At 42.9% G+C, this 72,089-nt stretch overlaps 1 protein-coding gene across 1 annotated transcript; it reads left to right on the top strand.

The window, feature by feature from the left end:
- Positions 1-13,091: 13,091 nt before the first annotated feature.
- On the top strand, positions 13,092-49,301 carry LOC311222718 (protein NLRC3-like). Its single transcript, XM_084307328.1, has 5 exons — positions 13,092-13,177; positions 41,320-41,463; positions 43,103-43,246; positions 46,714-46,793; positions 47,644-49,301. The coding sequence occupies exons 2-5, from the start codon at positions 41,342-41,344 to the stop codon at positions 48,588-48,590; spliced, it is 1,293 nt and encodes a 430-aa protein (XP_084163454.1). The 5' UTR covers positions 13,092-13,177; positions 41,320-41,341; the 3' UTR covers positions 48,591-49,301.
- The last annotated feature ends 22,788 nt before the right edge of the window (positions 49,302-72,089 follow it).

The raw sequence follows: 72,089 nt of genomic DNA, 5'->3' as shown, positions 1-72,089 counted from the left end.
CACTAATCACATTTAACCCAGATTCGGTTCAAACAAGGGACTAAACTCGTTTCGCAACTACGCCACAATAATGTGATCCTCCCTACCCTCCTTCAAAACCGCTCTCAAAGAGCACAGGTACGGGTGGCTGCAATTTGAAACTGGCCCCGGTAAATGGCAACCCACCCCCACGCAACCCCAGCCCCCTCTAATGTAAACATTTCTCCTTTTGTTTTCTATTTTTACGATGTTCTCTCTTTCTTACATGGGTACTGTATATTTGTATGTCTATAAATATTTTGATGAATTGAAAATGGAGGACCCTTGTGTAAACAAGACCAAAGTATTTTTCTGCTCTTCATCCTCTTAGCAGTTGTTGTATTGAGCTGTACCGTATTGTACCCATTCTGCAATCTGTCAATAACGTTTTCAATAAATCAGGCATATAAGAACTATAACTTAGGACTTCCGGTTAAGCTACAACATGTAGCACACGCATTTTGCAATTGCTCCGCTCCCACCAACGCTAATTTCGTTTAAAAACATTATTTGGACAGTAAAGAAAGAGAATAGACCACATCGTATGTATTGTTAAGACCCTCTACTAACCATATCAAAAGACAATATGGTTAAAGGTAGAAAGGTGGCAGAGAAAATAACTACGGCAACTTCAACGGCGCAGGACGTAAAAAAACGAGAAAGACGCGTCCTAACCGTCGCTGGTTCTGAGCCGACGGCGACAAGCTCCGAGGAGGAGAAGGAAGAGGACAATTTACCGGGATCATCGATTACGGTCCCCGAAAGAGAGTCAATAGAGACCAACATAAAAGAAGGTACAGATTCAAGCTCCGTGAAAGGGAGAGCAGCCAGATTTATGGATTCCAACGTCACTGCATCTATCTACCATATGCCGCCAACTGAAGAAAGCAGAAATCCACCCGATTTCAACACACTGTCTAACCTGATGGTAGAACAGTCTAACCTGATGAAAGAACAGATGGTAGAACAGTCTAACCTGCAGATTACACACATCAAGGCGCTCGAGGCAAACGTCGATGCTAAATTCGATCGCATCGAGGCTAAATTCGATCGCATCGATGAGAAATTAGAAGAAGTCAAGAAAGCGATCGATGCACAGTCAAAGCGAATCACGACAGTGGAGATTTCGGTGACAGAAAACACAAAAGCAGTCAAGGCGAACGAAGGTAGCATGACAGAGATGGGAGAAGAGATGGAAAAAGTGAAAGATGAATACCGGAGGGAAATAAAATTGCTTAAAAACGAAGTGATGGAGAGGCAACTAGAAACCCATCGTTACCACAGGCGGAATAACATCCGCATTGTGGGGCTTGATGAAGCAGTGAACTGCGATGACATCAACTTTCCAAAAGAGTTATCAACGATTTTGGAAAACTCCGATCCAAACAAAGTGCCAGAAGTGGAACAAGTTTACAGAATTGGTTCCCAGGGGCAAAATATCAACGGGCCGAGAGTCATCATTGTCACTCTGCGGAAAACTACAACAAGGGATGACATCATCAAATATGCTCGCAACCAACGTGGGAAGCTGAAGTATGGTGATAAACCAATATTTATCTACGAAGATTTGAGCAGAGAGGCCATCATCCGACGTCAACCATACAAAGATGTGATGCAAAAGCTGTACATAGCCGGCTACAAGCCAAGGCTAGCATATCCGGCGCTGTTATCATTCTTGGGCAATAACGGCCGCAGGTCAGGTCCATTTACACCCTTTGAAGCTGAGGATTTCCTGAATCAAAATGCAGCAAATAACCCAAAGCATGACGAAAATGCCGGAATCAGTTAAGCCTCTCTCTAAATATATACCAGTGTTGGAATGACTTTATTGTGTTCATCAATGAGGTCATTCCACCAGTGTTGGAATGACATTGTTGTGTTCATCAAAGTAGCAAACGATATGCAAGTTGTCTATAACAAAGTGTACTGTGTATAATACGATTCATAATACATTATAATTTCAGTCTCTGGTCTCTGAGGGGACAAATAAATATTAATGCAAAAAGATCTATCTGGAATATTCTGGGTTTATCGCTCAAATGCCCTGGGTCTCTTAGATCATTCTGGAATGTAAAATAGTCTAGGCACTAGTATATTCTACAACCTTCTAGAATATAAGGCACCATGACAACGAAGCATACAACTCTAACAATAACATTCGGTGTGCATACACATAGCAGATAATAAATTAAATTAAGTGCAATCAGCCCTTAATAATACTTTAAAATTATCCACACATAAACGTATGAGCACAGCAAGGTTATTCTAACAATTTAAGTAATCACTCCATTAAAGGCACATTGAAGCGCTAAAAGGCGCTGCTTTTCTATCTTATCTAATCAGTTAAATCGGTTCTAGTGGCTTCTCCACGTTGATAATTATTTATCTCTTATTCCTTATCTATATCTTTCCATTGATTTTTATTTTATTTAATTTTTTCTTCTCATTACTCTATATTTTTTAAATATAATTTAACTTACATTGTTCTTTTCCAATGTTCTTCACATTAAGGTGTCAATATTACTATATATTTTTTAAATATATTTTAACTTACATTATTCTTTTCCAATGTTCTTCACATTAAGGTGTCAATATTGATCTACAATCTTTTCCTTTTTTTTTTCCCCACACGTTGGTGGAGGGTTCAAAGGAATATGTCGATAAAGGTTTATTCTCTTTTTATTTTATTTTTTATTTTTATCTTTAGGTTATTTATCACAATACTTCATTACAGTAAGGGAAGGTGCAAGACCAAAAGCGACATTCTATTGCAATAGAATGGAAATGTTAGATCCTATGGCAATGAGCATAGGAAAATTAGGATTACAATGCTCAGGTTGGGCAATCCGGTGGACCATGGGAGAAAGTCAATCGCGGAGGATGTGTTCTTGGAACACAGGCATGTTCGACTTTCTGGGAGAGGGGAAAATAGGGGATTTTTATTTGTATATATATATGTTTTTAAGCTCAGCTCTCAACGGGACCTCATTAATTGGATGTGCATCTATTGTAGCTTCATACTCCAGAAACATTACCAAAAACTACACGAAAACATGCATAGACTATGGCTAGTTTGAATATAATGGTATGGAACACCGGTGGGATAAACAAACAACACAAGCGCAAAAGCGTGCTTACACTGATGAAAAAAGAACATGTGGACGTGGCTCTATTAAGCGAAACGCACATTTTAGAGGGAGACATAAATACGTTAGCGGATAACATATACCATAATATTAGTCACTCTTCTTTTGCTACGAGAACTAGAGGGGTAGCCATAGTCGTCAGACGCAAATTAAATATCGAATTGAAAGGGGTATGGTCGGATGCTGAGGGGCGCATAACTATAGCTAGGATTATACACAATAACAGGAAAATTGCATTGGCAGCGGTATATGCCCCGAATTTGTACGAAGTGGGTTTCTTCACTTCACTAACAGGAGAAATGTTAAACCATCCCGAGTACTCATATATAATAGGTGCGGATTTTAATGCCATTTGGAACCCAAGGATGGACAAAACTTACCTTTCCTTCTCCAGCGAACAAAAGAATTCATCTAAAGCATTAAAAGATTGGTCGAAATCAACAGGAGTAACTGATTTATGGCGTTCACTTAACCCCATGACCCGCAAGTACTCCTGTCGTTCGGCGAGACACAACACACTATCCAGAATTGATTACGTCTTTGCATCCCCGAGAATATTTGATAAATACGAAGTGGAAATGACACCCAATGCGCTATCAGATCACTGCTACTTAATCCTGAAAGCAACATTTGGTACACTATCTACCCGGGCCCCAAGATGGCGTTTTAATTCGATGCTGCTTAACAACAAGGAATTCATTACACAAATTAAAGAAGCTCTCACAGTATTCCTACAAGATAATGCTAACTCGGTGCAAGATCCCAGAATATTATGGATGTCGGTAAAGAATATGATCAAGGATTTCTCGGATAGATTTACCTCCATATTGCGCAAAAATCAAAACACAAAACTGTCTGAAATGGAAACGCTTTACTCAACGCTTTTTAATTCTTTAAAATACAACAACTCTACTAGACTAGATAACCAAGTTAACATTCTAAAGACAGAGATCAAAGCAATGTACAGACAAAAATCGGAATTGCAAATACGCAGCACTAGACAACAGCAGTACTTCCAAGGTTCTAAACCTAGTCACCTATTAGCCATGCGACTAAGAATTAATGCAAAATTTGCAGATATAACTGCCATTAGGAAACAACAAGCTCTAGTAACAGAACCCAAAATAATAAACGATACATTCAAAGAATTCTACTCCGATTTATATAACTCAGAAACGACCTTTGATCAAGACAAATTAGACACATATCTTAATCAAATTACTCTCCCTAAACTTACGGATGAAGACGCTAAACAGTTAGAAGTACCGATCACATTAGAAGAACTCAAGAAGGCCATATCCGGAATGAAAAACGGCAAAGCTCCGGGAATTGACGGTATCCCATCAGAAATGTACATTTCTTGCTGGGACATATTTGGACCCTTATTACTAAATATGATCTTATACTCAGTCAAAGAGGGAAGCTTCATTGAACACCAAAATACCGCACTCATTTCAGTTCTTCACAAAAAAGACAAAGACCCCACTGAATGCGGTAGTTACCGTCCTTTAAGCCTCCTCGGAACCGATGTCAAACTGTACTCTAAGATATTAGCCATCAGATTGCAAAAGCATATGACGTCTTTAGTTCATACGGACCAAACAGGCTTCATAAAAGGTCGCCTGATCAATGATAACATAAGGCGAATACTGCACGTACTAGATACAGACAAAGAGGACATCACACCTAAGGCGATACTATCCCTGGATGCTATGAAAGCATTTGACAGGTTGGAATGGTCGTTTCTATGGGCAGTATTGGAAAGGATGGGGTTAGGAAAAGGTTTCATTGATATGATTAAAGTACTATACAAGGACCCATCGGCCAGGATTACAACAGGCACATTCATCTCCGATATCTTTCCGGTATCGCGCTCAGCCAGACAAGGTTGCCCTCTTAGTCCCGGACTATTCGATCTATCATTAGAACCTTTAGCACAATTTATAAGACAATCCCAACACATAGAACCAATAGTAATCAAGGGCACACATCATAAAATTAGTTTATATGCGGACGACGTAATATTGTTCATGCAAAACCCCAACAACACATTGCCGCTTATACTCAAGTTGATAGAGAACTTTGGTGATTTATCGGGATTTAAAATAAATTGGCCTAAATCGGCTTTTCTTCCTCTTAACACCAGTGCAAAAAAAGAGACAACCCTCCCAGGTGCGATACCCATGGTCAAACATTTCAGATGCTTGGGTGTGGAAATATTTCCCACCATAAGACAAACGGTGAAGCACAATTACACAAAAATACAGAACAAAATCAAGGACGACCTGGACAGGTGGGCAAAACTTAAAAACTCAGTACAGGCAAGGGTATCAATAGTTAAGATGGATGTATTACCAAGAATCAATTTCTTCAGCTCAATGCTTCCGTTACCTCCTCCAGAGGGCTACTGGAAAAGATTACAAACCTCCACATACAAATTTATTTGGAATAACAAACCACCTCGCATAAAAAGATCCACCGCACAGAGAAGTAAAGCAGACGGTGGCATGGCAGTCCCAGATTTTTTACAATATTTTAATGCCTTCACATTAAGACCATTGAAGAAGATATGGTTTGACCCCGAGGCTTTGGTATCTTGGAGAAAATTAGAAGAAAACATAGTAGCCCCACAGAGATTGAAAGACATAGCATACACTAAACTTTCAATCAAGCATTGTGAGCGAGAATTTGGCCCAATAATAACCCATGCAATCAGGACATGGCGGGAAACACAAAGGAAATTTCCTAACCCTCAAGTATGGCATAATCACACTCCCATATTCAATAACAATGCTCTCTTAATGGGAAAACGACCTATAAGATTCCCTGTATGGGAAGAAAGAGGCATACACTCATTAGGGGATATTTTTAATAACAAGGGCCTCTGTAGTTATGTCGAAATATGCATAAAGTTTAACCTCACCGAGTCCACATGTTTTTTTTACATACAGTTACGACTTTGTATGAGATCTCACGGTGTTCCATTACACATACCAATTGAACACCACAGATACCACAAATTTTTCTATGAAAGAGATACATTGGGAGGTTTTGTATCAGGTTTTTATTATCAATTACTAACGTCCTCGTACGAAACCCTTCAACTAGACAATGTCTGGAGGAGGGATATACCAGACCTGGAAAATGACTTTGATTGGCAAGGAGCCTGGGCAAATGTCCGACTTACATCAAGGAACCCGGATCATCAACAAATCAATCTGAACTATATTCACAGGACATACTTGACTCCTATAAGGTTGTGCAAAATGGGGCTTATACAAGACTCCAAATGCTCCCAATGTACAAATGGGGACGAAGGAACATTTATGCACATGTATTGGGACTGCCCACCAGTTAAGGCATTCTGGAAAGATGTGTCCCAACAATTATCAATACTCGTATTTTGGAATATACCTGTACACCCCGCGGTATTGCTATTGAATGATGTTTTTGAGTTTGCAGTGAACCCACAACTAAAAAGATTGGTTTTATCGGGTATCACAGTAGCTAAAAAACTGATTGCATCACGTTGGTTTCAACCGGAAAAAATGTGCCGGAAAGTGTGGTTTCTTACATATCTCGATGTGATATATCAAGAAATAGCTACAGCAAGAATTCTGGGGCTCAATGAATCCAAAATGTTAATGTGGTTAGAAGTGGTGGAGAGAATAAAAGCTAGCCTATAATGGTGATGTCTGGTTAGGAGTGAGGGATAATGGAGGTACTATCCAAGAGGGGGTCCGGGAGGGGGGGGTTTGAGCTGGAGCATATGTGTGTAGGGTTTTAGAAAATAGGTATTAGGGGTATATTATATACTAACATTTATATAATTGTAACTTCGCTGGATATACACGGTATACGGTTAAAATGTTATTATTGACTATTTTTGTTTTATCCTGTTTCTGTACTTGCATATATTTTAACCACCTTTACTGAAAGTTTCATTATACATTGTGTGTTGAGTACTGACTTTTAATAAGTTTTGTTTTGCAATAATAAAAAAAAAAAAAAAAAAAAAAAAAAAACTATAAATAAAAACCAAATAGGAGCCAAGACTCAATAAATGGAAAATAATTCAAAACAACAGAAAACTAGATACAGGTGCAGCTCGATGAATTAGAATATCGTGAAAAAGTTCTTTTATTTCAGTAATTCAATTCAAAAAGCGAAACTCTCATATAGATTATAGATTCATTACACACAAAGTGAAACATTTCAAGCCTTTATTTGTTTTAATTTTGATGATTATGTCTTACAGCTCATGAAAGCCCAAAAGTCTGTATCACCAATACAAAAGTTCAAATAGATGTATTTTTCTTTTGTATATAGAAATGTCGGCCTTCTGAAAAGTATGTTCATGTATGTTCACTCAGTACTTGGTTGGGGCTCCTTTTGCACAAATGACTGCATCAATACAGCAAAATATATACCTTTCCACAATATTCTAATTTATTGAGCTGCACCTGTATATCCCCATTCCCCACAAATATTTCTTGCAAACATTTTCTTGTGAGAAGATGAATGAATGAATGAATGAATGAATGAATGAATGAATGAATGAAAACTTTATTAACAGATTGCAGAATGGGTACAGTACAGTACGGCTCAATACATACAATTGTTAAGGGGATGCAGACCAGAGAAAGACTTTCGTCTTGTTTACATCAGGGTCCCCCATTTTCAATTCATCGTAACATATATGACATACAGATAGACAGTACTGCTACATCTATACATTTATGACATACCAGATTTGCAATTACAGTACTGTTTGTGATACAAAAAGAGTCCAGAAAGAAAAGAGTATATACATTAGGCGTAGAAACTGTACATTGGATTGGGTAGGTAGGGGGGGACTGTACATTGGAGGTGGTTGGGTGGGTGGGTGGGGGGGGGGGGGGGTTGGGTAGGAGTGGGGGGGGGGGGGGGGGGGGGGGGGGTTGGGTAGGAGTGGGGTGGGGGGGGGGGGTGGGTAGGAGGGGTGGGTGGGGGACACTGTACAACTGTACAAACAACACTGTACATTGGATTATTGACAAGACCATACTTGGTAATTTACTGTACATTGGAGGGGGTTGTGTTCGGACATTTACAGGGGCCAGTTTCGAGTTGCAGTCTCCCTTAGGTGTTTTTTGAGAGTGTTTTTGAAAGTGGGTAGTGATTCACATTCCTTTACAGCTTTGGGTAGGGCGTTCCACATTGATGTGGCATAATTGCGAAACGTGTTTAGTCCCTTGTTTGAGCCGAATCTGGGTTTAACATGATTTGTGGAGCTCCCTCTGGTGTTGTGATCGTGGTATTCACTGACCTTTGGGAAGTATTTTGTCATGTACATGGGTACCTTGGTCGTGTAGTGTATCTTGTAGACCAGGCCCATTGCAAGTTGCTGTACTCTGTCGTCTACTCTAAGCCATCCTAGGTTGTCAAAGTGGGCAGGGGTGAGGTGGGTTCTAGGAGTAAGGTCAAGCAGTAGTCTGACCAGTTTGTTTTGAGATGTTTGTAATTTTGTTTTTAGCGCCTTTGAGGTGCTTTGGTACCATGAGGTGCAAGCATAGTCGTAGTACCCTTGAATGAGTGCTCCTGCTAGAGTCTTCAGGGTATTCTTGTTTACCAGTGAGGAGATCCGGTACAAGAATCGTGTTCGTTGGTTGACTTTTTTTATTACATTGGATGCCATTTTGTCACAGGAAAGATTTGCCTCTAGGATGGAACCCAGGTAGGTAATATCTTCTTTCCTTGTGACAATATTGTCACCCACTGTAACTGAGAAGCCGTCGGTCTTGCTGAGTTTGTTATTTGAACCGAAGAGAATGGACTCTGTTTTGCCCATGTGTAATGATAGTTTGTTATCAGCGAGCCATATGCAGATTTTGCCTAGTTCTGAGCTGAGGGTTTTTTCAACCTGTAACTTGTTCTTGTCAGAGACCAGCAGGGCTGAGTCGTCCGCAAACAGGAACAAGTTGCAGTCACAAGCTGACGACATGTCATTTGCATAAATTAGGAACAGTAGCGGACCTAGTATGCTTCCTTGTGGAACACCACAGTTTACTGTGAGGGGGGGGGATAGGGTACCGTTTACCTCCACCATCTGCTCTCTCCCCTCCAGGTAGGATTGCATCCAGCTCACTGATAGACTATCAAAACCAATTGCTTTTAGCTTGTCAATCAGAATGGTGTGATTGACAGTGTCGAAGGCCTTTTGTAGGTCCAGCATGACCATGCCGCAGTATTTGCCCGCGTCCACCTCTTGTTTGATGTGGTCGTTTAAATAGAGAAGGCATGTGTCAGTGGAGTGGGATGTTCTGAAGCCAGATTGGAATTCGTAGATTAGATTTTTTTCCGCAAGGTATTTTTCGACCTTTTTCGACCCCAGAAAGTCATTTTTTCCATGACTTTCGAGATGGAGGTAAGGATAGAAACAGGGCGGTAGTTGCCTGGGTCTAATTTACTGCCTTTTTTGTGCAGAGGGGTCACTCTCGCAATTTTGAAGTCCTTGGGGACGTGTCCCTGTTTTATGGAGAGGTTTATTATGTGTGTGATGACTGGGGTGATGGCGGCTGCTGAGTCTCTGAGGAATTTGGAGGGGATGTTGTCATGGCCAGTGGCCTTGTTGGGTTGGAGGGGGCGCTCAGTTTTTTGAGTACCTCATCTGTTGTTACCATTTCCAGTTTGAAGTCGTCTTTGTGGACCCCTAGGTTCTTGTAGTATGCTACTATGTGTTCTACCCCATAATGCCCTGAGTGGGAGGGTAGTTTGTTTACCAGTGTTGTGGCTATGTTTGTGAAGAAACTATTTAAGTAATTGGCTACATCCAGCTTTTCTGTGATGAGCGTGTTGTCCGTCTTTATGTTTATGTTTGAGAATCTGGTTTTAAGTTTTTTACTGCAGCCTAGTTGGTTATTGAGTAATTTCCAAAGTTCACGCGGTTTGTTTTTGTTTTCCTCGGTTTTGTCATTGATGAATTTTTTCTTTGCTGTTTTGATCATGGAGTTTACATCATTTCTTAGTCTGTTTCTTTCCAGTTTGAGTTCAGTCACGTGGGCTTGGAGTTCACTGCTCGTGCTTATGTTAAGCTTTGACTGACTTTTACGAAACTCAGAGCATTTTTTGTCTCTGGTTTTCATAGCGGTCAGTATTTCAGCGTGCATCCACGGCTCAGCGCGATTTTTTACCCTGGTGGTTCTTAGGGGGGCCATGCAGTGGCGTAACTCTCTCTCCAGGTGTGCCGGGGACAGATTTGTGGGCGTGGCAAGTGACGTGGCTGGGGGGGGTTAGGGGGGGCCCCCCCCCTCTCTACCTCGATTATTTTTTTAATACCAGGGGTGCAATACCGCATTTTCCCAGGCGGTGGCGCCATTTCTCCATGTAAACGACACACTGAGCTCATACATACAGAATTACATTGCATTCAGAGATCTCCAGGGTTCAAACGACCAAAAAACAATTATCCTCCTCTAAACCACCAGTAGGAACGCCTTTCATCTCTGATGGCTCCCATTGTGAAATGTATTTACAATACAAGGATGTTACAATACTTCCATTGAATATGACAACAACAACAACAACAAAAGCTATGGTATGTCATAAATGTATAGATGTAGCAGTACTGTCTATCTGTATGTCATGTGTGTCATATGAAGCCAGACCAGCACTCTCGGGTTCAAAATTTAATGGCAGCCCCCCCTCTCTACCTAGATTTTTTTTTAAATACCAGGGGTGCAATACCGCATTTTTTGTATCTTTTTTGTATCACAAACAGTACTGTATTTGCAAATCTGGTATGTCATAAATGTATAGATGTAGCAGTACTGTCTATCTGTATGTCATGTATGTCCTGATTAATTGAAAATGGGGGACCCTGATACAGTACAGCTCAATACATACAATTGTTAAGGGGATGCAGACCAGAGAAAGACTTTCGTCTTGTTTACATCAGGGTCCCCCATTTTCAATTCATGACTGAGCTGTACTATACTGTACCCATTCTGCAATATGTTAATAAAGTGTTCAATCAATCAATCACTTGGCCCCAGAACCTGGATAAACACTTAGATTCCCAAAAGTAGTGATAGACTGTAGCCTGTAGGTACCCAGGTCTGTTTGACATTTCGAACATATTTAAAGGAGATATTGAACGGCCCATTTTGTTAGTTCTTTTTTCAATACGTTGCTGCAAACTATTATTTTTTTTAAATATTGAACCACACAGACAGCAATCAGAATACTGGCATTTCCATAACGCTTTCATCTCTACAGTATATTTTCAAAAACATGAGGAACAACTTTGCTTGAATTGTCTTTATTATGAAAACTAAAACAGGACGTTTGCATATTCTCAATGTTGCTGTCGACGTCGTCGCGGTCGCGTCGATGTGGGGACTTGCTTCTTCAAACCGGGTGGACAAAGTTTACAGACAAACGTTAGATTGTTTCCGTCTGAGTCAGTACTGACTTTAACGTTAAACTATTTTAAATCCCCAAGCACCGACGTCAAGAGGTAGAGTCTGACTCTGAGCGAGTGCTGCTCTCGACCTGCTGCTGCGCAGCGCTCAGCTTCTGCTCGCAGACGCAGATTCAGCTGTTGTTGTGATGAGTCTGATGACGTAGCAGGGGGTGACAGGCGCGTTGCCAGATCGGTTGGTTTTCCACATAATTTTAAAGCCTGTTTACGGTGTATTTTAACTGGGTTTTCGGCTGAAATACATATGAAATCTGGCACATCTTTGAACGCCGTTATAACAGAGTGCTGAGAATGAACGCACTTTTGAACTCCTAAGTGCTCCTAACTACTAAGTGCAAGCCCAGATAAGTACTCGCTATTTGCATATCAATAGCGCCGGTCGTATTTAACACACCTGACGACCGGCGCTATTGATATGCAAATAGCGAGTGCACTCTCAGTTGATTTCAGGAACGCACCACACACACACACTGCTGGTGTCGTCACTGCTGCTGGTTTAGCTCTAGATAAGGGCAAGAATGCGACCCCCATCTACTCCTCTTTGCATAATAGTAGGACAGGTAGTCAGAAGGGGGGGGGGACATAACTGCATTCTGAAAAAATGGGGGGGACCCATTCCAATGTCCCCCGTGCCAAATACGCCCCTGGGGCCATGTTGTTTAGTATCGTTGAAAATTTGGTTTTGAAGCCAAGCCATGTTTCTTCAACCAGTGTACCATTGAGCTCGTCTGACCAGTCCAGACTTTCCAGTTCAAGGTTAAAGGCCTCGCTAGAGTAGGTTTTTAGGTCTCTAGATGTGACTGTTTTGTGACAGCCAGCCTTTTGTTTTAGCTTTTTGCGCGTACAGAATATCATATAATGATCACTTAACCCGCATGCTATAACCCCTTTATTGGCGATCTTGGACTTGTCAGAGGTCAGGATGAGGTCAATGGTAGTCTGAGTTGACTCACACACACGTGTGGGTTGTGTGATTAGTTGGCTGAGGCCGTGCAGATCACAAAACCTATTGTAGGATTTGAAGACGGGTGCATCTTTTTGTTGCATATCCGTGTTCCAATCCCCAATAAGAATCATTTCTGTATCCTCAACTCCAGCTAAGCATGCATCCAACACGTCATAAAAGCCATTTTGGTCTGGCGGTCTGTAAATTGTGCCGACTAGATGAGATGAGAAATAAGAAATTATTCATAAATCAAACAAAGGAGGGGAGTGCTACTTTTCCACTTGCTACTTACCCATAATATAATATTGACCATATTAATCACGAGTATAAACAAAAACGTTAACATGATGTGCGTAAAGGGCGCAGCATCAACCTACAACACGTGCTTATTATTTCACATGTGCGTAAAAGATGCAGCGGCAACATTACGCATTTGATCAGGAAAGGAAACAGATAAGAGGAGGAGTTTGGAGTTCACTTGCTAGTTGCAGGAAGTCAGATGTTTTAACTAGAGCTGTATCTCTGAGGCAGCGTCTTTGAAGAGTTGACCGCGAGGAGTGTATTTCTTCAGCCTTGAGGACAGACACACAGCAGGGGAGAAACACGGTAAGCGGTCCTCCTCTCCCTCCAAGCGATCATCAACTCACAGAGAAGTTCGGCTACAATGTTCATTGTAGTTCTGGTGGTTTTATTGGGAGCTATTGCGGTGAACAAACACGAGTGTAGTGAACCCTACTACTGCGAGGCAGCTTCTACTCCAGACCAGGAAACCAACACTTCTGTTTTTCCTTTTTAATTGCAACGTCCTGTAACGACTAAAAAGAAGTCCCTCTGGGTTTCTATTTAATACGCTTCAAGTGTGTTGTCATGTTGTTGTGAACTTGTGACTGTGATGATAGTGACACGACGGCCTTTAGACAACCCTGCTGCTGCTGCTGCTGCTACTCCGTCGTTCCTTCTTTCCCACTGCGTTGTGTCTCGTCTGTAACCTCGTTGTGAAAGACACACCTGTGAGGAGGTCAAACATGCTCTCTGCCGTCGCCTAAAATGCGAGCAATCAATTTGAATGAAATGACAAACGCCAAGACAAAAGTATTTCTGTGTGTATATTGAGCCGTACTGTATTGTACCCATTCTGCAATCTGTTAAATAAAGTATTCATTCATTCATGCGCACAGGGGTTGATTGATTGAACATTTTATTAACAGATTGCAGAATGGGTACAATACAGTACGACCAGGGACGTTGTAACTTTAAATCGGCAGGGGGTGCGGCCTTTAAAAAAAAAGATGGGGCATTCTACCGAATTAGTTCAAAGTGCGGTCCGACCAGTGGCGGCGAGTAGAGTAGGGTCGAGCTGCAGACTCGGAGCCTCGGTCCAGATTGGTACTTCCGCCCTGCCACAGGACTATTAGTCCTGTGACAGGGCTATGCGCTGATTGGCGGAAAGTACGGAAGTATCTCGAATTACGTCTGACGTTTCTCTACGTTTAGCGAACATTAAACGTTGTATTCATAAAATAATATAAATCAGCAGCATGGGGAGGGCCGGGGGGAGGGGAGGTACAGGTAGTAGAAGACATAGAGGTACAGGTCACATAATTATAGTACAGTGGAGAAGTAAAAATAGAATAAAAAGGCAGTGTAAACAATATACAATATTATTAACTCTAATAAGCCGTGGGGTCTGCATTGTATAGAGCGGATCCCCCGGCCGTATTCAAGCGCTGGAGCGCTTTGCGATGGATCAAACTGTATTAATATAGTAGTTGGCTAGTTGCGCGCTTCTGGCCACCTCCCGCAGTGCGCGCATACACACTGTCTGTAGCTATACAGTACATTCCAATGTACAGTGTAAAATGTGTGTATGTCCCCTACCCAACCCCCCCCCCCCCCCCCACCTCCAATGTACAGCCCTCACCCAACCCACCCAACCCCACCCCACCAACCTCCTCCAATGTACAGTTTCTACGCCAAATGTATATACACTCCTTTTCTGGACACTTTTGTATCACAAACAGTACTGTATTTGCAAATCTGATATGTCATAAATGTATAGATGTAGCAGTACTGTCTATCTGTATGTCATGTATGTCATATATGTTATGATGAATTGAAAATGGGGGACCCTGGTGGAAACAAGACGAAAGTCTTTCTCTGGTCTGCATCCCCTTAACAATTGTATGTATTGAGATGTACTGTACTGTACCCATTCTGCAATCTGTTAATAAACTTTTCAATCAATCAATCAATGCAAAATTAATTGTCAAGAGCCAATCGCACAGGCATACATACACGACATACAGATAGACAGTACTGCTACATCTATACATTTATGACATACCAGATTTGCAAATACAGTATTGTTTGTGATACAAAAAGAGTCCAGAAAAGAGAGTATATACATTTGACGTAGAAACTGTACATTGGAGGAGGTTGGGTAGGTGGGGGGGGGGGGGGGGGGGGGGACTGTACATTGGAGGTGGTTGGGGGGGCACTGTACAACTGTACAAGCAAAACTGTACATTGGAATATTGACAACCATACTTGGTCATTTACTGTACATTGGAGGGGGTTGGGTTACAACACAGGAGCAGAGTATAAACAACAGTACAGTACTGTTTCTCATTCCTGTACTGTTGTTTATACTCTGCTCCTGTGTTGTAACCCAACCCCCTCCAATGTACAGTAAATGACCAAGTATGGTTGTCAATATTCCAATGTACAGTTTTGCTTGTACAGTTGTACAGTGTCCCCCACCCCTCCTACCCGACCCCCCCCCCCCCCCCCCCCAAGGCGAAAGTCTTTCTCTGGTCTGCATCCCCTTAACAATTGTGTGTATTGAGCTGTACTGTACTGTACCCATTCTGCAATCTGTTAATAAAATGTTCAATCAAGAATGGAGTGATTGACAGTGTCAAAGGCCTTTTGTAGGTCCAGCATGATCTGTTAATACAATTTTCAATCAATCAATCAATCAAGACCCTTGTCGCGGGCACTGCATTCCGTTCTCAGAATGGATTTGACTCGAGAGAGATCATCAGCAGGCTACAGTATATATGATATTCAGACTCTAGATCTATTTGCAGAGCCAGATGAGATGAGGCAACCTGTGCGATTGGCTCTTGACAATTAATTTTGCACGTACTGTATAGCTACAGACAGTATGTGTGTATGCGCGCACTGCGGGAGGTGGCCAGAAGCGCGCAACTAGCCTTCTACTATATTAATACAGTTTGATCCATCGCAAAGCGCTCCAGCGCTTTAATACGGCCGGGGGATCCGCTCTATACAATGCAGACCCACGGCTTATTAGTAGGGATGCCCCGATCACGTTTTCTGCCACCGATACCGATCACCGATCGTCGTGAGCCATATCGGCCGATACCGATCCGATACCGATCGTTTTTGATTAAAAGAAATTAAATTTGATTTATATATATAATTTTTTTTTTTTTTTTTATAAAATATATATTATATAATTAGACTTGTACTTGTATTATCTGCGAGATATCGCCACCACGCAACAAGCTCCACTGTCTGTGTGTACTCTAGTAGCCTCCAGCTACGGCCAGGATTCTCCGGAGCTGCAGCTGGAGCCTCGAGCTACGGCAAGGATTCTCCGGCGCTGCAGCTCGACCCAGGCTGGACCCTAGTATTGGTTTAACGTTAAATCACATTCACAAGCCCTCAGCTCCAATACACATCGAATCAGTGTTATAAGACATTGATATCAGGAGCTATCTGTGGCTACTGCTAGCCGGATATATAACGTTAATACAACGCCTCAGTGAATTATTTAGTTCAATGGGACATTTCGTTTTGAACAGTGACCTAGCTTGCGCTAACGTAACGTGAGCTAACAGCTAACAGCTAACAGGTATCATACACTCTACTAGACTTTGTGGAGCGTTTGTTTATGTCAGGAGCTATTGGTAGCTGGTCGGCTAGATACCGTTCGGTTAGACAATGCCTCATCATGTATTAAACTAAAAGTGAATAGTTGACTGGGTCATTTTGTAACTGTAGCTAAGCTAACATTAGCTCAGGGAGACGCCGACACCCCGTCCTCCCGTGTTTACATGCGTGCGGGAGGGGCTGGACTCGAGAGCAGACACCGCACCACCGGTGTCTGAGACAGAACTCAGTGACAGCGAATGAGATCGGGTTTGACGATCGGTGAAAATAAAACATTATCAGCGATCACCGATCGCATATTTATACTGATTATCGGCCGATATCGATCGGGGGCCGATCGATCGGGGCATCCCTACTTATTAGAGTTAATAATATTGTATATTGTTTACACTGCCTTTTTATTCTATTTTTACTTCTCCACTGTACTATAATTATGTGACCTGTACCTCTATGTCTTCTACTACCTGTACCTCCCCTCCCCCCGGCCCTCCCCATGCTGCTGATTTTATATTATTTTATGAATACAACGTTTAATGTTCGCTAAACGTAGAGAAACGTCAGACGTAATTCGAGATACGTCAGACGTACTTCGAGATACTTCCGTACTTTCCGCCAATCAGCGCATAGCCCTGTCACAGGACTAATAGTCCTGTGGCAGGGCGGAAGTACCAATCTGGACCGAGGCTCCGAGTCTGCAGCTGGACCCTATTGGTGGCGGCCGGTGGGTGCTTCGCCACTAGGGGCGCTATACCAAACGTTTTGCAAACATGTACAGTACCACGCAACAGACTCATGGCAAGACGTGAGTGATTCGACTCACGCTCACGGCAATGAATCGGCTCTTATGAACGAGTCGCTCAGCTGTTACTACAACAACACACAACCAGTCAAATAAAGTATAGTCTAGACTCTCTCCCTCTCTCCTTCTCTCTCTCACACACAGTGCGACGTGGAATCGATTCGTTACACAATCAGACCTATTATATACCAAGAATAACTTCAGTATGAGTACAGGGCTGTACACATATTTTGCATATTGTTAAACGAGCCAAGGCTAGCTATTAAACTATCGATATGAATCGAAAATCTGGGACCCTGATGTAAACAAGACAAACGTCTTTCTCTGGTCTGCATCCCCTTAACAATTGTGTGTATTGAGCCGTACTGTATTGTACCCATTCTGCAATCTGTTAATAAAGTTTTCATTCATTCATTCAAACATAGACGATATTGAACAAGCCATAATCCACGTATTTTCAATCCGAGAGAGCTGCAGTAGTTAAATCAATGAGCCATCGACACAGTCAGTGTGGTAACGTTATTATTGCATCCAAGATTGATACACGGCTGGCTAGGCAGTTGGTAGTCATAGTCTTGTGTTATACAATAAATAAACAATCAGCAATGTCTCGCTTCATGAATGGCCAGCAGTAGCCTAACAGTACTGCTCCAAAAAAAAAAACTATTTACAAACGTTAACGTTAACCACAGAGAGAGAGAGAGAGACTCACTGTTTAGTTGACACGTCCAGGGCTTGCCTTGATAAAGTGTATAATCCACTGTTGATGTATTCCAGACCACTGTCCACTGTGTCCAGACTGCATCCGCCATATAGCTTGTTAGCAGAAGCCCCACACAACACAAGTACTTCATTCCTTTGTCCATTTCTGCTCGAACAGACTGCAAACTACCTGGCGTTCTATCGCCATGCTCTAAGACAAACTCTAACCTTAACCAATTTTGAAAGAGTGCCTAAGCTTAAGTCTAAAGAACTTGCAGTCACGGCACGAGACAAACAACCTAGGACCAACCCAGGAACCAACCTAGCCGGAATAAGCTAGAATTGGAATAAGCTAGAATTGGAACATTAGAAATTGGATTCGGCCAATCAGAGATCGTCTCTGTGAAATTCTGCTACGGAAAAAAATACTGGCGTCGGCCAATCAGAGAGCGTCTCCGCGAAATGCGGCTACAGAAATTCTTGACGCTACTGGCTAGACCGCTTCAAATCGCGCCCGGATTCCAACATAATAGTCATATTTCAACGCACAACGCGTTATGCACTGATTGGCTGTGACGGATACAGCGATCAAACTGTGACGCGCACTCAGAGCGCTATCGCGTCTAGCCCGGGCCGAGAAATACGAAAAAATAAAAAAAGCGTGATGTCACTTCCTGCTCAGGAAAACGAGTTTCCTGCTCAGGAAAACGAGTTTTTTTTATTTGAGATAATAACATTATATTGTGCATTGGAAATACAAACATACTTAAAATGAGTAAATATTATTCATTTTAAACATGTTTATATTATTTATAGGGCTATAAAACAAAAAACTAAAACGTTTTATTTTCTTCTTCTGTGATTTAACAGCAGGTGGGTCGGCGCCCTTGCGCCCCTAGTGGCAGAGCCGCCACTGGGTCCGACAACAAGAAAAACCATTTAACAAAAAAAGTATTCAGACATAAGATTCTCTTCGGTTCAAATAACAAAAACCCCCCTACAGTGGGTGACGGATATTGTCACAACAAGGAAAGAAGATCTGGGCGATATGGCCTAAATATGATATCACGATATTTTCTGACCTTTCGGTGATACACGATACACATCACAATGTTTTTCTTTTTTCCCCCAAACGATTCATTATGAGGCTTACCAAGACGGTATTTGAGTTTGCAAGCTAACATTAAAGACAAAATAAAATACCCATGCATTTAGCATTTTTATATTATATATTAGATTTAGATTATTGGATTATTAGATTATATATTGCATATATTTAGCAATGAGATATTATATGATTAATTGAAAATGGGGGACCCTGATGTAAACAAGATGAAAGTCTTTCTCTGGTCTGCATCCCCTTAACAATTGTATGTATTGAGCTGTACTGTACCCATTCTGCAATATGTTAATAAAGTTTTAAATCAATCAATCGATAGCATTTTTATAAAACTACTGTATATTTGTATGTCTAAATGTTTTGATGAATTGAAAATAGAGGACCCTTATGTAAAAAAGCCGAAAGTCTTTTTCTGGTTTGATTGATTGATTGATTGAAAAGTTTATTAACAGATTGCAGAATGGGTACAGTACAGCTCAATACATACAATTGTTAAGGGGATGCAGACCAGAGAAAGACTTTCGTCTTGTTTACATCAGGGTCCCCCATTTTCAATTCATCATAACATATATGACATACATGACATACAGATAGACAGTACTGCTACATCTATACATTTATGACATATCAGATTTGCAAATACAGTACTGTTTGTGATACAAAAGTGTCCAGAAAAAGAGTGTACATTTGACGTAGAAACTGTACATTGGAGGAGGTTGGGTGGGGTTGGGTGGGTGGGGGCTGTACATTGGAGGTGGGGGGGGGGGGGGGGGGGGGTTGGGTAGGGCAGGGGTTCCCAAACTTTTCAGGCCAGGGCCCAGAAAATAAGGCGTCAGAGAGCCGCGGCCCAATGGACATCGTCAGACTTTTTATTTATTTTTTTTTTGCCATGTGACCGATTTTTTAAGCCAAATATCACTTCAATCCTTTTAAGTTAGTTCAAGTTAGTTATTCATTTATATGTGCTATTTATGAGAGGGCTAACTTGTTGCAAAATAATAATGATAATAATAATAGCCTCATTAAAATACTATTGTTGCTTCGGTTGTTTTCAGCGTTTTATGTGCATAATCTGTTATTTAGTTTGAAATGTTCGTTGAAATAAGTAGATTTTTCGTTTTTGTTTATTTATTAAAGGGGAACTATCTTATAAATGGCCTTTTTGAGTGTTTAGCATTGTTTCCTAGCTATGTGAACTTATATTAATATGATCTATGTCTCAAAATTCTCATATTGGCGCATTCTTCCAATTCTCCTCTCACAATATTCACCCTCACTGAACTGAGTCGTTTGAAAATGTGCCTATATGTGATGTCATAAAGACACCGCTGCATGTTAATGTTGAGATAGACGACGACGCTCCGCAGTGGTTTAGGTGGCACCTGCAGCCCAGGCTCAAAACAGATCGAAATCTTGAGGTAGAAAAATGCTGTTTTTGAGGACTTGATTAGAAATACAAAACAATGAATAAAAAAAATATATATATTACAGAGGTGTTCCATAGACTCACAGGAATTGTGTAAAAGTGCCCAAATAGTGAAAGAAATAGTAAAATAGTTCCCCTTTAAGTTAATATAAAACCATATAGTCACATTTTAGAATACAATAGAATAGAATTTTAGAATACAACTAGAAACACTGTCCTGGCCTGCTTCTAAGTTCAGTGGCCTGACAAAAAATAAAATAAAAAATAAAATATATATATATTTTTTTTTTTTATAAATCATCTCGCGGCCCACCTTTGGGTCGCGACCCCGACTTTGGGAACCACTGGGGTAGGGGACACACACACATTTTACACTGTACATTGGAATACTGACAAAGCCTTACTTGGTCATTTACTGTACAACTAGGTTAGGACATTTGTAGGGGCCAGTTTCGAATTGCAGTCTCACGTAGGTGTTTTTTTAGAGTGTTTTTGAAAGTGGGTAGTGATTCACATTCCTTTACAGCTTTAGGTAGGGCGTTCCACATTGATGTGGCATAATTGCGAAACGTGTTTAGTCCCTTGTTTGAGCCGAATCTGGGTTTTACATGATTTGTGGAGCTCCCTCTGGTGTTGTGATCGTGGTATTCACTGACCTTTGGGAAGTATTTTGACATGTACATGGGTACCTTGGTCGCGTAGTGTATCTTGTAGACCAGGCCCATTGCAAGTTGCTGTACTCTGTCGTCTACTCTAAGCCATCCTAGGTTGTCAAAGTGGGCAGGGGTGAGGTGGGTTCTAGGAGTCAGGTCAAGCAGTAGTCTGACTAGCTTGTTTTGAGATGTTTGTAAATTGTTTTTTAGTGCCTTTGAGGTGCTTTGGTACCATGAGGTGCAAGTAGGGCTGGGCGATATGGCCTAAATATGATATCACGATATTTTCGGACCTTTCGGCGATACACGATACGCATCACGATGTTTTTCTTTTTTTCCCCAAACAATTCATTATGAGGCTTACCAAGCAGGGTTTCCGTTAGAATTTTTTTTTGCAGGTCTGAGTGTCCGGTAGATTTCAATCTACCGGACAATCTACCGGACAAATGGGATAAATTCCGGTCAGAGTTTATTGAGCTTAAAAACAATTGATAGGCCTATATAAAGAATGACATCATCAAGGCATTTATAATATTTTAACTTAAAACTAGACTACTTTTGCGTATATACAGTCATTAATATATTCCAAATAAAATAAGTCCCTCGAGACTGCGTGCTGCTGCCGACTTGAGGTGTCGGTGGGCAGTCTGCCCGACCTTAATAAACAGCAGCCTGTTATAATCACATTTTTATGAGCTAACGAATTCCGTTATATTGGACATTTGTAGGCCTGCCGCGATAAGCAATAAATCGATTAATTGCCGCGATAATTTAAATGAATGCAATGATTTTGACGGACGCGATTAATTGCTATTTGCTATTTGTTTTAATGAGGCGGAACCAGTGCCCCTTGTCAGTCACTGTCCGTGTTGGGAGGCGGGCCGCTGCCGCTGGCTTTACTACAGAGCACAGCACAGGAGCTCCGTGGGGCAACACCACATAGCTTAACTACATTTCTCAATAGTGTTGCTCCTTTTAACCAAGTAGCGTTATTTGTAGTGTAACGTTAGAATAACACAGAATAACGTTAATACTATTACATGCATCATTGTTTACAATGAACGGGTGGGGCTAGTCAAAGGACTGGAGACGGGGACAAGTTAAACATGAATTAATTTATTATAACGGGTCGTTTTCGAGTCGTGCTGCAGTGCCTACGCACCACAGCTATTCTATTATAATACTGCTTTGACGCTTCCTCCTCATCGTTGATTGCCTGTAGTAGCTGCATCTGTAGCTAACGTTAAAACTAAAAAACACAACCGGACGAGTCAAGTTGTCGGCTAGGATAATCGCAACAATACTTCCGGTCCGGTCGGTGGGCTTCAAAATAAAAGTTTAAACACCGGAAAAGACGGAGCGGTGGGCTTCAAAATAAAAGTTTTGGGAAATAAATGTCTCAAAAAAATTCTCTAACCGGTCGCAATAATATCGCTTATCGCGATATTTTCGGGGGCAATTAATCGCCCAGCAAAATGTGTTATCGTGGCAGGCCTAGACATTTGTATTAATTATATCAAGCGAAGAACTGAGAAATTTGGCAGAGAGACGGCAACATTATCGTGGGTTTGCGCCGTGATGTATATCTCCACCTCCCAACGACTTGGTGCTGCTGCTCATAATGTCCGGTGAAAATAATTCCCTCTAAGCACAATTTGATTATTTGAATTGTATTAAAATAGGCTAAAATTAAATAGCCTATGCGATGAACGAAACAATCATTACATTTGTCGTTGCTTCACCAAGCAGCCGGTCAATGACATCCTGTGTCAGCGAGCTGGCAGCTGATATATTTACGTGAAGCATGGAGCAGGAGCAGACAGAGCAGAGCAGCGGTGTCAGCAGCGCCCCCACCCAACAGCTGAATTGCCAATGGCTGAATTGGAGTACTGCACCCTGCCAAGCCATGCTTCACGTAAATATATCAGCTGCCAGCTCGCTGACACAGGATGTCATTGACCGGCTGCTTGGTGAAGCAACGACAAATGTAATGATTGTTTCGTTCATCGCATAGGCTATTTAATTTTAGCCTATTTTAATACAATTCAAATAATCTAATTGTGTTTAGAGGGAATTATTTTCACCGGACATTATGACCGGAGAGATCAGATATGTCAGACTTCACCAGATTTTGCCGGTCAAATACCGGTAATTACCGGCTAACGGAAACGCTGTTACCAAGACAGTATTTGAGTTTGCAAGCTAACATTAAAGACAAAATAAAATACCCATGCATTTAGCATTTTTATATTATATATTAGATTTAGATTATTGGATTATTAGATTATATATTGCATATATTTAGCAATGAGATATTATATGATTTAGATATGAAATATGATGATGGGGGACCCTGATGTAAACTAGACTAAAGTCTTTCTCTGGTCTGAATCCTCCAGTCCACTGTTGTTGTATTGAGCTGTACTGTATTGTACCCATGCTGCAATCTGTTAATAACGTTTTCATTCATTCAGACGGCAAACAGAATCATTTTGATTGACAGTCGAGTCTGCCAATTACGTCACACCGCTCGCACCCGCCCTGCTGTTCTTAGCACCAATCGGCAAGCGCGTATTAATTTTTTACTTCCGCCATTGGAGAGCTCAATGACAACAACAATGGTAGGTCCCCGCGGCCGACGTTTAGCTTTTAGCTCCGCGGGACGACTAAACGACTGGAGGCATAATGATTTTACTGCAACGGATGTTATAATAAAAGCCTTTCCATACATCTGTCTGATTGAAAACTTTATTAACAGACCGCAGAATGGGCACAACTGAGTCAGCACGGGCTGAGATATGAACGACTAATGCTTGCTATATCTAGGTCGACCTCGGACGTTGCTATGTAAATACGCTGATGTTATTATTGAACGTGTAACTATATAACGTTAATGCCACAAAACGAATGCCTTTGTTATCATAAGTAGTAACTTTGATGCAGTAGTGTGTGTGGGGCGGGGCTGTTCAAAAGTTTCAACGTGTGGACCAGATTGTCGCGACACAATCCTCTTGGGCAAAACATCACGATATCCACGATACGTTTAAAAAGTGTATCGTTAATGAACTGTACCCGATATTTATATAATATCGTCATATCGCCCAGCCCTAGGTGCAAGCATAGTCGTAGTACCCTTGAATGAGTGCTCCTGCTAGAGTCTTCAGGGTATTCTTGTTTACCAGAGAGGAGATCCGGTACAAGAATCGCGTTCGTTGGTTGACTTTTTTTATTACATTGGATGCCATTTTGTCACAGGAAAGATTAGCCTCTAGGATGGAACCCAGGTAGGTAATTTCATCTTTCCTTGTGACAATATTGTCACCCACTGTAACCGAGAAGCCGTCTGTCTTGCTGAGTTTGTTATTTGAACCGAAGAGAATGGACTCTGTTTTACCCATGTGTAATGATAGTTTGTTGTCGACGAGCCATATGCAGATTTTGCCTAGTTCCGAGCTGAGGGCTTTTTCAACCTGTAACTTGTTCTTCTTGTCAGAGACCAGCAGGGCTGAGTCGTCCGCAAACAGGAACAAGTTGCAGTCACAAGCTGACGACATGTCATTTGCATAAATTAGGAATAGTAGTGGTCCTAGTATGCTTCCTTGTGGAACACCACAGCTCACTGTGAGGGGGGGGGGATAGGATACCGTTTACCTCCACCATCTGTTCCCTCCCCTCCAGGTAGGATTGTATCCAGCTCACTGATAAACTATCAAAACCAATTGCTTTTAGCTTGTCAATCAGAATGGTGTGATTGACAGTGTCGAAGGCCTTTTGTAGGTCCAGCATGACCATGCCGCAGTATTTGCCCGCGTCCACCTCTTGTTTGATGTGGTCGTTTAAATAGAGAAGGCATGCGTCAGTGGAGTGGGATGTTCTGAAGCCAGATTGGAATTCGTAGATTAGATTTTTTTCCGCAAGGTACTTTTCGATCTGTTCGTATACTATTTTTTCCATGACTTTCGAGATGGATGTAAGGATAGAAACAGGGCGGTAGTTGCCCGGGTCTAATTTGCTGCCCTTTTTGTGCAGGGGTGTTACTCTCGCAATTTTGAAGTCCTTGGGGACGTGTCCCTGTTTTATGGAGAGGTTTATTATATGTGTGATGACTGGGGTCAGGGCTGTACACTGCGATCATGTCGTCGCAAATTGCCCCCTAATCTGGCCGGTGCGAGTGGAAAATATCATCTGGGGGCAAGCTTGCGATTAGTGATTGCAACCCTTCATTCGCATTTCACTCCTAAATTAATCCATACAAATTGGATAAAACATTAGCCTACAACCAGGGCATAATGTTGCGGTTGTAATTTCATTAGACAGACCAGCGCGGACCTTTAATAACATGCAATTTGATTGACACAAGCAATGGGCTAACGTTAGCTGCTATCCACGGTATCCATTAGGATTATGCTAAGCTAACTAGCGTTAGCTGCTGCTAACCCTGGACACCAGTCAAAGCGGACTCCACAACACTAGTTCCATTCGGGAGGAAAGGGGGTGGGTTATATTGACAACGCTTGACAACAGAAGTTTAAACATAACTTCATATTTATTGGTTATTCGTTTCTGTTACTGTATATCATCCACTTTCCATCTCCGTCTGTTAAACTCTTCCTGTTTACATTCGAGTGTGACGTCATCACCTACGGCAGCTTAGACGATCAAAACGCGAACCTAGAACAAAACCCGGGGGGGGGGGGGGCTGGCTCTCTCATTCGTTCTCGCCCCCTCTCTCTCTCTCTCTCTCTCTCGCTCTGATTGATTGAAAACTTTATTAACAGATTGCAGAATGGGTACAGTACAGCTCTCTCTACATTCAATGATTTAAAGTAGCCAAAACGTTACAGACAGTATAAATACTAACTGGATAGTTGATGATATAAACATTTAATTTCATTATCTGAAATATTCTAAAATCATTAAGTCTGCTATAAGCCATTATCCCTTTGTGTGTGTGATTATTATTTTCTCACAGTAGTGTGTGTGTGTATATATATATATATATATACGCGTGTTTGGCTAAAGTGGATAGAAAACACAGTACTGTGCAAAAAAAAGGCACCCAAAAGTTTTTATATAAATGGTCTTAGATGTAAATACATTTTTTATTAGTGTGTCAGTAGACTACTCTTAGTACATTTTCATTAAATTATTTTTTAAAGCATCTTCATGGTTTAATAATGCAAACATATGTTGCAGGGACTTATTATAATCATCATATTGGCGTGACTGTATGCATCAAAGGGTTAAATCAAGCATTTTTAAGTGCTTTAGAGGAAATGTCAAAATATTGCGATATATCGTGTATCGTGATATGGCCAAAAAATATCGCGATATCATTTAGAGGCCATATCGCCCAGCCCTACTATAATGGTAAAATAGTTATTTAAAAATTTGCCCCTAAAAATATTCTTTGCCCCTAAATTTCTCATTTAGGGGCAAGTGTGCCCCTAGTGAAAAAGCTTAGCGTACAGCCCTGTGGGGTGATGGCTGCTGCTGAGTCTCTGAGGAATTTGGAGGGGATGTTGTCGTGGCCAGTGGCCTTGTTTGGTTGGAGGGTGCTCAGTTTTTTGAGTACCTCATCTGTAGTTACCATTTCCAGTTTGAAGTTGTCTTTGTGGACGCCTAGGTTCTTGTAGTATGCTACTATGTGTTCTACCCCATACTGCCCTGAGTGGGAGGGTAGTTTGTTTACCAGTGTTGTGGCTATGTTTGTGAAGAAAGTGTTTAAGTAATTGGCTACATCCAGCTTGTCTGTGATGAGCGTGTTGTCCGTCTTTATGTTTATGTTTGAGAACCTGGTTTTAAGTTTTTTACTGCAGCCTAGTTGATTGTTGAGTAATTTCCAAAGTTCACGTGGTTTATTTTTGTTTTCCTCGGTTTTGTCATTGATGAAATCTTTTTTAGCAGTTTTGATCATGGAGTTTACGTCATTTCTTAGTCTGTTTCTTTCTAGTTTGAGTTCAGTCACATGGTCTTGGAGTTCACTGCTCGTGCTTTTGGTAAGCTTTGACTGACTTTTACGAAACTCTGAGCATATTTTGTCTCTGGCTTTCATAGCGGTCAGTATTTCAGTGTGCATCCATGGCTCAGCGCGATTTTTTTACCCTGGTGGTTCTTAGGGGGGCCATGTTGTTTAGTATTGATGAAAATTTGGTTTTGAAGCCAAGCCAAGTTTCTTCAACCAGTGTACCATTGAGTTCATCTGACCAGTCCAGACTCTCCAGTTCAAGGTTAAAGGCCTCGCTAGAGTAGGTTTTGAGGTCTCTAGATGTGACTGTTTTGTGACAGCCAGCCTTTAGTTTTAGCTTTTTGCGGGTACAGAATATCATATAATGATCACTTAACCCACATGCTATAACCCCTTTATTGGAGATCTTGGACTTGTCAGAGGTCAGGATGAGGTCAATGGTAGTCTGAGTTGATTCACATACCCTTGTGGGTTGGGTGATTAGCTGGCTGAGGCCGTGCAGATCACAAAACCTATTGAAGGATTTGAAGTAGAGTTGTTCCGATACCGATACCAGTATCGGAAATGCCGCCGATACTGCCTAAAATGCTGGTATCGGTATCGGCGAGTACACGTAAATTCTAGCCTCCGATCCCATGATGTAATTTATCTCCTGCCGAGTCCTGCGGAGAGTGAGGATTATAAAATGAACATGTTTTAAAGTGTGATGCTGTGTCATTTTAACAGCAGATACACTTTCTTAAATTCCATTGTCCCCGACAGTGCGGTGTGACGGGGAGCTCGGACGGGAATCGGGATGTGTTTGGCTGGTGTTATGATAGCATTAGCTGGAAAGATAGCTAGTTGGAACAACATCCGCTTTAACGTTACATCAAATCAGATGATCGCCTGTCCTTTCTCCAGGACCTAACACTGTCCGTGACCGTCTATCAACAATAATGCACCCACGGTGAATTGTATTTAAGTTAAGTAGCTACGGACTAGCGTTAGCTGATTATTACTAACGTTATCAAATGTCAATGCGGGAAGACGAGCTAGGTCAGTTAGCTTAGCTTGATAACGTTACCGTGTTTAAAGTTGGTGCATAATCCAGCAATAATGGCTGCAGACCTGCAAGCAAAGTACAGCAAGTGCCAAAGGATAAGAGTCTGAGGCGGAGTTTCAAAAGAGAATGTTGAATATTTATTTTGCATCAAAAATCACAACATGAACGTTCTATCTGCCACTAGCTTACAGACTGAATAGGGTATATCTGCAGAGCCACTGAGTAGCGAGTGCAACACCGTTTAATGTCCGTGTGGATCATTGGAGTAGGGTATATCTGCAGTGCTGTAGCCCATACTCATTGATTAATGATACTAATACAAATCTATACAATCACCTGTTGTTGAATAAATACCATTACTTTCTAGTTATTACAGTATAACAGTATCCGGAAAAAAAAATATATATATATAATTTATAATATTTTTTATTTCTTTTTTTTTTATGCGCTGGTATCGGATAAATATCGGTATCGGCCGATACCCAAAGCTTAGGTATCGGAATCGGATCGGAAAGGGAAAAATGGTATCGGAACATCTCTAATTTGAAGACGGGTGCATCTTTTTGTTGCATATCCGTAGGCCTGCCACGATAACACATTTTGCTGCGCGATTAATTGCCCCCGAAAATATCACGATAAGCGATATTATTGCGACCGGTTAGAGAATTTTTTTTTTTTTTGGAGAAATTTATTTCCCAAAACTTTTATTTTGAAGCCCACCGCTCCGTCTTTTCCTGTGTTTTAGACTTTTATTTTGAAGCCCACCGACCGGACCGGAAGTATTGTCGTGATTATCAGGTACTTTGGGTACCAGAAAAGTCACGTGAAACACTGCAGACCACTGATTGGTCAGAATAGAGACGCGTCTCTAGGATTTCATAATCATTATGTTTGCAGCAGGCACAAGTGCAATAAACAAAGGATACAGTCACTGTGTATTCTGCCTCATTTATTGATTAAACAAAACCGACATCAACACAATTTGCCACCGAGCGGAGAGTTTAGTCTCGCAAAAAGATCGCTGACTTGTTAAGGCTTGTTGTTAGGTTAGGTGCTAATGTTGTGCTAGCGTTTTAGCATGGCTATCGTACATAGCGTGATCAATATAACTCGCTATTGATTGTTTGTATGAGTAACGTTAATGCCAGTAGAATAGACACAACGTGAGGTAATCACCATCCATTTTAAACCGGTTATTACCTAATGCTAACGTTAGCAAATAGACGCGACTGGTAACGTTACAGCTTGTTAGCCTAATGTTAACGTTAGCATAGACAGCCTAGCTAACGTTAACGCTTGTAGAATAGACACAATGAGAGGTAACGTTAGCGTTAGCAGAATAGACACAACGAGGGTCTTGTTAATGTTGTTATTGATTGAAAACTGTGTTTACTCTGTTTGTATGAGTAACGTTAATGCTAGTAGAATAGACACAATGAGGGGTAACGTTAGCCCCACGGAGCTCCTGTGCTGTGCTCTGTAGTAAAGCCAGCGGCCCGCCTCCCAACACGGACAGTGACTGACAAGGGGCACTGGGTCCGCCTCATTAAAACAAACGCGCAAATAGCAATTAATCGCGGCCGTCAAAATCATTGCATTCATTTTAATTATCGCGGCAATTAATCGATTTATTGCTTATCGCGGCAGGCCTACATATCCGTGTTCCAATCCCCAATAAGAATCTTTTCAGCATCCTCAGCTCCAGCTAAGCACACATCCAGAGTATCATAAAAGCCAGTTTGATCTGGCGGTCTGTATATTGTGCCGACTAGAACAGATTTTGCCCTTTCAAATTGAATTTCCACCCATACGGTTTCAATTGTCTCATGATGAAGGTCAGTACGGGTAATGAATTTGGTGTCCTTATTAGAGCTGCCGCGATTACCGCATTACCGCGGTATCGCTGTTACATCACGGCCACCGCAGAGTAGGCTGAATACCGCGTCACCGCTGTTTTTTATAATAATAATAATAAATTATCCTCCTCCTCGTTGGGCTTGCGGCTCTGCAGATATACCCTACTCCTCTCTCGAGGTTCCAAGCGACCCTATTGGGTACCAGAAAAGTCACGTGAAACATTGCAGACCACTGATTGGTCAGAAGAGAGTCGCGTCACACGTTGTAGCGTCATGCAGTGTGTTACCACCAATCGGCAAGCGAGTATTAGGTTTTTACTTCCTGAATGTCAGATCATCACAACACGGCTAATAACTAGAGTTGTTCCGATACCGATACTAGTATCGGAAATGCCGCCGATACTGCCTAAAATGCTAGTATCGGTATCGGCGAGTACACGTAAATTCTAGCCTCCGATCCCATGATGTAATTTATCTCCTGCCGAGTCCTGCGGAGAGTGAGGATTATAAAATGAACATGTTTTAAAGTGTGATGCTGTGTCATTTTAACAGCAGATACACTTTCTTAAATTCCATTGTCCCCGACAGTGCGGTGTGACGGGGAGCTCGGACGGGAATCGGGATGTTTGGCTGGTGTTATGATAGCATTAGCTGGAAAGATAGCTAGTTGGAACAACATCCGCTTTTAACGTTACATCAAATCAGATGATCGCCTGTCCTTTCTCCAGGACCTAACACTGTCCGTGACCGTCTATCAACAATAATGCACCCACGGTGAATTGTATTTAAGTTAAGTAGCTACGGACTAGCGTTAGCTGACTATTACTAACGTTATCTTAATGTCGATGCGGGAAGGCGAGCTAGGTCAGTTAGCTTAGCTTGATAACGTTACCGTGTCTAAAGTTGGTGCTATTAACATAATCCAGCAATAATGGCTGCAGACCTGCAAGCAAAGTACAGCAAGTGCCAAACGATAAGAGTCTGAGGCGGAGTTTCAAAAGAGAATGTTGAATATTTATTTTGCATCAAAAACCACAACATGAACGTTCTATCTGCCACTAGTTTACAGACTGAATAGGGTATATCTGCAGAGCCACTGAGTAGCGAGTGCAACACCGTTTAATGTCCGTGTGGATCATTGGAGTAGGGTATATCTGCAGTGCTGCAGCCCATACTCATTGATTAATGATACTAATACAAATCTATACAATCACCTGTTGTTGAATAAATACCATACGTTCTAGTTATTACTAAAAAACAGTATAACAGTATCTGAAAAAAAAAGAAAAAAAGAAAAAAGTATAATTTATATAATTTTTTTTTAATTTTTTTTTTATGCACTGGTATCGGATAAATATCGGTATCGGCCGATACCCAAAGCTTAGGTATCGGAATCGGATCGGAAAGGGAAAAATGGTATCGGAACATCTCTACTAATAACGTTAGCTTTAACTCTCCGCCGGAGTGGACTACGATCGCTCCTAAGGAGTACTAAACGAGACATAATGATTTTACTGTCTGCAACGAATGTTATAATAAAAGCCCTTCGTTCTATACACTTGTCTGATTGAAAACTTTATTAACAGACCGCAGAATGGGACAACTCGGCACGCTCTGAGCAAAGAAAGGAACTGAGATATGAATAGAGTATTGCTTGCCTTGCTATTGTCCGGTAAATACGCTGATGTTATTGAACGTATAACTATATAATGTTAATGCCACAAAACGTAGTAACTTTATAGTAATAATAATAAGAAAGGGTCGGGGGGGTTAGGGGTAACCACCCCTGCCCGCGACACCGAGTGAACGGCGCACGACCAGAGGGTAAACTTCGAATCCGTGTTTCACTTTCAATAACTAATGCGTGCTTGCCGAATCCCAAACAATATTCATGCTGCAAAGTCATCCTCTAAAAATAGACATTTAGACTAGAGGCAGGCTATATGCTATAAAGAGTAGACTACTACTAAAAAAAAAAATGCATTCAAACTTTTTTTTAAATTCTTTTGTGTGCATGCGGTAATAACCGCGGCGGTAGGAAATATTTTGCAAATTTGTGCGGTAAGGAAATAATCAATACCGCGGCAGCTCTAGTCCTTATGCATGTACATACAAACACCACCTCCATACTGGTTTCTGTCATTACGGACTATAGTATAGTTCTCTAACTCTATTTCAGGGTCTGTTACAGTTGAGTCAAGTTTAGTTTCAGTAAAGCATATTATGTCTACCTTACCGCTCATAAACAGGTTTCTTATTTCATGGTCTTCATCCTCCAGTCCACTGTTGTTGTATTGAGTTGTACTGTATTGTACCCATTCTGCAATCGTTAACGTTTTCATTCATTCAATCATTCAGCCGGCAACAGAATAATTTTGATTGACAGTCGAGTCTGCCAATTACGTCACACCGCTTGCACCCGCCCTGCTGTTCTTGGCACCAATCGGCAAGCGCTATGCGTTTTTTACTTTCCTGAAGTCCTCCATTGATTTTGACGAGAGCTCAGCTCAACGACAACAACAGCTCCCCGCGGCCGACGAGTGATTACCAGCGCACCGCAGCATGACTAAACAAGGCATAATGATTTTACTGCAACGAATGTTATAATAAAAGCCTTTCCATATATCTGTCTGATTGAAAACTTTATTAACAGACCGCAGAATGGGCACGCACAACTCAGCACGGGCTGAGATATGACAGGGCTGTACGCTAAGCTTTTTCACTAGGGGCACACTTGCCCCTAAAAAAAATATTTTTTAGGGGCAAATTTTTAAATAACAATTTACCACTATTTATATCTATTGTTTTTGATTTAAAAATAAAATAAAAAAAATAATTTTATAATTTTTTTTTAATAAAATATATATTATATAATCATACTTGTAGTTGTATTATCTGCGAGACATCGCCACCACGCAACAAGTCAAAATGCTCGCTATATGCAACCAGCTCCACTGTCTGTGTGTACTCGAGTAGCCTCCAGCTACGGCCAGGATTCTCCGGAGCTGCAGCTGGACCCTATACTGTAGCCTCCAGCTACGGCCAGGATTCTCCGGCGCTGCAGCTGGACCCTATTGACTATATTCAGCGTGCCCTCAGCTCGAATACGCATCGACTCAGTGTTATAAGACATTGATATCAGGAGCTATCTGAACTATTTAGTTTAATGGGACGTTTCGTTTTGAACAGTTAGGGTTGGGTACCGTTCACATTTGAACCAGTACCTGGGGATCGATAATGGTATACGACGACAGGGCTTGAGACTAACACCGTCCCGTCGTCCCGGGGGAAATAAACTATGTATTTGGGATGAAGAAAAATCCTCCACGGGCCGGGACACAGTCGGGACGAAGAGGATTTATTTTCCCCCACTTGGAAAATGTCAACTGCGCCGACTGTCAGTGCGCATATCACTGTCAAACGGTGCGTGTTCCGAGTGCTCGCTTTAGTTGACAGTGGCACGAGACCACTGCACGAGACCCGCGGAAATATCAGAATGTTTAATAGAATGTTTAATAAAAAAAGTTCTCGTGGTTCCGGCCATCCTCTAGCCATCCTCTCAGTCAAGGGAGCACTCTCAAACATGCTGCACTATTTGAAGTGTATAACGTTAAACGGAGCAGAAGAAGATGGAATAACAGACACAGACTGACCAACAGGGAACTGCATCCAACCCTAGTACAAAGGCAGGTCTGCGGTGGTGGCTACTGCCACTGCTGGCTCAATGTTCTCGACGGTCACATTTTCATTCGACGGCTCACTAGGAGGTGGAACGCGTCGAAAATATGAAGCAATACTAACTTTACTTTTCTTCATAGGCATAGCTAAATCAGACAGTCAGCCAGTCTATCAGAGTGCTCAATCGATTTCCCCCACTCTCATACCTGAGTGCTCAGCTCGCGTGAGTGGCGTCATCACACGGCTTGGATAATTTAGGAGTGAAATGCGAATGCAAGGCTTGAAATCCCTACTCGCAAGCCCGCCCCCAAATATTATTTACCAATTGCAATGGCCAATTAAAGGGGCAATTTGCGACGAGCTCGTCGCACTGTACAGTAATGCTTGCTATCTATGTCGTCATCGGACGTTGCTATGTTTGGGTAAATACGCTGATGTTATTGAACGTGTAACTATATAACGTTAATGCCACAAAACGAATGCCTTTGTTAATAATAAGTAGTAACTTTGATGCAGTAGTGTGTGTGTGGGGGCGGCGTTGTTTGAACGGGTGTGGACCAGATTGACGCGACACAATCCTCTTGGGCAAAACATCACGATATCCACGATACGTTAAAAAAGTGTATCGTTAACACTATGACGACCGGCGGGGCCCGGCGATTTAGGCCTCAGAGGACAGCAGATAGTAAACAAACCGATGTAATTTCTAAGAGCATTATATATCATTTATAGTATTGCTATCTGTCCATTCTCATTGTCACTTGAGTGCATAAACCGTGCCTTCATAATGGCTTAAAGAAAAAAAAATCCATCGATTGGTTGTCATTTTATAGCGTCGTGAATATAAGGTTTATCGCACTTTTCGTCTCGTCTTTTTTCCCGGGAGCTAGATAATAGGCTAAACGTTGGCGCCGTTATATCAAACGCCATTTCTGCTGTATATATATATACGAATGAAATAAAACACTGCGTTTCATCCGGACTATAATAGAGCATCTATGGATGAAATGGGGGCGGCGGGGAACGCCGATTACTATTATTGATTACCAATACAGTGTGCGTTCAATATAGCATTTTCATTGACCGATCACGTTACGTTATAAAACAATGTCCAATCCAGCTGTAATTTGGGGTAATATTATCCTACCGTCAGGCCATGTGATCGCCGGCAGCATTTCCTCACCAGTCATCGGATTCTGGTAGATCGATATGCACATTGGCTAATCATAAATCCCATTATTCCACGCTGAAAAAAACGCTCGCCAAACTGATCCAAGATGGAGGATGTTCGGCTGGGATCAAGGAACTATGATCCGCCCACATAACTAGTTTGCATTTTTTTTTAAATCACATAATGATACTGCAGTGGAGCGATGGCGCCCCTAAGCGGGTGTGGCCGGTACTGCATGTTTCGAAAATCAAATATGTGAAAAGATGCTGGTAGTGGATCGGGTACCTAAGAAGCATTATAAATATGGAATAAAACAATAACTCGTCACGTATATACTCGTGGCTCGTGGTCCACAACGCTCTTTTTCGAAACGCGTATATACTCGTTCTCGGACGGCATAGTGTTAATGAACTGTACCCGGTATTTATATAATATCGTCATATCGCCCAGCCCTTTCCATCCTAGAGGCAAATCTTTCCTGTGACAAAATGGCATCCAATGTAATAAGAAGTCAACCAACAAACTCTATTCTTGTACCGGATCTCTTCACTGGTAAACAAGAATACCCTGAAGACTCTGGCAGGAGCACTCATTCAAGGGTACTACGACTTAGTCTGTTTCTTTCCAGTTTGAGTTCAGTCACGTGGGCTTGGAGTTCACTGCTCGTGTTTTTGGTAAGCTTTGACTGACTTTTATGAAACTCGAGCATTTTTTGTCTCTGGTTTTCATAGCGGACAATATTTCGGAGTGCATCCACGGCTCAGCACGATTTCTTACCCTGGTGGTTCTTAGGGGGGCCATGTCGTTTAGTGTTGTTGAAAATTTGGTTTTGAAACCAAGCCATGTGTTTCTTCAACCAGTGTACCATTGAGCTCATTTGACCAGTCCATGCTCTCCAGTTCTAGGTTAAATGCCTTGCTAGAGTAGGTTTTGAGTAGGGATGCCCCGATCGATCGGCCACGATCGTTATCGGCCGATACTCAGTATAAATATGCAATCTGTGAATTCCGATAATGAGTCATATTCGCCGATCGCGGAAACCGATCAAGCGAAGGTCTCACTCGCTGTCTGTCTCAGACACACACGACCTGCAAACTGCCGCTGCTCCTCCTCCCTAGCCCCGCCCGCCCCCGTGTAGAGTTTGTAAACACTGAGGACTGAGAGGAGGCTCCCCTGCTCGAGTCTGAAAGCTCCGTGGGCATGTCCGAGGGCTTGCAGCAAGCCAGAGTTTAACACAGTTTCAATCAATCAATAACAACATTAACCAGACTCTCGTTGTGTCTATTGTGCTAAAGCTAACGTTACCTCCTTGTGTCTATTCTACCAAGCAACCCGGGTTTAACGTTACCTCTCGTGTATATCTGCTGACGTTAGTATTAGGCTAATGACAACAAACTTAACACATCAGCGATCTTGTTGTGACACTAAACTTTCCGCTCTGTGGTAAATTGGGTTGATGTCGGTTTTGTTTCATCAATAAATGAGGCCGAATACACAGTGAATCCATCCTTTTCTGTTTATTACACTTTGCTGTCGCAAACAAATCCTGAATGAAATACATCCTAGCGAGGCAGTAAAGATGGCGGCTTTCTGTTTTTGTTCAGAGACTCCGATGTGTGACGCGTCTCTCTTCTGACCAATCAGTGGTCTGCAATGTTTCACATGACTTTTCTGGTACCACTTCTACCCAATAGGGTCGCTTGGAACCGAGTAGGGTATATCTGCAGAGCTGCAAGTCCAACGTCTGGGCGCTACTTTATTATTATTAAAAAAAATCAGCTGTGATGCGGTATTCAGCCCAACTCTGCGGTGGGCGTGATGCAACAGCGATACCGCGGTAATGCGGTTATCGCGGCAGCTCTACGGCTAGCTACTGATAGCTCCTGATATCAACAAATGATCCAGAAAGTCTAGTAGTCCATGTTCATACCTCCGTTAGCTTGCGTTAGCTTGCGTTAGCTGACGTTAGTTCTCTGTTCAAAACGAAATGTCCCATTGAACTAAAGTTCTGTCTTAACGTCATCTAGCCGGCTAGCAGTAGCTACAGATAGCTCTTGATATCAATGTCTTATAACATTGATTCAATGCGTATTGGAGCTGAGGGCTTGCTGAATGTGAAATGACCAAAGAACCGTAACGTTACCAATAGGGTCCAGCTGCAGCGCCGGAGAATCCTTTTTGGAGCTGGAGGCTACTAGAGTACACAGACAGTGGAGCTGTTTGCAGATAGCGAGCATTTTGACTTGTTGCGTGGTGGCGATGTCTCGCAGATAATACAAGTACAAGTCTAATTATATAATATATTTTATAAAAAAAAAATTTTATATAAAATAATTTTTAATTTCTTTTTAATCAAAAACAATCTTATCGGATCGGTATCGGCCGATATGGCTCACGACGATCGGTGATCGGTGGCAAAAAACGTGATCGGGGCATCCCTAGTTTTGAGGTCTCTAGATGTGACTGTTTTGTGACAGCCGGCCTTATGTTTTAGCTTTTTGCGCGTACAGAATATCATATAATGATCACTTAACCCGCATGCTATAACTCCTTTATTTGAGATCTTGGACTTGTCAGAGGTCAGGATGAGGTCAATGGTAGTCTGAGTTGATTCACATATACGTGTGGGTTGGGTGATGCTGGCTGAGGCCGTGTAGATCACAAAACCTATTGAAGGATTTGAAGATGGGTGCATCTTTTTGTTGCATATCCGTGTTCCAATCCCCAATAAGAATCTTTTCTACATCCTCAGCTCCAGCTAAACACACATCCAGAGTATCATAAAAGCCATTTTTTTCTGGCGGTCTGTAAATTGTGCCAACTAGAACAGATTTAGCCCTTTCAAATAGAATTTCCACCCATACAGGTTGTTTGTTCAACCAATTGAAAGTATTGTCTGGGACTTTGGCTTTAGTCAGCTGTGCAGAACGTTTGACCTTCCTAGGTTAGACAGCTGTGCAGAACGTTTGACCTTCCTAGTAGGGGTGGGAATCGCCAGAGACCTCACGATACGATAGTATCGTGATACTAAATATATCGCGATACGCTGAGTATTGCGAATATATATATTTTTTAATCAAATTAAATGTATTACCTTTTTTCAACTGCAAAGTAAAACTGTCAACATGTTTTATCTAATAAAATAAAGTTCAGTCTGTTCATCTCACTTCAATCATTTTTATTGCAGAACATGGTATTTTCTCGAGCAGACAGATGTAAACACTGTAATCTGTGCTGCATGTACCTGACAAACTGATATGTTTGTATTGTCATATTCCAACTTAACTGAATGCACGTGTGTGGACTACTGTACTATTACAGGTATTGAAATGAACAATGCAACTTCCATAGGCCTAAAAGAAAAAATTGTTTGTTTCCGGTTGCCGACCGACCCTGCCGATTTTAGGTGCGACCCATTTTAAATTTTTTATTTTTTTTAAACAATAACGTTTCATATAAATCTTAGTCAAACCTTTAGTATTATGGATATTAACACTTTCTCTGCCAGAGACTCCTAAACTCGTCATTCCCCGCCATGCTAATTCTGCCAATGACGCCGTAACACATCATTGATATCAATATTTCAAAAATCTGTGATCGCAATCATATTTCTCCCCCAGAGACTTGAGATCTACTGTTGATCCCCTCTCAACTCTCTAACTGTTCAAGAGCGCCATCTGGTGGCCGATCGGCGGATCGCCCAAACCGGAAACGGAAGCTGGTGCTCATTCCAATTCGGTCCGATCACTCGCTAATAGTCCCGGGACTCGAGCTAGACACAATGGATAGCAATCCGTTACCAATAACTCTATAAACAACATGATTTGGATAGAGCCATATGAAATCCGCGTTCACGGAATCGCGGACGGAATCGCGGAATTGACCAATAAAAATGGAATCAACTGCAAAACGTGGAATATTGCAGAATTTGGCCTAATCTGGACTGAAATTCCGTTTTTGGGTGGAATGCTTGGTGCACACGCGACCGGGGAGGCGGACGCTAGAGCGGGTTACACACAACACAGGCAGTCTCCCAAGCGTCTCGCTGCTTCGGTGTTTACATCGTCAAGAAGCTAATAAATTCCCCAATAAGCCCTCAATTCAGAGCAGAGCAGTATCCTAATGACTTTTATGCCTCCGGCGATAAGGTGTTTTGCTAATTCTGTCAACGTTCCGTGGACTGGAGCCACAAAAACACTTGCGACACTATTGTGATTAAATAGCTATAACGTTAGGACATGATCGCTTCTTGCTAAATCTAGTGCACCCATCCATTTGTTTAATGCAAACGAGTCATTATACACTGCCCTTTATAATCGAAATAAACTTAAATAGCTATGAAACGTTTTACAGTACATAGGACTATAGATGGAAATGATAGCTTCTTGCTAAATCTGGTGCAATCCATTTGTTTAATGCAAACAAGTCATTATACACTGCCCTTTATAATCGAAATAAACTTAAATAGCTATGAAACGTTTTACAGTACATAGGACTATAGATGGAAATGATAGCTTCTTGCTAAATCTGGTGCAATCCATTTGTTTAATGCAAACGATGTCATTATACACTGTCCTTTATAAACGAAATAAACTAAACTAAAGGTGCCTAAATTATGCATTACTATATTTCATCACAATAAAATAGATATAGCTAGGCTACTGACATTGTGATAATGTCAGTAGTAGCTAGCTGTATCTATTGTTTACACTTGAAATGTGTATTTTTATTTTGTCACAATATTATTTGAAAAGTATTGTGTAAAATGTAACTGTATTTCTGAGTTGCAGCACTTAAAAACATTAAATGGACTGTTATATCATATTCAATTGTAGACATTTATTCATTCCCACTTATTAGACACTATTTCTGATGGTAAAATGAGCATAAAAAGCAAAATACAGAATTCTGAAATATTAAAACGGAAAAAACGGAATTTGGGAAAAAATAAAATGGAATTTGGAAAATAATAAAACGGATTTCATATGGCTCTAGATTTGGACGTATAATACTATTATACAACCTGGAGATGGATCGCATATTTCAACATCCCATAATAGGAATCTGTTTTCTCATCGCCCAATGCTACGAGGAAGCTACGGTGAGTTTCAGCGTTTTTTTTTTACAGTGTTCGATATAAACTGCTCTAATGATCATATCACCCACACTAGATTAATCATCTAACGTTGGCCACGGAATTATAAACGACCCCCCCCCCCATCCGGTCAACATCAGATGATAAGTAGTAACTTCTAGAAGCACGTCCATTTGAATTTTTTTTTCTCGCGCAGATCCCTATCAAACTGTATTTGATCATCAATATAATGCATTTAGGGCTATAAATCACGTTCTGGAGAAAGCTGCAGAAAACGATAAAAACATATTTATACTTTAGACCGTATTTTAGTATGAATATGTGAATGAAAAAGTATAACGTTCCTACGTCCTGAACGATGGATAATTGACGTTGAATGGGCCATAGTAATGTCAATTTAGCAATACAATTTAAAAAGTTATAGCCCTGCAAAGAAGGGGAACTTCTCCATAGACAAATAGAGCTGGCAGAGAGGGGTATAATGATGTACATAAGCCTGGCGAAGAAAGTGTTAAACATGCTGGCAGAGTACATGCATCCATGTTGTTGTGAACATTTTAATTAAATAAAGAAATTCCCTATCCATAGTCGCCGTGGGAAATAATAAAATAAAATAAATTCCCTACCTACCCATGGCCTTAACTGACAACCAATAGGAAACAAACAATATTTTATTTTATGCCCTATACAAAAAATGAATAATAATAATGAATACTTTTATGAATAATTAATTATCGATACTTGGCGTCCCTGTATCGATAGAGTATCGCCACGCAAAGTATCGCGATACTACTACGTATCGATTTTTCCCCCCTACTTCCTAGGTTAGACAGCTGTGCAGAACGTTTGACCTCCATAGGTTAGACAGCTGTGCAGAACGTTTGACCTCCATAGCGTTAGTAACTATGGTCGTCACGTCAGCTGTGCAGCCTGCTGTACTAAATGACAGAAGAGACCAGACAGGGAGGCTGGCATCAACACATTAACAAACGTTAACAATGAGAATTATTAATATTGGTTACCGTGACAGCTCTATGTGATCGTCTTTGGTTGACGTTTTAAGTTTGTTTGTAAGCAAACACTGCCTAAACCCTGTTTACTCCCCAAGTTGTTTTCCCCAAAAAGAGACTATCACAAATGATGCCAGTCTGATGTATATGTGAAATACCCCTTTAATATGATATGTCGTTTTCATTTTCAAGTTTCTCATTTCTATTGTAACCTATATCGTTTTCATTACCTGCTGAGACTCAGGGTGTCTCACACACACTTACAGAAGTGTCAAAAGTCACTTTCAGTATTTCTCTTTGCCGACAGATTGGTTCAAGTCTCATCTGAAATGAGTCTCTGTGTGGAGGGAGGGGAGAGAGCAGCGTCTCCGATGCGTGGCTGTTCGTCTCCGGACGACTCCACGAGCACACCTCCAGACATCCACGATGAACCAACAGTGTCGCAGAAAAAGTAAGATCACTAGATGGAGGTACAACTCAGTGGTGAAAACCAAAACAACAGTGACGGGCAGAAAGGCTAAGATGTAAATGGTCTAAAATTGTCTTCCCCCCCCCCCCCCTTACTTGACATGAATCTGAAATGTCATGAGAGTATTGTGCATTGCACCATGGGATTGCAAGGTGTGTCAACCATAGCCAGCCTTACAGAGTTCAGAAAGCAAGGAGTTCTATTGGTTTTCAAGTGGCTTCTGACACCATTACAATGTGATTGGCGGAGCTTAAATCAAATGACCAACCTCCAACTGTTACCAAACGTGTCTATGGTTTACAGAGGGGCCACATAATATAAGCCTGATATAATAATACAATAACATAAAATAATAGATAATGCAATAACATAAAATAATAGACTATCTTCGTTAGGACAGCCGGAACCCGGAACCCGACCAATCTTTCGCCATCAACTACAAACGCACTTCTTCAATCAATATCTGAAATGAGAAAAAAAAAGAAAATACACTAACCTTACTGTCTTATACTATCATGCACTCTTCCTACTATACTAAATTATGTCTTTACTCAGTGGCGGCTGGTGAATTCTTCTCCAGGGGGGGGCGCTATACCAAACATTTTGCAAACATGTACCGAGGTATCACAATGTCACACACCACACACTGAGTAGCCTACTGTGCACGTCAGAGCTTCGGCGAAACCACAAGGTATGAATATTTAAGTAGGTACAGTACAACTATCACCATTGCAATCAATATATGATCAGTCAATGCAGCCACGTTTCCAATAGCGCCTACACAAACATGCACGCCCAAATATCTCTCTCTCTCGCTCGGGAGCAGGCAGCATATTATCACTGTACTATATTTGTGCATGCTCCCACGCCCGTATTCAGATCCGTACAATAATAATCCCAGAGGTATATCTTGTCATTTGAAACAAGTTACCATTATATTGTCCCGGGTGATTATGCCCCCCCGCGGTGAAATTAATTGGTATCTCTCTCTATCTCTCTCTTTCTCTCTCTCTCTCTCTCTCTCTCTCTCTCTCTCTCACTCACACACACACAGCGCGACGTGGAATCTATCGTTACACAAATAGAAGGAACTGCATAAGATCAGACCTTGGTGTAGTATATACCAAGAATAACTTCAGTACGAGTACAGGGCTGTACAGCATATTTTGCATATTGTTGCAGAAGGTTTGACCTCCATAGCGTTAGTAACTATGGTCGTCACGTCAGCTGTGCAGCCTGCTGTACTAAATGACAGAAGAGACCAGACAGGGAGGCTGGCATCAACACATTAACAAACGTTAACAATGAGAATTATTAATATTGGTTACCGTGACAGCTCTATGTGATCGTCTTTGGTTGACGTTTTAAGTTTGTTTGTAAGCAAACACTGCCTAAACCCTGTTTACTCCCCAAGTTGTTTTCCCCAAAAAGAGACTATCACAAATGATGCCAGTCTGATGTATATGTGAAATACCCCTTTAATATGATATGTCGTTTTCATTTTCAAGTTTCTCATTTCTGTTGTAACCTATATCGTTTTCATTACCTGCTGAGACTCAGGGTGTCTCACACACACTTACAGAAGTGTCAAGTCACTTTCAGTATTTCTCTTTGCCGACAGATTGGTTCAAGTCTCATCTGAAATGAGTCTCTGTGTGGAGGGAGAGGAGAGAGCAGCGTCTCCGATGCGTGGCTGTTCGTCTCCGGACGACTCCACGAGCACACCTCCAGACATCCACGATGAACCAACAGTGTCGCAGAAAAAGTAAGATCACTAGATGGAGGTACAACTCAGTGGTGAAAACCAAAACAACAGTGACGGGCAGAAAGGCTAAGATGTAAATGGTCTAAAATTGTCTCCCCCCCCCCCCCCCCCCCCCCCCCTTACTTGACATGCATCTGAAATGTCATGAGAGTATTGTGCATTGCACCACGGGATTGCAAGGTGTGTCAACCATAGCCAGCCTTACAGAGTTCAGAAAGCAAGGAGTTCTATTGGTTTTCAAGTGGCTTCTGACACCATTACAATGTGATTGGCGGAGCTTAAATCAAATGACCAACCTCCAACTGTTACCAAACGTGTCCATGGTTTACAGAGGGGCCACATAATATAAGCCTGATATAATAATACAATAACATAAAATAATAGATAATGCAATAACATAAAATAATAGACTATCTTCGTTAGGACAGCCGGAACCCGGAACCCGACCAATCTTTCGCCATCAACTACAAACGCACTTCTTCAATCAATATCTGAAATGAGAAAAAAAAAGAAAATACACTAACCTTACTGTCTTATACTATCATGCACTCTTCCTACTATACTAAATTATGTCTTTACTCAGTGGCGGCTGGTGAATTCTTCTCCAGGGGGGGGCGCTATACCAAACATTTTGCAAACATGTACCGAGGTATCACAATGTCGCACACCACACACTGAGTAGCCTACTGTGCACGTCAGAGCTTCGGCGAAACCACAAGGTATGAATATTTAAGTAGGTACAGTACAACTATCACCATTGCAATCAATATATGATCAGTCAATGCAGCCACGTTTCCAATAGCGCCTACACAAACATGCACGCCCAAATATCTCTCTCTCTCGCTCGGGAGCAGGCAGCATATTATCACTGTACTATATTTGTGTATGCTCCCACGCCCGTATTCAGATCCGTACAATAATAATCCCAGAGGTATATCTTGTCATTTGAAACAAGTTATCATTATATTGTCCCGGGTGATTATGCCCCCCCGCGGTGAAATTAATTGGTATCTCTCTCTATCTCTCTCTTTCTCTCTCTCTCTCTCTCTCTCACTCACACACAGCGCGACGTGGAATCTATCGTTACACAAATAGAAGGAACTGCATAAGATCAGACCTTGGTGTAGTATATACCAAGAATAACTTCAGTACGAGTACAGGGCTGTACATCATATTTTGCATATTGTTAAACGAGCCAAGGCTAGCTATTAACACTTTGATCGCTGGGGTTAAATTCATAATTTACCATCCCTCGCCAGCCCTATTTAACATGGAGAAGTTCCCCTTCTTTGCAGGGCTATAACTTTTTAAATTGTATTGCTAAATTGACATTACCATGGCCCATTCAAAGTCCTACATCTATTGTTCAGGGTGTAGCAACGTTATACTTTTTCATTCACATATTCATACTAAAATACGGTCTAAAGTATAAGTGTTTTTATCGTTTTCTGCAGCTTTCTCCAGAACGTGATTTATAGCCCTGAATGCATTATATTGATGATTGTATACAGTTTGATAGCAATCGGCGCGAGATAAAAAATGTCAACTGCACGTACTTCTAGAAGTTACTACGTATGATCTGATGTTGACCGGATGGGCGGGGGGTCGTTTATAATTTCGTGGGCAACGTTATATCATTCATCTAGTGTGGGTGATATGATCATTAGAGCAGTTAGTATAGAAGACATTAAAAAATAACGCTGAAACTCACCGTAGCTTCCTCTCGCCGTTGGGAGATGAGCGTGGAACAGAATTTTTTCTATTATGGGATGTAGAAATACCCGATCCATTTCCAGGTTGTATAATAGTATATACGTCCAAATCATGTTGTTTATCGAGTTATTGGCAACGGATCGCTATCCATTGTGTCGAGATCGAGTCCCGGGACCTATAGCGAGTGATCGGACCAAATTGAAATGAGCACCAGCTTCCACTTCCTGTTTCTTCCCTGAGCGATCAGGCCGATCGGCCACCAGATGGCGCTCTTGAACCGTTAGATGGTTGATGGGGGCTCACCAGTACATCTCATGTCTCCGGGGGAGAAATATGATTTCGATCACAGATTTTTGAAATATTGATATCAAAGACGCTGTCCAGCGTCAACGGCAGAATGAGCATGGCGGGGAATGACGTGTTTCAGCGTCAACAGCGATTAAAGGGTTAAACATAGACTTACCATCACAAGAGTTGAATTGATTGATTGATTGAAAACTTTATTAACAGATTGCAGAATGGGTACAATACAGTACAGCTCAATACAGAGAGGGGCGAGATATTCAGCTGTCCACAAGCCAAGCCATAATCAACTTTTTTTTAATCCACTCAAAAAGAAACTCCAGTAACGGTCCATACCATGGGCATGTTGCATCTGTCCCCCATTTTAAAAAGCAGGAATTGAAAGCAACGGCATTCATGACTGCATCCAGCTAGCCATATAGCTTCTTGTTAGCCAAGTAGCCTTACCACCAGCTAGAAAACTACAGAGTATTGTCTTCCTCTGTCTGTTGATTGTTTCTGAATTGAGGAGATATCAGGCTGATGAGGTCGAAACTCTTTCACTCCAGTGTTCATCTCTCAAAAGGTATTGTTTTGAGGGATTTACCTGCATTCGAGGTTGTAATGTTCTGACTCCATGCCTCCAATGATCCATGGTAGCTACTAGTAAACTAGCAAACTCTCCGTTGTGTGGACTGGGGGAGTGACAATACAGCAGGACCCTGCTTGCTTGGAGCACTAGAAAAACGCGCCCCGATTACATCATATTTGAACGCACTGATAGGCGAAATGTATTTGCTTGACCTATTTAATTGGCTGCGATGATACAGTGACGCGCACAGTGTGCGCGCTACGTCTATGCGCCCAGCTTTAGAGGTACTCATCTCTATATCATATCAGACAGTGACTTCATGTGAATCACAAAACAATGCTTTATATTTGATATATTAACGTTATTGTGCATTTGAAACACAAACATACTTAAAATGAGTAGATATTATTCATTTTAAACATGTTTATTTTATTTTTAAGAGTCTAAAATAAAAATAAATTTTTTTCTTCTTCTCCTGCTCTCTTTACCAGGGGGGGTGGTGCCCCAGCGCCCCCTATGGGCGGGCCACCACTGTCTTTACTACTATGCACTCAACACTGCAGCACCCACGTTCCAGCACTGTTTGATGAACATTGTTACTTAGCTGAAAGAGTCGTACCCTTCCTGCTGACTTGTCGTACAGAACTTGTAAAGTCGCTTTGGATAAAAGCGTTCAGCTAAATGACTAAATGTAAATGTTGTGTATTGTGGCTGTTTGTTTGCTCTGAGAGAGACGGCAGCCTGCAGACATTTCTTTGTTCATTGGCCTCATGAGCTTCAGGCATCAGCCGCTTATTGCAACATGTCAAATATCACCCTGATTAATCTGAATGTGGAGCTCATCACCCAACTCTATAAAGTATAAACGGTCTCTCCACAGTAAGAGGAGTCGCGCTCCGACCAACAAGCCTGCAAAGTCTGAGGAGGAGGAGAAGCCCTTCCAAATTGTCGCTACACAAGGTAAGGACTCTATCTAACGTTTTTTTTTGCATGTCTCAAGTCCTGATATAGTTTGTTTCTGTTGACTTATACAGTCATTTGTATACAGTCATTTGTTTAACCACCCATTCATATCCTCTTAACTTTTAACATATCCTCTTAACTCCCAGCGTATCCTCTTAACTCCCAACATCCTCTTAACTCCCAGCATATCCACCACTTTCTAGCCTCTAACCAGTCTGTCCAGTTGACCATTTATCTGTCCGTCCTTCCTTCTTTTTGTCTTGTCTGTCTCTCTGTCTACCTAGGTGTCTAAATGTGTGACCATATGGAGGGAACATAGGGAGGATTTGCTATAATAATAATAACTATTTATATAGCACCTTTCATACATGGATTGTAGCTCAAAGTGCTTCACAGAAAATAGCATAAAATTAGCATACAGTTGACAGAATAAAAACAATGCATAAAATGCAGACATAAGAATAGGTATAAAAGTAATGCAATGTAGAATGTGCAGACATAAGAATAGGCATAACAAGTACAGTGTTGCTCGAAGGCATGTGAACCCCCGGAACAGCCAGTCCCCCAACACCCCACACATATATTACACTAATGTATTTACTAGTAGCGGAGAAGTCACTGCTTCCTCACCTCACTACAAAAACGAACTAACAAAAGAAAGGAAAATATTTATGAGTGAGCAGTGACTTCTCCGCTAAAAGAAGAAACTCTATTTTAAAGGATCTGAAAAGCGTGCCCCCCCCCCCTTCCTCCCTCAAAACATTTGCCAGGATTGACACTTCAGAAAATGTATTGTGATCATATCGTCTTTAACACGTCTCCTTTCCCCCCCTCCCCCTCCTTATAGTTAACGGCTGTCTGAAGATGACGTTTCAATGTGTGCTGGAAAGCTGCGATGAGGCGGGGATGTTGCCTCAACCCCGCCACAACAAGGTCTACACGGAGCTGTCTATCTTGAAGGGAGAGGGCGAGGAGGTCCAACACCAGGCTCCGCCCGTGGTAAAGACCAAACCCCTGAACGATGATAGAGAGCCGCTTACCAGGCATGACATATTTAGACCCTCAAACAACACTAAGCTCAAAACCGTCATGACCACTGGCATCGCCGGTGCGGGGAAATCATTCCTGGTGAGGAAGTTTATTCTCGATTGGTCGGAGGGCAATAAAAACCAAGATGTGGATCTAGTCTTTTTGACCATGTTTCAGGACCTGAACTTGGTGAAAGACAAACAGTTTAGCCTCATGGGCCTGCTGCGTCACTTGAACCCGCCGCTAGACGTGCCGATTGACTACGTTTCTTGCTGTAAAGTTCTCTTCATCTTCGACGGTCTGGATGAAAGCGTGATACCACTGGATTTCCAGCACAATGCGATCATGTCCAACATCACGGAGCAGACCTCGATCGGCACGCTGTTGACGAACCTCATCCTTGGGAACATGTTGCCCAACGCTCTCATATGGGTCACCTCCCGGCCGGTGGCGGCCAATCAGATCCCTCCCGGGTTGATCGACCGGATGACGGAGATACATGGTTTCACTGAAGCACAGAGGGAGGACTATTTCAGAAAGAGATTCAACAAGAAGCTGGCCAACAAGATAATATCGCACATCAAGTCGTCGAGGACCCTCCACAACATGTGCCACGTCCCCATGTTCTGTTGGATCTGTGCGACAGTTCTGGAGCACCACATATTGAACAAACCCAAGAAAGTACCGATGCCTAATACACTGAAGGAGATGTACACCAGCATCATGCTCCTTAAGACGGAAAGAAAACTAGAAACATTGACATGAAAATGTAGCAATAGGTATTGTGATGTCATCCAAGCAGCCTTGCTGGATGGTCTTCCCCCTTGTTATTGATTGTTGTGTCGCGGTTGGATGAGAGAATAATGACTAATGGAGCTGATCTGTTTCCATGTCATCACCCATCTTGCCCACATATGCAACATATAATGAGCTTTTTTTTTTTATCGCAATGAATTATGTCAACAAATTATGTCTTTGCTTACAATGGTTACAATCCAAGCTTACTTTTACATTAAATTCAAAATATATATCTTTTAAAGTTGGCTAACGTTAGCTATATCAAGCTAGCTAACGTTGGCTAAGGTTCGGTAATTATTAGCGAATGTAACTTTGTGATGTTGACTATTTAGCTTCTTAGCAGATGTTAGTGAGCTAGCTTGCTAACTAGCAACATTTTACTAGCTAGATATTGCCAACTTTTTTCCCCCAACAATAGTCTTAACTCATTGACTGCCACGCTCTTCTCCCATCTTTACTCAATGGCGCCAGCGTTATTGACTATTTTCGCAATGTTTGCGGACCCATCGTGTGTTCTGTATTATAGCTATGGAGACCATAGTATGGCTCATTTGACAAGCATTGTTTATTGTCCAAGAGTGACAAACCAGTTAATTTTTACATACTGTAGTTTGTGCACTATTACACGCTAAACATCGCCCCTTTCCAAAATAATCCATAATCTGTGTTCTTCTTCCAGTCCAGCTTGTGATGTTATTATGGAAAATTTTGCTCACTAAAATGTCTACATTTCTCTTTGTAACTGTGTGAGATTTTGTCTTCTATATTTCTGACACGTGCAATAGGGCAGTGATCACTAAATCCTTGCTTAAAGACACTACAGCAGTACTTTTATAATCTGATACACTACCGTTCAAAAGTTTGGGGTCACCCAGACAATTGTGTTTTCCATGAAAACTCACTTTTATTTATCAAATGAGTTGCAAAATGAATAGAAAATATAGTCAAGACATTGACAAGGTTAGAAATAATGATTTTTATTTTGAAATAATTTTGTCCTTCAAACTTTGCTTTTGTTAAAGAATGCTCCCTTTGCAGCAATTACAGCAATGCAGACCTTTGGCATTCTAGCTGTTAATTTGTTGAGGGAATCTGAAGAAATGTCACCCCACGCTTCCTGAAGCACCGCCCACAAGTTGGATTGGCTTGAAGTGCCTTCTTGCGTACCATACGGTCAAGCTGCTCCCACAACAGCTCAATGGGGTTGAGATCTGGTGACTGCACTGGCCACTCCATTACAGACAGAATGCCAGCTGCCTGCTTCTTCCCTAAATAGTTATTGCATAATTTGGAGGTGTGCTTTGGGTCATTGTCCTGTTGTAGGAGGAAATTGGCTCCATCAAGCGCTGTCCACAGGGTATGGCATGGCGTTGCAAAATTTAGTGATAGCCTTCCTTATTCAAAATCCCTTTACCTTGTACAAATCTCCTACTTTACCAGCACCAAAGCAGCCCCAGACCATCACATTACCTCCACCATGCTTGACGGATGGCACTTCACTTGTTCTGCGTCTCACAAATGTTCTGTTTTTTTTTTTTTATCCACTTTTTCTCCCATTTTCTATTTTTCTCCCATCCCAATTTCGTATCATCCAATTCAACCCTCCCCTGTCTCGAACGCTGTTTCTTGCCTCCCACAAGCCGGCTGCAATGTGGACTAAGTCATACATAGCACGAGTCCCCTCCGATACTCGAGGTAACAGCAGTCTCATCTTTTCACCTGTGCGATCTTTCAGCGTCAGGGGTCTGCGCTTTGGAGGGGCGCCGCCCCCATCGCTTCCTGATTCTACTGCGCAGGCGCACCAACCGACCTGTAGGAGTCGCTGTCCACAACGCCCGATCCCCACCCATCAGTGTATTAGTACGGACGACCAGCTAAACTGAAAGCAATGTGGAGCGCTGGGCTCGAACAGGCGAACCCAGCGTCTCCAGTATTTGTGGTGAGCGCCTTGCCCACTGCACCACGTAGCCGCCTACAAATGTTCTGTTCTTCTGTTGATCCAAACACCTCAAACTTCGATTTGTCTGTCCATAACACTTTTTTCCAATCTTCCTCTGTCCGATGTTTGTGTTCTTTTGCACATATTAATCTTTTCCTTTTATTGGCCAGTCTCGGATATGGCTTTTTCTTTGCCACTCTGCCTAGAAGGCCAGCATCCCGGAGTCGCCTCTTCACTGTAGACGTTGACACTGGCGTTTTGCGGGTACCATTTAATGAAGCTGCCAGTTCAGGACCTGTGAGGCGTCTATTTGTCAAACTAGAGACTCTAATGCATAGGTGTCAAACTCATGGCCCGCGGGCCAAATCTGGTAAAATATATATTTTTAAACATTAATCTTGGGTTAAAAAATAGCGGCGTTAAAATAATTGTGGGTTAATGCGTTCATAAAGCTTTAACTTTGACAGCCTTAGTTATTACACATTCTTACACATGCATGTATGTTGAACATCTGAGGTATTGATGAAGTAACAAAGGAAAAAAGTTAAAAGCACATACTCCTCAGACATTCTTTGACAATTTTACAGCCCAAAGTACAAAAAAGATCCAGGCGGAATAGGTAACAAAGGGTTGAAGAAATATTGTCTGAACTGTCGGATGCAAACTGGCTGTGTGACATAACCGAGCATCTCGCTCAATTGAATAAGAAGCTGTAGGGATGCTGTGAGGAGGCGGCCAAGCGAAGGAAAAATGCAGTCCGAGTCAGGTTGCCATCACCCAGTGGTTGTTTTTTATTCTATTTGTTCTTTTGCTCCCCAGTGGGAAAAAACGGGAAAAAACATATTTTAACAAATACAAAAATAATACAAAATGATTAAACTTCCTTTTAACAAATATAAACAACTAGGCCCTTGGCTAAGGGACCTAGGTCTTAGTACGGCTGTGTCTCGCTTCCAAGCCTGTCACTACTTCTCCCCGAGAGGAGCCTCCATCCCTGGCTTTATGCTGGAAGCTCCTCCTACAGGGACAAACCAAAAACAAACAATCAATTAATCAATACAGACATCAATTTACACATCCAATAACTCTGGACAACATGGATACATTACTCCATCATGTTCTATCATCACCAAACACTAAACAGTGTTTAGGGCGCTTCATAAACCTATTCCCCTCTTGTTATGAAAATCCCCCCCCCCTGTACTCTACCACACTTGGTTCCTTCCGAATCTCCCCTCCAGAAAAGGCCCTGGCCTCTCCCAGTTCTGGTTGGGCAGCCAGAGCTCCTACAAGGAACCAAGTGGGAGCACAGACAAACGGTATTTATCAACAAATGCATGTACTTTAATTCTACATAACATGTTATGCTTTAAACCAATGTGTCTGTATTACAAAACAACATAACAAAACAAACTAGGCCGAAGGCCTAAACTAAATGTTTGGCCGCATGACCACATGTGGGAACAGGTCAAACCACTTAAGGCCCATGTGCATCCCTACTTACAGGGCATGGGATAGCCCCATGACATTACCCCCCCCCCTTCTGGAGTAGACACTTGTGGCGTTCTGGAGAGGTAGTCTGCTGTACAGTTCTCCTTCCCTTTCCTATACAGTACCTCGAAGTCGAAAGGTTGCATGGCAAGGAACCACCTCGTGATCCTGGAGTTGGTGTCCCTCATGTTCCCCAGCCAAGACGGTGCCCGATGGTCAGTCCTTCTGCTTGGCTTGGGACTTCAGAAGGTTTTCACGTGCCATTGTGGTGGTCCTCATGAGCGTCTCTCGCATTTTCAGGACAAAAGAGATGACGTTCATGTTCTGTGGCTTGTCCAACTCCTCCCAGGTTTCTCGCAGCACATCCAATGGACCTCTGACCTGGTGGGCATAAAGCAGCTCGAAAGGTGAAAACCCAGTTGAGGCCTGGGGAACCTCACGGTAGGCAAACAACAAACTGCAGCCATTTATCCCAGTCCTTCCCTGACTCAGAAACAAACTTTTTCAGCATACGTTTCAGGGTCTGATTGAAACGCTCAACAAGGCCATCAGTCTGAGGGTGGTAGGGAGTGGTCCTTACTCTCTTGATACCTAACAGCTGATAGACCTGTTTGAGTGTGCGACTCATGAAATTGGTCCGTAAGTACCTCCCTATCCCAACCCTAGAAAAAAAACTGCGGCGTAGCTACTTGCTTGGCTGTCACTTCTCTCATTGATTGATTGATTGATTGAAAAGTTTATTAACAGATTGCAGAATGGGTACAGTACAGTACATCTCAATACATACAATTGTTAAGGGGATGCAGACCAGAGAAAGACTTTCGTCTTGTTTACACCAGGGTCCCCCATTTTCAATTCATCATAACATATATGACATACATGACATACAGATAGACAGTACTGCTACATCTATACATTTATGACATATCAGATTTGCAAAAACAGTACTGTTTGTGATACAAAAGTGTCCAGAAAAGGAGTGTATATACATTTGGCGTAGAAACTGTACATTGGAGGAGGTTGGTGGGGTGGGGTTGGGTGAGGGCTGTACATTGGATTATTGGGTAGGGGACACACACACATTTTACACTGTACATTGGAATATTGACAAAGCCTTACTTGGTCATTTACTGTACAACTAGGTTAGGACATTTGTAGGGGCCAGTTTCGAATTGCAGTCTCACGTAGGTGTTTTTTGAGAGTGTTTTTGAAGGTGGGTAGTGATTCACATTCCTTTACAGCTTTAGGCAGGGCGTTCCACATTGATGTGGCATAATTGCGAAACGTGTTTAGTCCCTTGTTTGAGCCGAATCTGGGTTTTACATGATTTGTGGAGCTCCCTCTGGTGTTGTGATCGTGGTATTCACTGACCTTTGGGAAGTATTTTGACATGTACATGGGTACCTTGGTCGCGTAGTGTATCTTGTGGACCAGGCCCATTGCAAGTTGCTGTACTCTGTCGTCTACTCTAAGCCATCCTAGGTTGTCAAAGTGGGCAGGGGTGAGGTGGGTTCTAGGAGTCAGGTCAAGTAGTAGTCTGACTAGCTTGTTTTGAGATGTTTGTAATTTGTTTTTTAGTGCCTTTGAGGTGCTTTGGTACCATGAGGTGCAAGCATAGTCGTAGTACCCTTGAATGAGTGCTCCTGCTAGAGTCTTCAGGGTATTCTTGTTTACCAGAGAGGAGATCCGGTACAAGAATCGCGTTCGTTGGTTGACTTTTTTTATTACATTGGATGCCATTTTGTCACAGGAAAGATTAGCCTCTAGGATGGAACCCAGGTAGGTAATTTCATCTTTCCTTGTGATAATATTGTCACCCACTGTAACCGAGAAGCCGTCGGTCTTGCTGAGTTTGTTATTTGAACCGAAGAGAATGGACTCTGTTTTGCCCATGTGTAATGATAGTTTGTTGTCGGCGAGCCATATGCAGATTTTGCCTAGTTCCGAGCTGAGGGCTTTTTCAACCTGTAACTTGTTCTTGTCAGAGACCAGCAGGGCTGAGTCGTCCGCAAACAGGAACAAGTTGCAGTCACAAGCTGACGACATGTCATTTGCATAAATTAGGAATAGTAGCGGTCCTAGTATGCTTCCTTGTGGAACACCACAGCTCACTGTGAGGGGGGGGGATAGGGTACCGTTTACTTCCACCATCTGTTCCCTCCCCTCCAGGTAGGATTGTATCCAGCTCACTGATAAACTATCAAAACCAATTGCTTTTAGCTTGTCAATCAGAATGGTGTGATTGACAGTGTCGAAGGCCTTTTGTAGGTCCAGCATGACCATGCCGCAGTATTTGCCCGCGTCCACCTCTTGTTTGATGTGGTCGTTCAAGTAGAGAAGGCATGTGTCAGTGGAGTGGGATGTTCTGAAGCCAGATTGGAATTCGTAGATTAGATTTTTTTCCGCGAGGTACTTTTCGATCTGTTCGTATACTATTTTTTCCATGACTTTCGAGATGGATGTAAGGATAGAAACAGGGCGGTAGTTACCCGGGTCTAATTTGCTGCCCTTTTTGTGCAGGGGTGTTACTCTCGCAATTTTGAAGTCCTTGGGGACGTGTCCCTGTTTTATGGAGAGGTTTATTATGTGTGTGATGACTGGGGTGATGGCTGCTGCTGAGTCTCTGAGGAATTTGGAGGGGATGTTGTCATGGCCAGTGGCCTTGTTTGGTTGGAGGGCGCTCAGTTTTTTGAGTACCTCATCTGTAGTTACTATTTCCAGTTTGAAGTCGTCTTTGTGGACGCCTAGGTTCATGTAGTATGCTACTATGTGTTCTACCCCATACTGCCCTGAGTGGGAGGGTAGTTTGTTTACCAGTGTTGTGGCTATGTTTGTGAAGAAAGTGTTTAAGTAATTGGCTACATCCAGCTTGTCTGTGATGAGCGTGTTGTCCGTCTTTATGTTTATGTTTGAGAACCTGGTTTTGAGTTTTTTACTGCAGCCTAGTTGATTGTTGAGTAATTTCCAAAGTTCACGTGGTTTATTTTTGTTTTCCTCGGTTTTGTCATTGATGAAATTTTTTTTAGCAGTTTTGATCATGGAGTTTACGTCATTTCTTAGTCTGTTTCTTTCTAGTTTGAGTTCAGTCACGTGGTCTTGGAGTTCACTGCTCGTGCTTTTGGTAAGCTTTGACTGACTTTTACGAAACTCAGAGCATTTTTTGTCTCTGGCTTTCATAGCGGTCAGTATTTCAGTGTGCATCCATGGCTCAGCGCGATTTTTTACCCTGGTGGTTCTTAGGGGGGCCATTTTGTTTAGTATTGATGAAAATTTGGTTTTGAAGCCAAGCCAAGTTTCTTCAACCAGTGTACCATTGAGCTCATCTGACCAGTCCAGACCCTCCAGTTCAAGGTTAAAGGCCTCGCTAGAGTAGGTTTTGAGGTCTCTAGATGTGACTGTTTTGTGACAGCCAGCCTTTAGTTTTAGCTTTTTGCGGGTACAGAATATCATGTAATGATCACTTAACCCGCATGCTATAACCCCTTTACTGGAGATCTTGGACTTGTCAGAGGTCAGTATGAGGTCAATGGTAGTCTGAGTTGATTCACATATCCTTGTGGGTTGGGTGATTAGTTGGCTGAGGCCGTGCAGATCACAAAACCTATTGAAGGATTTGAAGACGGGTGCATTTTTTTGTTGCATATCCGTGTTCCAATCCCCAATAAGAATTTTTTCCGCATCCTCAGCTCCAGCTAAGCACACATCCAGAGTATCATAAAAACCAGTTTGATCTGGCGGTCTGTATATTGTGCCGACTAGAACAGATTTTGCCCTTTCAAATAAAATTTCCACCCATACGGTTTCAATTGTCTCATGATGAAGGTCAGTACGGGTAATGAATTTGGTGTCCTTATGTATGTACATACAAACACCACCTCCATACTGGTTTCTGTCATTACGGACTATAGTATAGTTCTCTATTTCTATTTCAGGGTCTGTTACAGATGGATCAAGTTTAGTTTCAGTAAAGCATATTATGTCTACCTTACCGCTCATAAACAGGTTTCTTAATTCGTCCAGCTTATGCTTAATGCTGTTTACATTAAGGTGAAAGATGTGTAGTCCGTTTTTATTAGCTGTGTTATTGATGTCTTCGAGTTCCAGGTAATGGTCTTCTGGTGCTGCTGTGGGGTTGCCGGTTGGGGGGGCTTTGTTGACGTGGGTGGGAAGGGGGGAGGGGGGTGTCGGGACCCGCGCCGTGCTGGTACAACAAAGGACTCCAGAGTCCTTTGTTCCTGGAAGTTTTCGCCGTTAGCTCCGCTGGCTAGCCGGCTATCGGGCGTCGAGATGTTTAAATCCCGCGTCGGGATGGTCGTCATGGTTTCGACCCTCGGTTCACCTCCTCTCGTCTCTGCCTCACGTGTGCTCGTCTGCTGCGGCGTCATTTGGGAAGAGTTGCCGTCCGCGCAGTGGATGTAGCCACAGGTTGAGTTGTTGATATTGGTCGCGATGGTAACCTCCCTCGCTTCTTGCGCTGCCAGACCAAGTCTTCTCGCCTGAGTTCTGGTCAAGACCGGGCCTGGGTTTAGATGAATGTCTCCCGAGAGTAGCAGGATAAGGGACAAAAAGGTCTTTCGGTCCATTCTGCCATTCGGGGGTCTGTTCTTTCTTTCAGGATTGGCCGTTAATGTTGCGTGAACGGTCGCTGTCCCCACGGCCAGGTGCTTATGTTCCGTGCCGTTTTGGAAATAAAAGTCGCTGTGTACCTCCTTTTCTATTTTTGCTCTTCTCTCCTCTTCTGTCTTGTTATGCTTCATCGTTGAGTAGAGGTACGAATCCGTTATCCAAAACATAACGAGGAGAAAATGTGCGCAAAATCTCTTTTGTTTGCTGTATTGACGAGGGCTCCGGGAGCTCAGGAATTTGCGACCGCTCATGGCTGTGTCCTGAAGTCGTCAACGGAAAGGCCTCTGGATATCTGGTGGTATAGTCACAAATGACAAGGATAAACCGGTTGCCTGCCTGGCTTCTCTCTAATGGACCAACAATATCCACCCCTATCCGCTCAAAAGGGGTGCCTATCACAGGGAGTGGCATAAGGGGTACAGGGGCCGTAGCTTTCCCTGCTGTAAGCTGGCACTCTGGACATGTCTTGCAGTAATATTTGACCTGGCTATACATCCCTGGCCAGAAAAACCTTTTTGAAATCCTCTGGAAGGTTTTCTCAAAAGCTAGGTGACCCGCCCAAGGAATAGTATGGCCTAGCCTCAGCACTTCCTCCCTGCATGCCTTTGGCAGTATGAGCTGCCTGTCATATTCACTCTGTTTATAAAGCAACCCATTGTCGAGCAGAAACCGCTTGCTAAGGGGACTAGAACTGGATTCCTTCTCTGCCTCTTTGAAGCAGTCTATTAGAGTGGGGTCCCCTCTCTGTTGTCTGGCAAGATCCCCAGAAAAAACCTCCTTTACCGACAGCCCTGGAAACTCCATATCCTGATCTGGCTGGTCAGCTGACTGCAACACAATTCCTCTGACTTGCTCCCTGCGTTTCTCACATCTCCTCTTGTGTGACTCCTGGCACTCCACCTACCTCTACCCCAAAAAATGGCATCAGCTGCACTGTGTCCGCATTGGTAGCTGGTGAATCGGAGTCTGGCCTGATAGTGGTGGGTATTTCTGTGTCAGTTGTGTCTGGCTGAATCAGTGGTTGTGTCACAGAGACTGGTGTATTAGTGTGCTCTCTCGCCTTGGACCTAGTAACTACCCCACATAATCTCCCTTTACTCTCATGAATGAGGTCTAGCAAAATAGGCAGATCTGTCCCCAGCAAAATAGGGTAGGGCAGTTCGGGGGCCACTCCAACCTTCACCAGATATGCCTGGTTGTTTACCTCAACATATACCTCCGCTATGGGGACTTCTGATTCATGCCCATGGACACAGACAATTTTAACTCTTTCCTCACTCCACAACTCCCTGGGGACATACTTGGCCTGTACCAGAGACTGTGTGCAACCTGTGTCTAATAAGGCTGACAGGGGCCTGCCATTCAACATGACGGACATGACTGGTGACTCAGAACTGTCCTTAGGGGAGGCGCCTAGAGCTGGCCTAGGTACATAGCACAGACTTGCTATCTCTGGCTTTCTAACGGGACAAACTGGACTGATATGGCCTGCCTCACCACAGTTGTAACATACAACCTCTGACCTATTCCTGGCATATCCTCTTACAAATGGCTTTGGCCTAGTCTGGCTCGAACTGGGCTGGTTGAAACCGGGCTGCCTAGGAGAGTAACTACCTGAACCACCCATCCCAACACCCTCAGACTTACCTCTGGCCTGGTGTAGTGCGCCAGCGTAGCGGTGGCCCCTTGGACCTCCATGTGCCGTCACATATGTTTCCACAAGCTCTGCAGCCTCCGCTGCCGTTTCTGGGTTGCGCTCCCTCACCCAGGTCTTAACCTCTGGATACAACACCTTGATGTACTGCTCGAGGACCAGCTTCTCCATGATCTCCTCTTTGGTGGAGGTGCCATACCCCACCCATCTACAGAACAAGTCCTTGAGGCGGGTGTAGAGCTCATGGGGGGCCTCATTTGGTGGTGTGTCGTCGGAGCGGAACCATTGGTAATAAGTGTCACTGTTTATCTCATACTTCCTCAAAACTGCTGCTTTCAAAATGTCATAGTCTCTGGTATGAGCTGGGTCCATAGCTACAAAGGCACACCTGGCCTTACCAGTCAGCAGAGGAATGAGGCGGACAGCCCACTCTTGTCGTGGCCAGCCATACACTGCTGCCAGTCTCTCGAAAGTGGTCAAAATGTTCAACGTCATCAGATTCCTCTAACCTCACCATCCTGGGTTCTCCGCCTGGGACCCCACTGGCTCGTCCCGTTGGTGGACCAGACCTGGTTGCCTCCAGGTCCAACTGAAGCTCGTGACCTTGTCGCTGATAGCACTGAACTCCCGTTCTTTTATTTCTGCTTCTTTATCCTGCCTTTTATCCCGATCCATCTGGTACTGCATATGCATCTCAAACATCCGTGCCAACCTGGCGAAGCTGGCCTCCGGACCTGCAGTGGGGCCACTTTCCGATTGAAAGCCATCCTCGAAGGCTCCCCCTGTGGCACCCTCCTCTGCAGGCTCTTGCTGTTGCTTTTTGGGAGGCATCCCTGAAGCTTGTAGTCCTCTTTACTTCTGACATCAATTGTGAGGAGGCGGCCAAGCGAAGGAAAAATGCAGTCCGAGTCAGGTTGCCATCACCCAGTGGTTGGTTTTTTATTCTATTTGTTCTTTTGCTCCCCAGTGGGAAAAAACGGGAAAAAACATATTTTAACATAAATACAAAAATAATACAAAATGATTAAACTTTCTTTTAACAAATATAAACAACTAGGCCCTTGGCTAAGGGACCTAGGTCTTAGTACGGCTGTGTCTCGCTTCCAAGCCTGTCACTACTTCTCCCCGAGAGGAGCCTCCATCCCTGGCTTTATGCTGGAAGCTCCTCCTACAGGGACAAACCAAAAACAAACAATCAATTAATCAATACAGACATCAATTTACACATCCAATAACTCTGGACAACATGGATACATTACTCCATCATGGTCTATCATCACCAAACACTAAACAGTGTTTAGGGCGCTTCATAAACCTATTCCCCTCTTGTTATGAAAACCCCCCCCCCTGTACTCTACCACACTTGGTTCCTTCCGAATCTCCCCTCCAGAAAAGGCCCTGGCCTCTCCCAGTTCTGGTTGGGCAGCCAGAGCTCCTACAAGGAACCAAGTGGGAGCACAGACAAACGGTATTTATCAACAAATGCATGTACTTTAATTCTACATAACATGTTATGCTTTAAACCAATGTGTCTGTATTACAAAACAACATAACAAAACAAACTAGGCCGAAGGCCTAAACTAAATGTTTGGCCGCATTCAGATTCAGATTCCTTTATTGAGCCATTTGTGTAAAACACATTGGTAATTGTTGCAGCAATACAGTGTATGCATTCTTTCTTTTTTCACAGTAAACAAACACCAACACAGACAAGAAACGAAAACAGTGCAGTGGGGGATTAATCAATAAATAAAATACATGTATATATATATAAAGTGAAGTGTGCAGAGATCCAGTACGGACTAGTGCAGTGCAGTCAATGTCATTGTGCCAGTGTCACTTGGGGGCAGAGGGGGGGGGCCTGAGGCATTGATCAGCCTGGCGGCTGAGGGGAAGAAGCTCAGTCTGTGTCGAGCTTTCACAGCCTTTGGGATCCTCAGCCTTCTCCCAGAGGGGAGCAGGGTGAAGAGGCTGTGACCGGGGTGGGATGGGTCGGCCATGATCTTTCTCGCCCTCTTCAGCGCCCTGGAGTCGTGCAGGGACCTGAGGGAGGGCAGGGGACAGCCGATCACCCTCTCCGCGGAGCGAATCACCCGCTGCAGCTTGGCAAGATCTTTTGCCGCTGCAGCAGGGAACCAGGAGATGATGGAGTGGGTGAGGATGGACTCAATGATGGCCGTGTAGAATTGGGCCATCATGGTCCTCGGCAGTTTATATTTCTTCAACTGCCGGAGGAAGAACATCCTCCCCTGGGCCTTCTTGAGCAGGCCCGTGATGTTGAGCTCCCACTTCAAATCCCGGGAGATGGTCATGCCGAGGAATCGGCATGACTCCACGGAGGTCACCTGAGTGCCTCCCAGTATGATGGGAGGGGGCAGGGCTGCTTTCTTCCTGAAATCCACTACCATCTCCACTGTCTTTTGAGCGTTGAGCTCCAGGTTGTTGCAGCTGCACCAGCTCTGCAGCCTCTCGATCTCCCTCCTGTAGGCCGACTCGTCCCCCCTGGAGATGAGACCCACCAGGGTGGTGTCGTCAGCGAATTTCAGGAGTTTGACCGAGGGGTGCAGAGAGGCACAGCTGTTTGTGTACAGGGAGAACAGTAGTGGGGATAGAACGCAGCCCTGCGGGGAACCGGTGCTGGTGGACCTAGAGCTGGAAATGCTCTTCCCAAGCCTCACCCGCTGAGACCTGTTGGACAGGAAGTCGGTAATCCACCTGCGAGTGGAGGCCGGCACCTGCAGCAGGGATAGCTGGTGCTCCAGGATGGGTGGAAGGATGGTGTTGAAGGCCGAGCTGAAGTCCACATACAGGATCCTGACATAGTTGCCCGCGTAGTCCAGATGTTCCAGCGTGTAGTGCAGAGCCATGTTCACAGCATCCGCTGTGGATCTGTTGGCTCTGTACGCGAACTGCAGCGGGTCCAGCACAGGATCTGTGATGAGCTTCAGGTGGGCCAGGATGGAGGTTGTGACCGAGTGGGTGAAGGAAGAGGGCGGGGGGGAACCTCTTTCTCAAACCTACAGTAAAATGTGTTTAGCTCGTTCGCCAGGGGGAGGTTATCAGGCGCCTGTGGTGACTTCGGCTTGTAGTTTGTAATGGTCTTGAGGCCTTTCCAAACGGAGGAGGAATTCCCCTCAGAGAGCTGCTGCCGCAGTTTCTCTGAGAAGCGAAGTTTCGCCTCCCTCACGTCTTTGGCAAATTTGTACTTGGCCTGCCTGAACCGATGAGCATCACCACTGAGCCTGGCCACCTCCTTCTCCGACCTCAGCCGCCTGAGTTGGGCTGAAAACCAGGGTTTGTTGTTGTTGTAGATCTTCCTAGTGCGGAGGGGGACACACACCTCCTCGCCGAGGCTGATGAAGGATGTCACTGTCTGTGTAGTCATCCAGGTTGTTACCAGCCTCAGGCCCCGCCCACTCAACAAAGTCCTGGTCACAGCCTGCCCTCTCCAGCCAGGCGCGGAGACACTCGCATGCCTCACTGGACCACACTCTGAAGCTCCGCACTACAGGTTTTGATTGTTTTAATCTCTGCCTGTAGCGAGGGATCAGGTGGATGAGATGATGATCACTGTTGCCCAGTGCAGCACGGGGGACAGAATGGTAGGCCTGCCGAATAGTACAGTAGCAGTGATCCAGAGTGTTCACTCCCCGAGTTGGGCAAGTGACTTGCTGCCTGTATTTAGGGAGAGACCGGCTCAGATGAGCCTGGTTAAAATCCCCCAATAAAACAACAAAACTGTCCGGGTGGTTGCGTTCAACATTCGTCAGCTGTTCGGCTAGTGTGTCTACCGCTGCGGTGACGTCAGCGTCAGGAGGAATGTAAACACAGACGAGGATGTAAGAGTTGAACTCACGGGGGGAATAGAATGGACGACAGCGGATGAAGAGGGATTCAATAGCAGAGGAACAGTGTTGGTGAATCACTGTCACATCGGAACACCAGCGATTGTTAATAAAAAACATAAGACCCCCTCCACGCGACTTACCCGCCGCCTCGAAGTCCCTGTCGGCACGAAACGCAGAAAAGCCCTCAAGCTGTACAGCCCCGTCTGGGACTGATGGCTTCAGATGGGTCTCCACGAACGCAAAGACAGCTGTGGAGTGGAAGTCCTTGTTTCCTGCAACCAGCCACCGGAGTTCGTCCATTTTATTTGGTAAAGAGTTCACGTTTCCGAGGAATATACCGGGAAGTGGTGGCCGCGAGCCCCGTCGCCGGAGGCGAACCAGACAGCCACCTCTCCTTCCCCGTTGCCGTCTGATCCAGCGCACAGCACTGGCGAAGAACGCAGTCCCCCTGACCAGTATATCCAATAAATCCGTGGAACGGGTGAGTAGTGTTGGGAAAGTGTCCGATGGGTTTGAACACCCGATGTGCAGAAGTTCTTCTTTGGTGTAGGACGTTAGACAGGACACAGATACAACACTGAACAAACAAAACGCAGCACACTGTAGCGCCAAGGCAGCCGTGGGCGGCGCCATCTTGTTTCCGGTCACCATGACGACGACAGACCACATGTGGGAACAGGTCAAACTACTTAAGGCCCATGTGCATCCCTACTTACTAGGGGTGGGAATCATCAGTTTCATCACGATACGATACGATATCGATTCTTTGGACAACGATACGATATTTGCCGATATCACAAAGTCTGCCACGATACGATACGATACGATTCAATTCAGGTGTCTGCGATCGATATGAGGCGATATTATGTGCCCATTTAACACAATCAGTCACATTTAGATCAACTAAAAAAAGGCTACGGAAATATCAATTGATGTATTTATTTTTGAGCTCTTCCAGACATTTAAATGAAAAACAATCTATTGTTTTTAATACAAATAGACCTCCTGTTCACTTTTGTTTTTATATATTGAGCTTTAACACACACACACACACACAGACACACACAGACACACACACACACACACACACACAGTCCCCCACAGCCCCCACCCCTCCTCCTTCCAAGTCCCCTTTCCACTCTCCTGTTCTCTCTCACGGTTAGCTGCTTAGCTTTTAGCAGCCAACGCGACGTTCATTTAGATATTTAACGCGACGTTGGCATAAAGGAATGGCGACGATGCAACGCCTGTTATATGCATTTGACCCGTTGCGGGGAAAAAACTGCACAGACTTATATCGGCTCGCAAAATAGACGCTCTGTAGTGCTTTACAGCAGACGCAAACACTGCTGTAATTTCTACACGGAGTTTCACAATACTGGGCGCCGGCGGATATGACTCGCGGGGATTTTCAAAATAAGAGTATCGCAATATGAATCGATCTTTTTACGTTGCGTCGATCCTATTTGATTATTGATAATAGATCGATATATCGATCTGGATCGATGTATTGTCCCACCCCTACTACTTACAGGGCATGGGATAGCCCCATGACAGATGCAAACAAGCCCCACCCAAAACTTGACCAATATAGCTGTGAACTGAGACAACCCTTATTTTGTTATTTTTTAGTACAGTTACAGTTGTGTGTTCATGCAGACACATAATAGCAATTTCATTACGAATTGAAAATGGGGGACCCTGATGTAAACAAGTCGAAAGTCTTTTTCTGGTCTGCATCCCCTTAACAATTGTGTGTATTGAGCTGTACTGTACTGTACCCATTCTGCAATCTGTTAATTAAAGTTAATGAAACCTCTGCAAGGTTGTGTGCAGCCATTTGTTTTTGTAACATCTGCTACATCTGTCCCACGTGTTCTTTGCAGCTCACAGTTGTTAGTTCTGCCCCTCTTGACTGTGACAAAAAGGTTTTGAACAAACTTAATGTCATAGCTTGTATTTGATGATATTCTTCTTTGTTATTTACTTGAATGGTTTGATCATTGATTGATGGAGTAATATGGGGTTCTGATAAACAAAAAATATTTGTTAAAATAACATAAGCTAACATATATTTTTACATCTATGCAAATGCATATGCAATATGTATAACTTGAATAAGTAATAAATACAGAAACAACATGTTTAACAATATGTAAATGAGTAGCTACATTTATTTTACATTACATTAACATTTATACGGTCTTTGGCCCTTTGAGGGCCACCATAATGCTGATGTGGCCCTCTGTGAAAATGAGTTTGACACCGCTAATGTACTTGTCTTCTTGCTCAGTTGTGCACCGGGGCCTCCCACTTCTCTTTCTACTCTGGGTAGAGCCTGTTTGTGCTGTTCTCTGAAGGGAGTAGGACACCGTTGTAGGAAATGTTCAGTTTCTTGGCAATTTCTCGCATGGAATAGCCCTTCATTTCTAAGAACAAGAATAGACTGTCAAGTTTAATTTGAAAGTTCTCTTTTTCTGGCCATTTTGAGAGTATAATCGAACCCACACATGTGATGCTCCAGATACTCAACTAGCTCAAAGGAAGGCCAGTTTTATAGCTTCGCTAACCAGCAAAACCATTTTCAGCTGTGCTAACGTAATTGCACAAGGGTTTTCAAGATTTTTCTATCATCCATTAGCTTTCTAACGCGATTAGCAAACACAATGTACCATTATAACACTGGAGTAGATGTAGATGTAGATATTCCATTAAAAACCAGACGTTTGCAGCTAGAATAGTAATTTACCACATTAACAATGTATAGCGTGTAGTTTCAAGTTCAAGTTTCTTTAATAGTTGTCATACAGAAGTACAGAATACTTTCATACAAAATGCTTCTTACTGTTACGCTCCAGAGACTGTGCTAGACAAGATAGTATCAAATAACATAGTATAGCATGTAAATTAGAAGTAGAAAATGAGGTCAGTGTTCAGTATAGACATATGTACAATGTTCGATGCAGAATAGACGTAACTGAGTTACCATACAATATACAATACTATGCAGTGTACTAATGTACTTAAGCATTACATCACGCGCAGGAGTGGTTTGTGAACAATAAACCATGCCTAGGGGTGGTCGTTAGACCCCCCCTAGGCATGGTTTATTGTTCACGAATCACAACTGCAAGTGGTGTAATGCTTTTATACAACTGCCATATTCATCCAACCTTATTGCTATACAATAAACGCACATTAATCGAAGATTTATTGAGAACCATCCGCCAGAAAAAGTAGTTCCCACAACTACAAAAAAGACAAGTTGCCTCCATGTGGAAGCAGCTTGAAGTGCATCCAACCAACTAACACATCCAACTGTGTATTATTGGAATGATTGATTGAACATTTTATTACCAGATGCAGAATGGGTACAATACAGTACGGCTCAATACACACAATTGTTAAGGGGATGCAGACCTACTTTCTATAGAACTTCATTCTTAGATGCTTCTATAGAAAGTAGGTAAAACAAATTAAAGTTTTCTTCGCCCTATTTTTTGATTTATTTTTTTAAACCTACTGTAGAGGGCCTAAACTTAACCAGTTGGAAACCAAGCGTACAGTAATAAAATTAGCAATCAATCAATCAATCAACTCAATAGGCCATGCTCACTTAGAACAGCGCAGCACCCAGCTCTCTCTGTCTGACTATCCCCCGCGTTGCAGGCAGAGTGTGTGTGGGGGGGGGGGGGGGGGGGGGGGGTGGCGTTGGGTGGAGACTAGAGCGAGCGCTGACAGTCGAAAGGAAAAAAATCAATCAATCCGCGATTTTCTTTTGTTACAGAATGATTCAAGACCCATCAATTACATCATCCAACATTGTTTAAAGCACTAAGACATTCGCTGTGACAGAATCGCTTGATATTTAGTCGTTTAGTCGTTATCAACATATCCATTTGTTAAATTATTGTCCGGCATCTTGTGATCCTGCGGAGTGATGTGATGTGATTCGGTTGTGGGCGGGTCCTGGGCCAGCAGCGTGGAATTGTGAAGAATAAACACGTGTAAAATGACTGTTTCAGCCAATCAGAATCGAGAAATTTGCATGCCGTTGTATAAAATACTATATAGTGCAAAGCAGAAATGGGATGAGGTACAATTTAGGTACAATTTACAGTAGGGTGTACGAGTTGTAGTGCAATCCTTCATCAATAAATATAAAGTGTGGGGAGTGGGTGCTACAGTGTGTTTGTTTAAAGTGAGTGTGTGCTATAAAGTGTGGGGAGTGGGTGCTACAGTGTGTTTGTTTAAAGTGAGTGTGTGCGTGTGGATGTGTGTGCTATGTGCGTTTGATGGTTGTTGTGTAGTGTTCACTGTTCGTTGAGCAGCCTGATGGCCTGGGGATAGAAGCTTCTTCTGAGTCTTTCTGTGCTCTCCTTGAGACTCCGGTATCGCTTGCCTGACCGCAGCAGTTCAAAGAGGCAGTTGTTCGGGTGACTGGAGTCTTTAATGATTCTCTTAGCCTTGCCCCTGCACCGCTTGTTGTAAATGTTCTGGAGGGTGGGGAGCCCCCCTCCAATTGTGCGTTCGGCTGAACGTGTCACTCTTTGTAGTCTGCTTCGGTCTTGTGCAGTGCTATTCCCAAACCAGGAGGTGATGTTGCCAGTCAGGATGCTCTCTATTGTACATGAGTAGAAGTTCTTAAGGATCTTCTGACTGACTTGGAACTTCCTTAGGCGCCTGAGAAAGTAGAGGCGTTGTCGTGCCTTCTTCACAACACTGTCAATGTGTGTGGTCCATGTCAAGTCCTCAGATATGTAGGCTCCGAGGTACTTAAAGCTGTTGACTCTCTCAACCGGTGCCCCGTTGATGCTGAGGGGGCTGTAGTCCTTGACCTCCTGAAGTCCACAATCATCTCCTTTGTTTTGCTGACATTCAGGGAGAGGCTGTTTTCCTGGCACCATCCCGCCAGGACCTTGACCTCTTCCAGGTAGGCCCTCTCGTCGTTGGCAGAGATCAGGCCCACCACCACTGTGTCGTCAGCAAATTTGATGATTGTGTTGCTACTCCGCTGAGCCACACAGTCGTGTGTGTACAGGGAGTAGAGGAGGGGACTCAGAACACAGCCCTGGGGGGCCCCTATGTTGAGGGTGATGGATGAGGAGGTGCAGTTGCCTGCTCTTACCACCTGGGGTCTGCCCGTCAGGAAGTCCAAGACCCACTGGCAGAGGTCATAGTTCAAGCCCAGGTCCCTGAGCTTGGCTATGAGTTTGGAGGGGACTATGGTATTGAATGCCGAGCTGTAGTCGAATAGCATTCTCACATAGTTCCCCTTCCTCTTGTCCAGGTGTGATGCTGCTGTGTGCAGCACATGGGCTATGGCGTCCTCCGTGGACCTGTTGGGGCGGTATGCAAATTGCAGGGGGTCCATGTTGATGGGGTGGGAGGAGCAGATGTAGCCCTTTACTAGCTTCTCAAAGCACTTCATGGCTATGGAGGTGAGAGCTACAGGGCGGTAGTCGTTGAGGCAAGCAGGCTTGGATTTTTTGGGTACAGGGATAATAGTGGACTTCTTCAGGCAGGGACTTCTTCAGGCAGGTGGGGATGACAGCCTGTTCTAAGGACAGGTTAAATATGTCAGTGAATACCGGGGCCAGTTGGTCGGCACAGACTTTTAGGACGCGGCCGGGGATGCCGTCCGGTCCTGCTGCCTTCCTGATATTCACTTTTTAAAGGTCCGCCTCACCTCATGCTCTGTTACCCTGAACACTGAGTCTCCATCAGCAGCAGACCCCCCCCCCCTCCATTGCCGTGGCTTGTGGGCTGGTGTTGTTATTACCAGCATCAAACCTCGCATAGGAGGTATTGAGGTAATTTGCTAAGGAGATGTCACTGTTCAGTTTGAGGGAGGTGCCTTTGTAGTCTGTCATCGTTTTGAGCCCCTGCCACTGCCACATAGCTCTGGAGTCAGCCTGTTCAAACTGGAGTTCAATTTTATCCCTGTAGAGCCGTTTTGCCTCTGTCACTGTCCTCCTTACGTTGTATCGCGCCACCTTGTGGTCATTCATGTTGCCTGCCACCAGGCCGTCGTTGTATGCTTTGGAGCGCGCTTTCAGAGCTTCACGGACGGATTTGTCTACCCAGGGTTTTTGATTTGGGTAAACTCTAATTGTGGTAGTGGGGATTGTTTCTTCCACCAAAGTACGAACAAAGTCCAGCACTGTCTCCGTGTAGACATTAATGTTATCTGCAGTGGTGCGTTATTGAAATCATCTGGGGTGACACGCACCGCTCCCGCGAATGCGCATTTAATGTCCCCTCGTTTGAGCACAGACTACAGACGGTGCCTAATTGCCTCTACAAATGGAATGTAACACATGTCTTCACAACAAGTTAGGTGTGAATGTATCTGAGAACGTATTTAACACACCTGACGACCGGCGCTATTGATATGCAAATAGCGAGTACTTATCATGGGGTGGCACGGAGTGCAACCCCGTCCCATGAAGAACGCATGCCTGGTTACGCCCCGAGCTCACTGCTCACGAATGAACACGGACGGACGGGCGGCTGCCTCTTCACTTCCGCTCCCATGTTAACGGACGATAGTAGGCACACTGGCCGCGAGCGGGAGCGCGCCTCGCGAACAGCTCGCGAGCGGCAAGCAATTTTTTCGCCTCGATCCTATTTGAGGCGGCGCGCCACGCGCATTGTCACAGAAATACAATTGAATATCTGCATTATTACCACAGATAATGTACCACAGAGATGTTGTTCAACCAGCTGTGTCTGTATCTGCAAATAAACGCCCACCCCCCCTGTCTGTATGTTTGTTTATACCTATAACTATTACAATGTTGCATAATAATAATAATAATAATAGCAGGATATAGCAGTCATTAAGTCAATCCACCTTGTCACCTATAATGACAAACGTTTTATTTGTTTCCTGATTATGATTATTATTATTATGATTGAACAGCAACCAGTAGGCTTATATCAGTGTATATTTTATTAACAGATTGCAGAATGGGTATACAATACAGTACAGCTCTTTCTTTCTCTCTTTCTCTCTCGTTTTCTCTCTATCTTTCAATAGATGTTGTTCAGCCAGCTAATGTGTCTCTTTCCCAATGCAAATAAACAATATTACTATAGTACCCCGCCCTGTCTGTCTGTTTGTTTGTCTATCTGTCTATATCTGGTTGCCTGTCTGTCCCGACAGAGACAGATAGAGAGGGGGGGGGGGAGATAGAGGGAGACAGAGAGAGAGGGGGGGGGGGGGGGGGAGAGGGAGAGAGCTCTTGATGCTGCTGGGGCTCCACGCTGCTCTTTCGAGTACAGTCACACACTGATCATCATTCTAAAATGACTAACTTCGCATATAGACTAGGCATTTACAGCTGTCCCAATGTAAATGTGCCTTCCTTGGTGCGCTTCCGCGCGCTCAAGTCGTAGGTCCAGTGTGCCTGACCAGGCGCGCGATCCCGCGAGGGAGCCGCGCGTGAAATTCATTCGTTAGCAGTGAGCTCGGGGCGTTATCTGTGTCGCGGAACACGCTCCAGTCTGCGCACTCAAGCGCAGCCTGGAGTGTCTCCCCCGACTCCATATCCCATTTCTCCACCTCTCGCGAGACTACAGGAGTGCTCTTGATTCTTTGTTTATATTTTGGTGAAATATTTCTGATTAATTTAATGTTATCTTCATTGATTTTTTTTTTTTTTTTTAAAGGGACATTTCTAAGTGACCCCAAACTTTTGAACGGTAGTGTATGTACAAGGTTATAGTATTATGTACAGTATAATGGTATTGTAGAAGCCATACTGGCCAGTGGTATAACTACTAGAGTAGGCAAGGGATATACTGTACAGATATAGTATGTAAACAGGAATTTATTCAGACGGGTGTGGGTAAATATATATACCGTAAATATAAATATTCATACGTGTATACAGTATTGTACATGGCTATCTTACAGAGTTATATGGGTAGACTATAGTTTGAGGTAGGTAGTTGTGATTACAGTGTAAGGCAGTTGTAGTCGATGAAGGTTGGCAACAGAGTTTAGAGTTTGTACAGTATGGATAAAAGAGCCTAGTATAGGCAATGGGGTTCAAAGTTCAGAGTTCAAACGGAATGTGGGAGGGGCTGTCGTCGTGGTTCAGAGAGACTACAGCAGAGGGGAAGGTACTGTATGCTACTAAGTATTGCATACGGAAATACTGCATTGCATTTGTGTTTATTTATATATATTTGCGTCGATATACTGTACATTACTGTAACAATCTGTCTAGAGTGCAAAACGCATAAATCTACTGATGTAATTTTGATGTGTTTCGTGTTTGGTTTTGTGTTTACAGTTTTAATAAAAATAAACTATTTGTATAGCACCTTTCATACAACAGGAGTGATGTAGACACACCGACATATGCATACAATGAGCATAAAATTGGCATAATTATAGACGGGCATAACATGAGCAGATAATTGATATTGATACCTCCAGGGTCTGAGGCCCCACTTGTATCTGGAATCATGCAGTTTCAATCTTATTGATTATGATAGATTTCTGTATATCAACTATAAAAGACTGCAGGTTTCTGACTAAATAAAACCAATGCATAAAGTGCAGACATAGAATGAGGATAGAAATAGACAGAATAAGAGCAGTGCAATAAGATGGACATAAATTAACATGAAATAGAAAAAACAAAATAGTGCAGAAAATTAGCCAAAGATTTTAAACAATTGTGGAAAACTAACAGCTGATATATAAAAACAAACACTGTCTCTCACTGTTTCACTTTCTCACTGCCTCACTGTGTCTCACTGAGCACAGAGTAAATCCCTGTACATCTTCCTGTACATTTACAATTTACTATAGGTATACCTTCCTGGGTATTTACATTTGACTATAGGTACATCTTCCTGGATATTTACATTTGACTATAGGTACATCTTCCTGGATATTTACATTTTACTATAGGTACATCTTCCTGGATATTTACATTTTACTATACATCTTCCTGGATATTTACATTTTACTATACATCTTCCTGGATATTTACATTTTACTATACATCTTCCTGGATATTTACATTTTACTATAGGTACATCTTCCTGGATATTTACATTTGACTATACATCTTCCTGGATATTTACATTTTACTATACATCTTCCTGGATATTTACATTTTACTATAAATCAGGGGTAGGCAACCCTAGGCACGCGTGCCTGCATAGGCACGCGTGCCTGCATAGGCACGCAGGGGCATTTTCATAGGCACAGGGGGCAGCATTAAAAAAAATTAATAAAAAGAAAATAATAATTTTTTTTTTTGCTTTGAAATATTATAGTGAAATATTTTGCACTGTTGTCGCATTTATCTTGTTGAAATCCTCCCACAGGTTATTTTTACTACCACATATTTAATTGAGACCCTTTATTTGTTTATTATTTCAATTTAGCTGGAAATACATTGCTACATCATTCAGTAACATTTGCAGAGCCTTATAACAAAAACATTATTACGGTCACCATTGTGACCAGTGGGATTAATCAACACATTTTATTATTTATTTTTCTATTTCATTGAACATTGCACATGTTAAAAGCAATTTTTTTTACTCAAAATGTGAGTATTACCAAGTCAACTTGTGTTCTTAAAACAATGACAATAAACATAGTTTTATTAGGTTGAAATAATGTGGTTGTGTACTTATTTTTCTGTTAACTTATTATGGATTGAAAACTGAAAACCTTAATGCACAGTAACTGAACTCAATATTTTAAAGTTCTGGTAACTTATTATTACAAATTTTTTTTACAGTGTAGTCTTGCGATCAATCAAAACTTATTTACACGATATACCTCACATTCACCCTCCATTCACATCCTGGTGTTCTCCTGGTGTTCTCCATTAGGCCTGTAGGTGGAGCTATGACAGCACACGTACAGTACACAC

Source organism: Notolepis coatsorum (assembly GCF_963971535.1).
Source record: "Notolepis coatsorum genome assembly, chromosome: 2".
Lineage (NCBI taxonomy): Eukaryota > Metazoa > Chordata > Actinopteri > Aulopiformes > Paralepididae > Notolepis > Notolepis coatsorum.
The sequence above is the reverse complement of the archived record's forward strand: the minus strand, read 5'-3'. Positions and strand labels throughout refer to the sequence as shown.

Bases quoted from the DNA above. Each gene is read 5' to 3' on its own strand.
- LOC311222718 (XM_084307328.1), top strand. From the start codon at position 41,342: ATGAGTCTCTGTGTGGAGGGAGGGGAGAGAGCAGCGTCTCCGATGCGT. The intron at 41,464-43,102 runs GTAAGATCACTA...CTTTGCCGACAG, and splicing joins CCAACAGTGTCGCAGAAAAA to ATTGGTTCAAGTCTCATCTG. The intron at 46,794-47,643 runs GTAAGGACTCTA...CCCTCCTTATAG, and splicing joins CCAAATTGTCGCTACACAAG to TTAACGGCTGTCTGAAGATG.